The sequence below is a fragment of the Tuber melanosporum genome (assembly GCF_000151645.1).
Source record: "Tuber melanosporum whole genome shotgun sequence assembly, scaffold_87, strain Mel28".
NCBI lineage: Eukaryota > Fungi > Ascomycota > Pezizomycetes > Pezizales > Tuberaceae > Tuber > Tuber melanosporum.
Window position 1 is genome coordinate 296871 of NW_003299136.1, and position 70889 is coordinate 367759.

Here is a 70889-nt window from a genome sequence, read left to right on the forward strand (position 1 = left end):
AATTCATCGCTTTGCAGCAGCCATTCCCCCACATTTTCTGCGCAGCGGGCTCGGATGTCCTGTTGTCGGATTCGAGGCTCGAGTGGAGAGAGCCATGTTAGGATTTCAGCCCGATCGGCAGTAGTATAGTGATTCGACACGTTCGACACATTGAAAGAGTTGATATTATCTGTGAAAGATCTAGACATTTTCCCCGCTTTCGTTCTTTCAGGTGCTAAGCGGAACGGATCTCGTCGCTAGGGTTGTTGGTGAAATTCCCAGAAGCTGAAGAAAAGCAGGGGCGTTTCCCGGCCCGTGCAATGTGGAGTATGGTTCTAATTTGAGGCTTTCGTTTCCACTATCCTATTTGAGGAGTACGATATCCTCCACATTTGTCATATATCATAATAATATTATTATCATAATATTATCACACATTAGCCAGAGCAACCAGATTACCCTTTCCCTATGCATTCGTGTACCTTCTGGCCCAGCTTCGCAGAGCCCTAAAAACATTTCTCACATACGACCCCGCAACTGGCCTTTGCTTTGAATCGCCTTTATCATACCCGATTTTCGCGCATTGGTACTGTACAGTACCGTACTATCCTTAGTTAAAGCCATGATCAAACACCGCAACTAACACCAAGCTTTGTACGACACTTCTCTCAGCAAAACGTTCCACTCTCGAACCTTGCTCCTACCCCAGTAATTTATTAAGATTCCTACTGAAATTATTCAACCCCCGTCCTCCTCCCAATCTCTTAACATACGAACTCCCCCGCTCCCCACTTGGGATGACAATTCTCACCACTGCCATATTGGAGCTTCGCTACGCTCCATATAATTTTCAAGTGCCCAAGCCGCTATCGGTACTTGGATACTACCCCTGCCCGGGCCGGCACCTCCAGCCCGGTTCGCACCATTTGCCCCCTCTCCAACCTCACTCCTCACGGCACAGCAGGAAATCTCAGCGGCACCATTCTTAGACACTCCAGATAGATGTAAATTTGAAGATATCCAAGATTAAGAGGTGGCGCTTCTCCATCATGCTTATGGTACAGTACATACAATTTCACCCAATGGGGCGTCTAGCGAGTCACGAAGTCCAATTATAACAAGCAGCGCACGCGTCCGCAGCCCAACATCAGATTTTCACAATAGGTACCGAAATCCCAATGCCGTCACCACCCCAACCGGCTCCGAGTATTCTAAATAATTGAGTATCATAGATGCCGAAAGAATTGAAACCCCCACGAGAAGCTATCCAATCCGGGAGCCCAGTACTATCAAACGTGTACAAAGCACCAGCAGAGCTATTAACTCCAAACCGGGATAATCAAGATACATCGAAGCAAACGCAAAAAGTATGATCAAAAAAGAACGGGAAAATAAAGAGAGGTGGGGGCTGTCATGAACGCTAACTACAGCTCGAAGCGCTCGTACCAAAACACGCGGGTAGATACGCACCCGCTGCCGCAATCCAGAAGCGCCCGGAACAAAACACATCAAAAAACATTTATAAAGTGAAAAATTCCCCGTATATCCCATAGCCAATGCAGATTTTACACCCGTATCCTCTTCAGTGGCATGGATGTGCCTAATCCTTTCCGTCCCCTATGGTGGTCTTCCCTCTCCACACACGCGCGCCGACTTTTCTCGTACCCTAACCACCATACTGCTCGCAACAATCACGAGTGATAATCGATTACGCGCAGGCAAAAGGAACCCCGTGGGGGCTGAAATACCCCACTACACCGACACAATTGGACCCCACGTTGGTATGTTGAAATAAAGTGAGGCGTATCATACGGAGATTAATTAACTGACCTAAAAAAATTTAAAAAAAAATTAAAACTCAGCCTCAAAATACGAAATAAACGGCTCACACACAATTCCCTACCCTCACGCCAAATTGAACAAGGCAAAAATGTGGGGTAAATTTAATAAAACCAAGCACAGTTATCATAGCCCTGGAATTCTTCCCAATTATATATTAACGTACGGCACCGCCAAGCGGGACGGCGCACGGATGCGGGACGGCCAACTACTTCAACGCCCACGATAGTAAAAAGCATACAGGTTGTCCATTTCAGATGCTAGAAGAATGAAATACATATGAAATAAAAGCTAAAAGCTAGGAGAACATAAATAAGACCATTACCAGAACATAAAACAAGATTCAAGAGAGTTACATACCAAAGGATAGGTAAAGAACTAAGAAGAACATTTCACTCCATAAAGAAAAGAAAAAAAACTACTCCCGCCCACGCAAAGTCATCCCAAATGGCCGGTCAGGTAGCCTTGGATTGGTAGGTGTTGCTAAGGGGACAGTGGTAGGTGGTTGCCGGCATGGTTTAGGAGGAGGAGTAGGTGAGGATGGGGTACTTTCAGTGCCTTCACTGTCGCTAATCAGAACAACTGAGTCTGGAGAAGAGAATATTGTCGGCGGAGAAGTAGTTGATCAGGCAAAGGTAACTTGGCGGCGGTAAGCCTGGTGGGAAGGCGTAAAGGGGCATGTAGATGGTTGCTGATGCTGCAAGGAGGATTTTGACTTGCAAAAAGGGGTCTGTTGACTTCAAATCCGATTCTTCTTTTTATCTGCCTTTTGCCGAATGTCATAGAGAGTCATCGCCTCCAGTCCATCAATGACTCTAGCAGTTGTCATTCACCGTTTATCAACCTTTTGTGTAACATTTACAGCTTTCTTGCGGTCTTGTCTCTGAAATTTCCAATGCTGCCTGAATCCCAGCACCAATTTCTCCCAAGCAAGAAATCAACTTTTTTAACTCCTCATAAGTTACTCTCCCTACTGACTGAAGAACCTTGTTGGTTTCTCTTCGAAAATCTGTACTTTTAGCTGGAGTTTGAAGACTGAGAGTTTGGGAAAAGCGGTGAAGAGGTGTGTGTGAGGTAGCAGTTGAAAATTGCAAGCAATCAAGAACAATCTTCGGGTATTAAGGAATTAGGCCAGTGGAGCGAAATGCTGATTTGATGTAATCACTAGTAATTGCCTTTTCCCGTGCCTTCCTTAACAGTTGCCAGAAAGCACCCTTATGTATGCCAGCACCCTGTTGCCGAGAAAAGTCATCTACAGCTAAGCCGTAAAAATGTTGAAGAGGACCAAAGACAGCAACATCGAGTGGCTGTAAAAGATGTGTAGAGTGGGCTGGTAGACAGAGTAAAATGATTTCATTCTCCATGCAGTACATGCAGAAGTCCTAATTGATATGGGATGAATGGCCATCGAGGATAATGAGTCGTTTACGGTCTGGTCTGAAGGGTAGTGCAAAACGGTTGAAATGACGTGTAACATGTTCGCAAGGTGCTAATCACATTTACGGTAAAAGGTACGATAGTTGGCAGGTGGCCTGCTCTTCCAGAGAGGAGGCGAGAGCTGATAACTAAAGGAGGCTTCGAGGGCGTACTGAGGAACAAAGAAGTAACCGTTCAACCAAGTATATTGAAATACTGTCTGTCGAAGTCTGCCTTTTCTATCATAGAAACAGGCGGTCTTTAAATACACAAATCTGTTCATGTCTAGCATGAACGAAACTAATCAAAGGTATCAATCGATACACTTTGGTAAAACTCTTTAAGTATCAAAGCGATACTTAAAACAAAACATAAAACAAAACTAAGTATCAAACGATACTTAAAACAAACCAAGTATCAAAGCGATACTTAAAACAAAACATAAAACAAAACCAAGTATCAAACGATACTTAAAACAAACCAAGTATCAAAGCGATACTTAAAACAAAACATAAAACAAAACCAAGTATCAAACGATACTTAAAACAAACCAAGTATCAATGCGATACTTAAAACAAAACATAAAACAAAACCAAGTATCAAACGATACTTAAAACAAACCAAGTAACCGAGTACCCGTACCGGTTACATGACGTGTGATGAACTCAAATCCAAGAGTTTCATCTGTCCACCCCTTTAGTGAATAGGCTAAAAGTATATTTGGATCGTCTAAACTTTCATACCATCTCATGCAATAGCTAGCCTTTGCTTTAAAAATGAGAAATGGGGGAAGAATGGTACCAGATGCCCGAATTGTTTCCAAATCTGTAATCAGCTCTCTTTTACCATCATGGGTCACTCGGGGATTCCTTCTCCCCACTCTTGTCACAACCTTTGTTTTGGCTGACATTCCCATCATAAACCCTTTCTCATCAAGGATGTATATATCTTCGGGAAGCATGAAATGTTGGATTTGAATTCGATTAAATTTTCGGAAATAGTCATTGATGGTTTTTGAGTCATTTGCATAGGCTCGCTGTCACTCAAGATTTCGACTATAGCGTGATGCTATATCTCTATGACGGTTTAAAAATCTGGTTAGCCAGTTCTTTCCCAGGCCATCAGTGCCTCCAAGTCCTTGTATCCCTATCAATCCCTCTTTTTTCTTTTCAACCAACATTCTCGCCATTCCTTTCACCATGTCGAGTCGCGGAGGAAAGCCCCAGTCATCCAATCTCTTTATCCACAGATGTAACGTATTCGCAAGGTACTAATCACGTTAACGGTAATAGGTACGATAGTTGGCAGGTGGCCTGCTCTTCCAGAGAGGAGGCGAGAGCTGAGAACTCAAGGAGTCTTCGAGGGTGTACTGAGGAACAAAGAAGTAACCGTTCAACCAAGTATATTGATATACTGTCTGTCGAAGTCTGCCCTTTCTATCGTAGAAACAGGCGGTCTTTAAATACACAAATCTGTTCATGTCTTAACATGAACGAAACTAATCAAAGGTATCAATCGATACACTTTGGTAAAACTCCTTAAGTATCAAAACGATACTTAAAACAAAACATAAAACAAAACCAAGTATCAAATGATACTTAAAACTAACCAAGTATCAAAGCGATACTTAAAACAAAACATAAAACAAAACCAAGTATCAAACGATACTTAAAACTAACCAAGTATCAAAGCGATACTTAAAACAAAACATAAAACAAAACCAAGTATCAAACGATACTTAAAACTAACCAAGTATCAAAGCGATACTTAAAACAAAACATAAAACAAAACCAAGTATCAAATGATACTTAAAACTAACCAAGTATCAAAGCGATACTTAAAACAAAATATAAAACAAAACCAAGTATCAAACGATACTTAAAACTAACCAAGTATCAAAGCGATACTTAAAACAAAACATAAAACAAAACCAATAACCAAGTACCCGTACCGGTTACAACTGAACAAGTGTACACTCTTCCACTACTGTTAATAGTTGTTGATTAATATGAGCCTTCTGCCTAGACACCCATTCTCCACTCATACAGTATGCGAGTGTGGATTTTGGCAAATCAAAGGCAACTGCTGTTACTGAGATGGATGGATAGTTTCCTTTACGAAAGGCAGCAATTGCATTTGTGATCTGCTTTTCCCAAAGATTGTAACGTGTTCGCAAGGTGCTAATCACGTTATCGGTAAAGGATACGATAGTTGGCAGGTGGCCTGCTCTTCCAGAGAGGAGGCGAGAGCTGAGAACTAAAGGAGGCTTCGAGGGTGTACTGAGGAACAAAGAGGTAACTGTTCAACCAAGTATATTGAAATACTGTCTGTCGAAGTCTGCCTTTTCTATCGTAGAAATAGGCGGTCTTTAAATACACAAATCTGTTCATGTCTAGCATGAACGAAACTAATCAAAGGTATCAATCGATACACTTTGGTAAAACTCTTTAAGTATCAAAGCGATACTTAAAACAAAACATAAAACAAAACCAAGTATCAAATGATACTTAAAACAAACCAAGTATCAAAGCGATACTTAAAACAAAACATAAAACAAAACCAAGTATCAAAGCGATACTTAGAACAAAACATAAAACAAAACCAATAACCGAGTACCCATACCGGTTACAAAGATCCTGAGGGCGGTTCTTTACTCGAGGCATGATGTGATTATGAAAGGGTATCTGGATGAGGTTGGCGAGCCTTAGTACTGTGAGCGTGATGACACTGATCAACTTTTTATAATTTTCCACTTATGTGAAGAAAAAAGTCAAATTTACCCGCTTTCAGCCTCCGGCAACACCTCACCACTACATATTTTCGCTTCCATAGACCTGCAGGAACAACAACTAGTTTCAAGACTCTCTTTTCATATATCTATCACCTATTTTAATTCAGTTCATATGCATTTACCCCACTTTCCCCTGCCTGTTCTCTAATACACTTGCTTTCAGCACTGATGGATGTCCCATGGAACAGCAATAGGCACCACCCTCCCATTGACACCACATTTGGATTCTCCTCCTTCAGCGCTTTCATTCAGTATGCTTTTCAAGTCTCTGACATTAATATTGGGCGACCTACACGATAAGAACATATGTTGACATTGAAGTAGTTGGCCGTCCCGCATCCGTGCGCCGTCCCGCTTGGCGGTGCCGTACGTTATATACAAATTTCACCTCCCGACTTTGGCCAAGGCGATATTACTTGTAAGGGCTGAATCACGCTGTTCCCTTGGCACTCTTTTGTCTATTTCAACATACAAGTATGATACTGCTTGTGACTTTAAAGTATCATATTATGCTAAGCCGATTATGATCACAGTGAAAGCCTGTGGGATGCTGGTACCGGTATGCTACCTACTCTACCCGAGTGCAGCGAGTATTACAGTCTTTACCGTATCATAGTCGCGCGACGAACTGGTATCAATCATCATACTACCGGCACGCGAGTAGTAATCTTTGTAGCCCTAACCTTGGCCCTTTCCTTTTTTGCTCACAAAATACCGGTACCCCTGTTCGCCCGCCCCGTTTCGCCGCTACTACGGTGAAGGAATAGGTTTTTTCTACTATGATATCGACTTTGCAAAAAAAACTATGATAGTTAAATAAATCTCACATGTCACCACAGCAATTCCTCATAAGCGTTGACTATCGTAACCCAAAGCCGAAACGAACCAAAAGAGAATGGAGCAGAACCCCCCCCCCCGCCCCTCCCAAATCCAGCAGGACCCTTAATGCTTGGAACCAACAGAATGGTCCATTTAATTTCCAAGCAAAGGGAAATGTATCTACTCTTTATCATCGTCATCGCCATCCTCATCGTCATCGTCATCGTCATCGTCATCATCATCATCCCCTGCTTCGCCAGCAGCATCCTTCGCCGGATCATCCTGATCAAGCGCATCAGAGTCTTCCTCAGCAGCATGAGCAACTTCAACCGTCAGCTCTTTATCCTGAGCATAAATGCGTAGGCCTACGCATGCGACGGCATCCCAGTAATTCTCTTCGTCGTAGTCTTCGTCGTCAGAGTCGCTCTCCTCCACTTCTTCTCCCTCCTCTCCCTCCTCTCCCTCGCCTTCCTCCTCTTCCTCGCCTTCTTTCTCCTCCGCCTCCTCCGCCGCTTCGTCTGCTGTCTCGCCTTCGCGGAAGCTGGCCCTCATGCCAGACTTGGAGGACCGCATACCCTTGATCCCGCCCCCCGGGGTAGTGGAAGGTTTGCTGTGTCCCGATCGTTTTCCGGGTTGCTCCCGCTGCGACGCCGCCCCAACACCCGCTCCCCAACCTGAGCCGGCACCCTCCTGCTCGGCCGGGACGGCTCCGCTAGCTTTGGCCTTTTTAGCCAGTTCCTTTTCCTTCTTCCTTGCCCGCGCAGCCATCTCAATGATGACCTCCTCATCCTCGGGCTCTGTTGTAGCCTTGGCGAAAGCGAGATCGCAGCTCATTCCGATTTGCAAAAACTTCTTCCTACTATACTTCTTCGTTTTCTTGACCACCTTGTCTTTAGTAGGTGCATCGCGGTCCTTCTCGCCAGTGATCTTGAAGATGACGATGTACTTTCCTGGCTCTAGCTCGAGTTCTGCGTTTACGCTTCGGGACATGCCAACATTTGATCGTGAGCGGGTGATGTACTCTGTCTCGCCTTCCTTCTGAACACGAAAGTGGAGGTTGAAAGAGTATTGTCCTTCGAGACCACGGAAGTAGCGGTCATCGAGCTGGGAGAGGACGATAACTACAGGACTCTTGGTGGTGACGTTGACTTCGAATCGCGTTGGACTGTATTCCATTCCCCACGGAACCGGCACCTGGATCCAGCGGCTCGTGACTGTCCAGCTGGGGTCGAAAAGGCGGGTACGATCAATTTGACTGAATTTGTGCAGGAAGTCATCGTCTGCTGTTGTTAGCTAAGAGCGAAAACGCAATGAGGTAGGCTCCAGCTTACATGACATCCAGAAGGCACCGTCGTCTCCGAAACGATGCTCCAAGAGTGTCATCCATTCAGATGTCCACTCTTTTGAACCATCACTCCATGGTCCGTTCCACTCGGTGCGTCCCCATGGGTTTCTATAAAAATCAAGATCCGATCGATATCATCGAGTATAGAAGGTCATACCTGATCAAGACGAATCGCTTTCCCTTCACCTCCCTCGCCTTAAGAACCGAATAAGCATGTCCGGAAATGATTCCGGATCGCTCCTCCGCCACATTTCCCAATAAGCCAGCTGCAAACAAGAAATCCTTGTTTGAAAGAACGAGTTCTTCATTCCAGAACCTGCCCTTATCCAGGACATCACAAGTGTAAACCTCACTTGTGACACCGCCGGTCAAATCTTCAACTGCCTCACTACTCTTTGTATCAGTCAATTGTCGCCCGTTATCGTCATACCAATCACAGGAAAGGAGTAAGAGCTCACCCGGTCCAACCCCCCTCAATCGCACCGTAATCACCATGAGCCTTAGCGTAGGCCTTCTCCAGCAATGGCAACCAAGTCTCGTTCTTATCCTCGCACTTGGCAAATTTCAACGCCTCAGACCCCTTGGCAAAAGTCTGATTATACTCCTTTTCCTTTCCACTAAACTGTGCCTTTACGTACCAGTCGGCGTCGTGGTACTCCCGGGTATTGAGGTACAGTTGATCATCGACGATGGTCGACATCCACTCACCATCTAGTCAACCACCATTAGTTAATTAGTAAGTTGATGAAAAAAGTAATCACACGGATTCCAGTTAGGGTCCACACACCGCGCGAAAATATAAACCCATAAACGCCAACCTCTGCAACATAGTGGTAAGTTAGCATCGAGGTCTGTCTGTCGCTCGGTTACAATAACAAGCGTGCGTTAAGTAGGGATCATACGTTCATCCCTGGCAACACAGACCTTCTCAACAAGGCCGGACACATTTGTGATTGTTGTCACCGCCGCTAGGAACCAGCAATCACCCGTCTGACCACACAAATTAGTTGAATTCACAGTCTGTAGGTTTTCGCCACGCAGCACTTACAGCCCCCTGTTGGATATCGCCTATTATTATTATTTTGATAATTAGCATTGATAACTTATTTGTAGCACCGTTGCGGCAGCCTAGGCAAACCTACCAGCACTGACGCCGTCCTTAAAAAACTTTGGTTTCTCGAAGATTTCCTACCCCGCAATCCATGAGTAATACGCCCCGCAAGCCACAGCTTATCGTTCGTGAAGTGTAAGATAAGGAAAAAATCAACAAACCTCAACTCTAGCTACCCCGGCAGGCTGTAGCTCGCTCTCTAGCGCCTCCGTAAGTCCATCGAGGCAGTATCGTCCATCATTTCGCAGGTCAAAATGGAAATCCCTATACTTCCTGTTCGCGCTTCGGCATTCCTTGGCTATTTTGGCTACCTTGCTCTTGCAATGCTCTACAGCATCGTAAAAGCTCTGAGTAGCGGTGACAGATTTAGTTGCACCGTGGGGAAGGTGGGCAGCCGCCGCACCCGCTAGTTTGTTCTTTGGAAGGATGGTCCTAGGCTTTGGTGCTGATGCATCTTCGGCGGCAGCAGCCGCAGCCTCGTCCGCCTTCTTGGTGTCTTTGCCCTTAGGCTCCTTGCGCTTAGCACTAGTAGCGGTAGACATGGTCGACAAGTTAGGTTGTGGTGATCTATAGCTACAGTGGGAATGATTGAGATTGTGGTAGTGAGAGTCGCTTCTGGGGGAAAGGTGAGAAGGGCCGGCGTTGTTATATATTGTGCCAACTTATCTCTTCGCCCGAGTGCGGAGCCAAAGTTCTGAAGTGGGGATTCGGAGCAGCAGCTTGGTGAGATTATTACGTGGATCGGAATAGTTGTTGGCCCTAATGCGGTAACAGGAGAGAATAGTAGATGAAAAAAGAAATTCCAAATAGGCTATCACAATTAGTTATGCCATACAAATACAAGTAGAGCACCATTGATTTCTGCTTCCTTGGCTCAGTTGTGTAGTGAATGCGGTCAATCCGCTACCGTATGAGTAGGAGTACAGTACTGTGCAGTACAGTAGCGCCAGTGCAACGGCGTCTCGTTTATCCTCAAGGTTTGGGAGGCTGTCGTGTAACATCACTCAATCCAGCAAGGATAAATATTGTGTGCTTTTGAGAGCACCGTGCTCGAGTAGTTGTCCTCGGAGCGCACAGAGTGTTGCCTGTCTCGGAACATAAGTGCCCGAAAACAGGGATTAACCAAAATAATGTGTGCCCACTGGAGCGCCAATACAAGATTTCCCCCCTGTTGCAGGGTACTTCTGACCTCCCCTCCAGCAAAAAATAGTAACAATGCAGAGTGGGGATTCGGTGTCAGCAACCTCGAGTTCATGCTGAAAAATACCGGTATCATATGTCAGCAAAGTTTTTTCAATGCAGTACCAACACACACACACGGGGGGGGAACTGTGATAAGCTGCCCGCTTTCTCTAGATCTTTCCGCTGTATCACATATAATGCAACTATTGACTATTATACCGCCCCACACTCTTTCACCCAAAGTTATGGTGTAGGAGGAGGCTTACCGTTACTTGTACTATATTACTTCTTCAGCTCACAGCCTCGTGAAAACGGTGATACCCGTTTCAAAAAGAAAGTCGGCATCTATCATACCGGGGCCACTTCCACCCTTTGGATCCAATCGTGTCCCCCCGCAGACATATCCGTGTCATAGCCCGCCATTTTAGGCACGCGTAGAAATTTTTCCATCATTAGGGTACTGACAGAGCCAGCTCCCCGACCCGCCCACCTTCTTTGTAGGCCGCCAAAACCTGCATCTATACTTGGCTGGCGCCGCGATCCTTCCTTTGAACGGATTGGCGCCCCGGCAGTGGGCTGAATTGCATCAAGAAATATAAGCAATGTTCTCGCATCGTAGCGTCCACACGCGAATCACATTAATACCTCATACTGGGACTGACATTTTTGACAAGACTGGATATCTACTCGAATATCGGTAGCTATTATAATATTATTGCGGCCCCGGAGCAACAGCACTAGCGCCGTACATTAATCTAACCCTTGTTATATCGCACCCCCGAATGCAACCCCCGAATCAGTTCGTCCTCTTCTTGAAGTTCCCCAACCATTTCCTCAGGGCTGTTGTAAAAATCTTTCTCGAATTCGCACCATCCGGCCACGAAGTTCTGAGGTCGAAGCAGTGGGACGCACCCTTGAGAAGGTATCCAAATACCTCACTCCTAGGTGTTGAGACCCCCTCCTCTGGAATATCCTGTGTCAATTTAACACCTTTGGGTGCCCAAGACTCCTCAGATAACAGCGATACGGGCCGCCACGGGTCGTATTCACCTCCTGGCACTCGGTCAATCACGAATAACAAGTCAAGGAATTTGAGAGATACCTGAGAAAAATACATTCGAAGGTCGAAGGTCCCAACCACCATATTCCCGATTAATTTTATCTATATCTGGGTGCTGAGGTAGCACGCCGCTAGAAAGCCCTTGTGGGAATTGCCGGAAACAAATGTCTTGTTGGTGCTTGGGGCTATTATAGGATGATACAATTGGATTTAGTCCACGATTTGACGATTGGAAGTACCCTGATTATTCTGTCAGAAAAGACTTCCTCCTTGTCCAAGTGCAAGCTTTTACCCCATTCACTACAATACTGATATGTCCAAGACACGGCTGCCGGGTCCGGAAATGGATCGTCAAGTCGGCATTTCGGTGGCCCTACCGTACTGTTTCCATAATACCCTGCACAACTGGTCGGTGCGAAGCGATTAACCTAAGCCATCGGTGAATATTCAAGCTATGGCTTCAATGCTGGATTAGGAAACTAACAACAGTCCCGAACGGTTCCCATGAAGCCCAGCGATCAGAAGCAAATTTGGCCCCTTTGCTCTTTGCCCACCCTTCTTCCCCGGAGACTTCTCCAGTCTCGGGATTCGTAGAAACCCAATCGCAGAACGACCTCATATTCGCTACCCCCACCTGTCAGACTGAATCTTGATCATTAAATCTTGAATCCTCCGAACTAAACCGTACCTGGATTGCCTTCAGTCAAATTGCTCTGCCAAGAGTAATATATATATGTCAGGGCATCTGCGAAGCCTTCATTAGAGTTGTTTTCCGCGCCCCTCCCCAAATATTGCTTCTTTATGGCCGCCGAGGTGTCCGCTCTAGAGAGCTGGTCATCAATATATTTAATCGCTGCCACAATATCGTTGGTGCAATTTTTGAACCCGAGCCCTCTGAGCCCACGATATACCTGTTCAAAATATGCCGACATATCTATCTGCGCCTGGACCGGAGCGGATGAGGAAAACGAGGCGAATATTGTCTCAGGATACTTATGCCGAGCAAACGCTGCGCGGCTACCAGGATAGCTGCCACCGATGAATACCCATGGTGTAGAGGCAGGTGTCAAGTCTATGTTGGAAAAGCTGCGAAGAGTGAAGTTGTTGGCAAATGCCTAGTCATCAGTCAGTGAAAGCCATTGGTGGAATTAGCAAACTGTGCTACCGGGATATCCGCAAGGGCTTGGGCGGTGTTCAGCCACCGGAACTCCTCCACAGGCGTGGCCAGAGAGATGTTAACATGTGATGAGGCTCCGTAGTACCTGCACGATTAGCCGATTAGCCATTGCTATCATAATTCACTCGCCAAACGGTTCGGAATCCCAAAACGGTTACCGATGCTCCCAAACAATTCCAATCCCATTAAACTCCTGGACAATTTGCCGAAAGAACGAAGCGCCGTCGACGAGTCTATCCTGAACACTGGGTTCCGCATTTCCCTCTCCAGCATCATATACTTGATATCCGTTAGTCTATCACCAAACACTACATGATCAGGGGCACAAACTGAAAACCGGATTCCCGGGCTGGTAAAATTCTTCAAGCACCCAATACCTATTTTCGAATGTTCCAGGATGGTTTCCAAAGTGGTCAAGAGGGAGCTACCAGAACACGGATGCAACAGATATCAGACCCACTCGAGTGGACGATGAAGAGAATCTGAGGGGAAGAGCCAATCACCTTAACAGTTTCAGCCAACACACCCGCTGCCCGCGTTGCCAAGACTTCAAAACGATCATTTTCCAATCCTCTACCAACCTCGGCATCAGCTCGATCTTGATATCCGAAAAATGGCCCCGGACGTATCACCGCCTCAGCAAGGCCGAGAAGCAACAGCCCAGGCGCCAGTCGTTTCCACATCCACATCTCTTGAGTCAGTCTCCTTGCCCAAGGAAACTTGCAAGTGTAGGAAAACGAAATGCACCCGGAGGGGGGCCGTGGCTTGCTTTTAAAGCCAGCAACCCAGACAGTAGAGGGTACTCGCGCCACGGAAGTGAGGCAAACAAGGACCTCCCTAACACCGTTGGGGTGGATAGCCACTCTAGGAGCATGTCGGAGAATTGCGAATTGCGAATGGTCTGCAGTAGAACGCATTGGGTACTCGTACTACTTGAGTACCGTAGTACATACCCGAGTACTAGTACAAGGACTTGTGCATCCAGTGATCAAAAAAATATCGGGAAATGAGACACAGGGTTTTGGAGTTCTAATTGGAGCGTTTGGTGGCCCGAGCCAATCGATTTCCACCGCTAACCCCTGTTTCCCATTTCTTTACTTGTCTCGTTCGGCTGTACCCTACCTTACTAGTATAATAAAATACCCCTGCCGAGAATGCCCATCCTCAGATTCAACCCTTCTTCCCTCCAGGAATAGTTGCTTCTGGCAAGTGGGACGAAATAGCTGCCTATTTACACTGTAATTGAATAAGTAATGTTACCAGCACTATCCTCTTGAGGATGCCAGTTGCCGATCGTTTTTCGTGATTTCGGACTCGCAAGTAGCTGAATACAATATACTGGTATCGCATTATTTGTTGCCCTCAAATCTGCCGCCGCCCCCAACAGTTTGACAATCTCAGCCGAAGTGATACAGTACAGCATGGGTCGTCTTCCCACCCGAGTAGAGGATCAGCAGATTGAAGAACCAAAAGGGTTATTCATCGCGCAACACTGAATTCTCAAGTCTAGCAGCCACCTCCAACGAGGCCGCCCAGTAAAAAGCTTAGTGCTGCCGGGATGCCAATATCACCTCCAAACGCGACCCTTAGCATCACTACAGTAGAGGCGAAAGTATGATAGGAGTGGTCAAAGTGGGGGGGAGCTGAGCGCCCATCATTTAGATCCCCGGAAATGACACTAAATTTCCCCGGAAATCAAGGCGGCATACAGTAAATAGGTTTCCCTCAATCGAAGCGTTGTACTGTACCGTACGAGTACTGCATTCAAGCAGCAACTCGGAGTGAGTCCCGCTGCACCTGCTGCAGCTCTCAGTCCAAATATATCCCTCGATCGGCGCCTTAGCGGCTGTGTGTCTGAGTCTCACACCGTACAGTACCGGTACTCGTACTTGTAATACCCTTATCGGTTACCAGGTGCAGGCTCAGCTAAGCTTTGGGGAGCGGTCTCGGTGACCGGTTGCCTTGCAGGGGTAATTGGACGCTCGCGTTTAAAACCATACGGGGCATTGGTCCAAGGTGTTGCTTGGTAACCCAGCCTTTTGTTCACAGAGTTACCAGTTGGGCTAGAGTAGGCTATCAAAGGAGAATATACTGCGTCGTGACAGAACCAAATTTACTACCGCAAGTTACACTAATTTTTAATTTCCAGTGAAATCCGGCTCTATTGAGATATCGTACCGTTGGTGTGGCTCGATTAAACACCAATCTGAGTCGGGTGCTGTGATAAAACACCAAATCTAGCGGTATCGGCACTACGAGGAACAATGTCTCCCCCGAGAGCCCGGGCGTGCTGTGGATAGCAGAAGTATTAGTAAACAAAAAGAATTCCAAGAGGTGAAGTCACCGGAGGCCGAAACTTAGTATGATACCGAATGGGCCGTTTTAAGTTTCTCCCAAGGTCTTGGTGATCTCCCGACCCCGCTTACGGGTAAGTGCCGATGCGCGTCATACGAATACAAGTAACTTAGTCTACTCGAGTAATCAACAGCTTTGAACGGGCAGGCCAAAGTACGAGTATCCCGAATTCTACTCCACCTGATCCAAAACTCGCCAAAGGTACATAGAAATAGGCTTCAGTGTCCCAGATCTCGGGTGTTTTCGGACCGGGCGGCAATTTGAAAATCTCGAACCCCTATTCACCTAGAAAATAAATTCAATGTCCCGGGTTTTCACTCCATTCAGGCCAATAACCCGACCCCGCAGCCGTTTAAAGGCTTGGATAATACCATGCCATGATCGGTCCCTGGCGGGAATGCAGGTCCAATATTTCTCCTCTTCCTTATCCCTTTCCCGGTCGTCCCCCTCGGTACTTGTGGAGTCACCAACATATAAGGCTCCAGATTCCTGCTAATTCTTATTAGTAGACATTTCGAGTTCAAGGCTGGGTGTCGACCCTTTTGCTCCCATATGAGAGTTTTGTTGACGGGTCCACAAGGAGGATACTAGTAATCCGAAATGAAAATTTTCTATTGAGTGCTATCAGAATGGTTATTGAAACTTTCAGCTCATTCCCCATGTCCTTTTATAGCTGCAATACCCCCCATTTAGACCTTATACAAAGTGGTCCCTAGTTATCACTGCTTGATTGGCACTCGACTTTCAATTATTTTAGAGAAGATCTCCTCCACTCCCCCGGATACTTCCTTGTCCAGGATAGTCCGCCCAGAGGGTTTACTATCCGGGGCAACGGGGTGCGATTGTGCAGTATTCGCCCGCAAGGTCCTGCTCCTTTTGGGAGCCTGGTGTCACCCGGTAAGCTGTTTGGTGATGCGTCTTGGCGATACGGCCTATTCCCCTCGCTCAGGATGCACCACCCTCCCTGCCCTCAACACAGCTATGATAGAACACAAATCCGAAGACGGAAATCACAATACGGGTGATCACCCATACCCTGGATTCCCTGGCCTATAAACATTGAAAGAAGAAAGAACTGATGTGTTCGGCCATAGAACGATGAAAATTTCGCATCCCGTCCGCTCTGCGGTAAACAAGCATCGTATCGTCCGGTTAGTACTACAGTGGGTGACCATGTGGGAATCCCGGATGCTGAACTCTTTTGTTCCTCTTTTTCTTGCTCACGACGCTTCTAATATTCAGTGACGGTGCTGAGCGAGGAGGTATTGTATGTGGGCTGAGGCATATTGTGGGCACATGGGTTCTGCTCTGCTGGTGGGGTATTTCCCTACTATAATTCCCTGTGCTGTTGGGTTTTTGGGCCGTCGGTGAAGAGAACACTAAACATCTATGATATCATAGGAGAATACTTCCCAATGGGGTTTACCAATCGCAACCACCGTACCTGACCCCAAGTGAAAGGAAAAGTTCTTTCTCTAAAATCTTATCCGGTTTTTTATCCCGGCTCCTCATCGTATCACATTGTAAAAAAAGAAAAGCTAAAGTTGGGGGTCGGCTTACCACATGGTGAGCCCTTTAGTTTTCATGAAAACCTCAGAGCAGGAGCGGAAATCAGTGCCGCTACCCCATCCTCGCTCAATCAAGCTATTAGCGTATAGGGCAAATATTAATCATGGCATTTGAACTGTGGTTTTCATTTATCCACCTCCTCCCCTCAGTAACTATCCTGGATTAGACCTGACCCAGATGCCCGGAGGACGCCATGGGCGTATTAGCCTACCCATGGCTGGTGTTTTTACTGTGTGGAGCAGTTTGGGATTTCTGTCCTGTGTACGACAGATCTCGGGTTGTCCCTAATGGGCAAACCTTTTCTGGGTGCTTGGCAAACGTGATTTGGAATTCAAATTATCATACGATTTTGTATAATTCGAAATCACATTTTTAAACCCTATTCACGTTTTCTCTCTCCGGAAATCGCAATTTGAAATCACAGTTTGCCAAACACTCTATTTGTCCATACTGTGCGGTACTGTACGAGTACAGTACTGGGTTGGGGTCGGATTCTTTCCGCAGACTAGCCGCCCATTTCTCGCTCTTTACTACTATTTTGGTCCTTGGAGGAATTTTTCGAAAGAAATTTGCACTTCTTCGGCTTTAGGAATACCGGTACAGGTACAGTACCTTTTCGGTTACCAGAGGGGGAAAAATGTAAACTGAGCCCTCTGTTGAGACATGACGGGGGGAATAGTCTACGATACACAGATGGCGCTTTAGCACATTTGTCCGCCATTCAAGGTCTTAAGGCCTGCAGGTATCGCCGGACTTAAGCCTGGGGTTCACACAGCTTTATAAGAATTTTTCCGAAGAGGGCTTGCTAGCTATAGTTATCCGCGTCGAGTAGCGCAGGCATACTGATTAACGAAATCACCAGGGATGGGGGTTCTCGAAATATTTGTTGACGTTCTTGAGAAAACGAGTCAACGAAAATGTTTGGCGGAGGTGATCTAATTGTGGTAAAAGGGTTCGATCGGGTAACTTTTCAATAGGGTCCTCCACCTTGCTGTTTAACCTATGATACTCTGCGCTCACAACCCCCCTACAGGCCCTTCCTGCCCTCCTAAGGGACTATCCGTGGAAATTCTGTGAACTGTGGGTTCAGAGTACGACATGGGGTGTGGCACGTCGGGAAACCGAAAAGCGTGGATTTACAGATATCCCACCTGGATACGAATCTTAAATTAATATGCTATCATAGGTTTCGGGAAAGAACCACTTAACAGCCGAGCAAAATATTCAAAAGCGATAATCAACTATACAAACCAAATATCACCGAGAACTCTTCCGCCCCCCCAAAAGAAACACAAAAAATTACTCAACATCATCCAGCTAGCCCGAGAGACCCCCTTCCCCTGTTCCTCCGCCCACCCTCTGTCCCGCGCCCTTCTCAGCAACAACCTCCCCAGCCGCCTCCCACAACTCTACCAAAATCTTCATCCTAGAATCCACAATTCCGTCAGCCTCCTCAAGACAGATCCAGCGCTCACCTTTCTCAAGGTCATGTAAGTGCAGAGTGTCCCAGACCTCGTCGACAATGCCCTTGATCAGTCTGATCACTCTGTCCGTTTCGGCGATGGGTGGGCGCTGCGAAGTTAGTAGTTTTTTCATGTCGGCAGCAAGTTTTGCAGCGCTGTAGACCTTCTCCTGGAGGGTTATGGGGCTTTTGGGTGGCATTTTGGGTTGGGCAGTTGAGGTTGTGTTGTGTTGGGCGGGGAATAGGAGTACCGGAGGGGGGACAGGGGATAGAGGTTATATATCCAAAGGGATCTGGGTGGAGAGGGATTCAAGATGGTGTTTTTCTAGGGGTTCGATGGTGGGGTTTTCAAATAGGATTAAGTGTCTTTTTTCCCCTCTATTTTTTTCATCGGCTAACTCGAGGGACGTTGTGAACCGGGTCTTTCTGTCGGCTATCATCCGTGGGTTTTTCAAGCTGCCCATGGACTTAGTGCTGTACCGAAGGGCCGAGTTTCGACGCGGCTTAGTGGGCAAGCATACGTTACTTGAAGCGAGATACTGTTTTGTCGAACTAACCGAACGAACCAATCTATTCTTGAAAACCACACGGCCGATACTCCGGCAGGCATCATGAAATTAGCACAAGGGAGCTGGGCGCATACCGAAATATTGCAACCTCCTAAATATGTATGGAGAAGAGGCAATCACCACTGCGCGAAATACTGCCGGGCTTGATAGAAATGAGGTGATGAAAATCAAGGTCACAGAATTTCACTCGAATGTCTGACCATCACTCGGGTTGTAATATGGCTTTCAAATATGCATCAGTTGCGTATTTGATTATGACTGTCATAGTTACTAGTATGAGCTCATCAGTAGATGAACGGAAACTCTATCGTGCCACTAGTTTAGTTATCTCGCTCGCTTTTCCTTTCTGTTACCGCTGCATTATGCAGCGCCGTTGTGGTTGACTTTTCCTTTTTCTTATCTCTACCATACCGGTACTGTACAGTACATCATGTATTGTTTAGTCCGCCTCCCTGTAGCATTAAGTAGGGTCCTATGGACACTCAGGGATAGGTATATTCAAGCAAACAATACAATCTCAATCAAGAATTACAGCAACTCGCACTGCCATTATATGATAGAACACACTACCCCTCGTTACAGCTTGCCAAGTTATCCTCAGTAATTTATAATGGGTTCGTCCCTTGATACGAATAATCAGGGTACTGTACGGCAGATTTCGCCAATCCCTTGGTCGGGAAGATTAATGCCAGAGCGCACTGAACAAACGATATGCGATTGTCTATCAAACGGATTTCTGCTACCTCTATCATACCATTGGGATTCTGAACCGGCGAAGCCAACTGTGGACCGACCTCCTTACCGCGGTCAAACATGTTGAATTCTATTCCAAACCATACCCACCTGCGAACCACCTTGAATTAAAATAGAAAAGGTCTATCATACCATCAAGTTCAATGGCCCTATCATGCCAACTCACAAACGGCCATTGAACTTACAAACGGCCATTGAACTCACAAATAGCCATTGAGCTCTCTCTCCAGAACTTCTCCCCCGCCTCCTACTACATACAGTACATCACCGAGACCGTCCTCATCCATTGATCCATCAACGAATCTATACCAACAAACCAACGCAAACTCCCGACCAACGAAAAAGAAAACAGAAAAAAAAACATCGAATCCTAAATTTTTTAACCGAAATGCCATCCTTCACTCAACTCAAGCTCAAGATCAGAAAAGCCTTCGGCAAATGCTGCTTCTCATCACCCAATAAGAGGACACCCACTAGAGGATTCTACGCCCCAAAACTCGAATATGGACCAAAGCCCACGAGACCATGCCTAAGCTGCCAGACAGTCTGGGTCCAGTTTCCCTTTGACCTGTGCTGCAACTGTAAGTATTCCCATTGACGAAGCGTTTTCATAACACTAACGACGACGGGTATAGGCGAATTGAGTCCTTACGTGCTCCCGTTCGTCCCGGAAGAGGAGGAGGAGGAGAGAGAAGTCGAAAAAGCGCCCGGTGGGAAGTGGAGGAGGTAAAGGAATGGCTACGGAGGAGGGTCTAGCCCTGGATAGCGCCCTCGAGGGGCAGTCTCCGAAGGAGGATTGAGGGGGGTGAGGGTCTTATATGTAACTCTTCCATTCCTTGGCGGAGGTTACCATATCTGACATGAATCGGAGATCCGGGTTGGGGTGGGATTGGGGGCTTTTTGATAGCGAATTTATAGTTTATATGTATTATATCATACAACGGTGCGGAAATTAAAGGCTGGTGTGTAGGCAGCAATAGTCATTCAGGTGCCTAGGCTAGTGAAGTGCCGTGGTTTGGATTGTGGTGTGTGTTAAGAATGGGACATATGGCGAGGTGTGGTAAAAAGCCTGGTCGATACCTAAAATATTCTTTCGTCAGGGCTTTCTAAGTGGCAAAGTATTTGCCGGGGATGGGTAGGGAGGCGTTAGAAAGTAGTGGTGTATGGAATCTAATTGTTCTTTCTCCTTATCACAATCTCACATGACAGTGCACGGGCCGAATGCGATGCCGGCCTCTGCTCCTATGCGAGCTTCAGAACCGCCGACTATTATCTATAATTCCATCGCAACCGAGCTCTCAAACTGTGGGGAATTGTCTGTGTAGAGAAGTATTGCCTTTTGAGTGACCGGGAGTGACCCTTTTCGGCAGAGAACTAATATTATGAACTATCTTGGTCTACCAGCAGTAGGCCAGCAGCGCCCCTCGGAACATCGAGGGAGATGACAAGAAATAAATGCCACTAAGAATAGTGGGTAAGGTTGACCTGGCCGGCGGGAGCGTTAGCAGTATCATAGTCCAGCGACTGACCTCTTCGGCACGGTAGCCAGAGCAGCCGGGCGGGGAGGGGGGCGGTCGGCACCGTAATACTCTCGCCGTCTCGGAGGTAGCCATAGCATCATAAGGAGCAAGCGGTGGGCTTCCGGGGGGCAGTTGACTTGGGGGGCGCATTATCAAGGTGAAGCATTAGCGTGCGTTCCTGAATGGGATGGACCTGACACTGGACAGGCATTTTGAATGAGGCGTGCCTACAGAACAATTTCGCGATACCGTTCGATGCCGCGCTGTCCGGGTCTGCGTCATTGTGGCAACCCCCGGGCTAAACCGGCTCGAGGCGACCCAAGAACTCGCGGGAAAAAACTCGTAACGAGCAACTGAACCGCTCTGTGTAGTACCGTATAGTACTTAAACTGTGGGTTGACCTTTTAGTCTCCGGAAGCGCGAGGGGTTTTGTCATTTTGGGATTGATATGTTTGCCTATAATTATCGTAGGTTGTTCGTGAAGAGTGGTGATTTTGCGGTCCGAACGTTTCACCCAAGAGCTCACTGATGCCTAACCATGATATTGTGGAATATAGCAGAAATTGAGGAGACTTTATTCAACCGAAGACATCGTGGCCGAGTGGTTAAGGCGACAGATTAGAAATCTGTTTCGTTCGCGAGCATAGGTTCGAGTCCTGTCGATGTCGGAATATTTTTTCGTTTTTATCGGAGCAGTCACAATTTTGTTGCCCGACGGGCGATTGCAACTTCTTCTACGAGTAGAGGTTGGGGCGCCCGGTAGTAATATACTATCTGAAGATTAATTAAGAGAATTTTTTGTTTGCACTCCCCCCAGGCTGTAAGCTGGTCTAGCTTCACATTTTCTTTTCCATTCACATGCTCTCACCATGTTATGGTAAACGATAACTGACGGTGGAAGACCAATTTCCTCGAAATGCCCAGACCACTATCTTATCGAAGGTCTGCGCCTACTCAAGAACTATTATTAAACAAACATGCGACTCAACACGACACGACACAACAAGGTCCCTTTACCCCTCACGCCGCTCACCTCTGGACTCGCTGAAACCACTACCACTCCACACAGCCGCCTATCATTGGCGATCCCCAGATACCGGTAGTCAATTAGAAGATGGAACGATAAGTCCCTCTGTTCCGCCAAATGCCTTACCAATTCTGACAACAATGCTGCCAAGCTTTCACATCTACACCAGCACTGCTACAGCATTGTTCCCCAACACCGGTGGCAGCATGCGCAGGTCCTGATAGTACCGGCACTCGAGTCCATTATGACAACGAGCCTCCTGCAAAACATCCCCGGAACTGGAAATGCGAGACAACCATACCGGTACCGGTGCAAGCAAATTTTTTTGCCTTCCGCCCAATGGGCGGGAGAAGTAACCGCGGTGTGAGCCGGCGCCAATGGGATTCGAGAAAGTTACCGGGGTGTTAGTTGGTCGTTGGCTACTGGATAGATGGATGGGGATATAAGTAGGCGAATATGGGGCCTTCCACTCCGCGCGGGAAGAGGTTGGGAAAGAAGGTGAAGAGGTGGACACGATTCTAATCGACCCCCCTACGCTCCAGACAAACTCGATTTGCTGTACGGTACGCTACACCACGCGAATTATCATATACCACAATGCACTCACCATCCACAACAACACATCTCCTCCTCCTCACTTTCCTCCTGACCCTCACCCATGCCCTCCTTAACACCCAGACCCCCCTCCTCCAGCCAGAGACCTCCTCCCCAAATAACCTCACCATCGCCACTGCGCCATGGGGCTACCACTACCACTCCGGCCCTCTCTCCTGGCACAGACTCTCTCCAGCCAACGTCCTGTGCAAGACCGGTATCCGGCAATCCCCAATAAACATCCACCAAGCACTGAAGCGCCCGACCGGGCTGAAGCTGCGGCGGGGCGACTACCGTGAGTACGGGATCCTGGAGAACGAGGGTCAGACCGTTAGCATAAAACCGCAAGAGGAAGATGCAAAGTACGGCTACCAACTCTACCCCGGTGACTCGGCCGGCGGAGGCGGGGGAGTCGGCAAGGGTGGAGGATGGGCATTACTCGACACAATGCACTTCCACACCCCTAGCGAACACCACCTTGATGGCGAGCACTTTGTCGCTGAGTTACACGCCGTGTTTAAGACTACCGACGGTCGGTGAAGCCCCCCCCCCATCCTTCGTGCACGCTGCGAAACTAATCCGTGCCTCAGGCCAAACAACTGTCCTCTCTACCCTCCTGGACATAGACACCACTAGCAGCAATCACCTCCTCACAACATTGCACCCTTGGCTCCCCTTTGTCGCCACACCACTCACCGCCACCTTTGTGCAATTCGACCCCAGCCCCATCCTTGACCGCTTCTATCGCGCGTATCGTCGCGAGCGGGTGTATACCTACCGCGGTAGTCTCACGACCCCGCCCTGCACGGAGAACGTACTACGCATGGTCTCGCAGGACCCCGAGAAGATTAGCGTCGAGCATTACCGAAGGCTCAAGGCGATTACAAAGTTTAATGCGAGGTATCCGCAGAACCATCCGGGGTATATGAATTTGTTGGAGTGGGCTTGTGAGAAGTAGGAGTTTTGGTAGGGTGATATATGAGTAGTCTAATGAACAAGGATTTCATCCCCTTCTTTTCTTCTTCTTTCAATTTTCTTTCTTCATCTGTTTATCAAAGTAGGGCCCACATCACTGCGCTTTTTTTCATAACCACGTGTGACGTGTATCATATAGCCGCGCCCGTAAAATTCTCGCACCGTCCCTCGCATCCCAAAAAAATACCCATCAGCAACAGAACAAGACCCCTTCACATGACCGTTTTCAGATCCGTCTAGGGGCATCATAAACACCCATCATACCACAACCGCTTCTTACATGATAGAAAGACTGGGCTAGTCTACCGGTAGCAAAACGTTTCCAAGGGGTATTTCAACTTGGTAGACACGACTGTACCCAGTACTGTGCCAGTAACACGAGCGTCATGAGGCACCCCCGCTCGGCCCGAGGACACCCCGCACTATACAAGATCTACCGCGAGCCTAAGCCGGAACGGATTCTACTTGTAGTTTGACTATGGTACTTTTCCGTTAGGCTATGTGAAATTTTGTTTTCGTCCGATTTGTAATGGATAAATACCCGCGAGTGGGATCAAGCGAGAGAAAGAAAAAAGGAAAGAAAAAAAAAGTGTCGTGAAATATGTTACCTGTCGGAAGACCATCATGGGTTGTAGGAGTAATCCCGCTGATGAGTAGGTACGATACCGGTACAAGAAAGCTTTTTGGAAGGGGATAGATATATCATGATGTATTCGATGACCCGTACAATAGACAAGTGGACGAACGGGTAACAACCAAAAGGGAATCCCGCCAATTCCATAACCCAGACCAAAAGGTTAAAAGTAAAAAACGCAAAGATTTGATATATCCCTACCCCAATATCCAAACGGCGAACCACAACCAAGGTTTACAAATTCGGCCTCTTCAGCCCCTCCAATTCCCCATAACTCTTGACGATCTCCTCGACGACCTCGCCATCTTGCAGGCCAGTGACTTCTTTAACCGCCTCCCGAATCCCCTTCTGCTCAACCTTAGCGCGGAGCTCTCCACTCTGCTTATCATCTTTGTTCTCGTATAGGAACGCGGCGGCAATGCCCTTCGCTAGATTGCTGTACCCAAGCCCGAACTCCCTCGCCATGTTCAACGGACCGACGAGTCTATCTCCCTGGGTGACTTTGCGGATGGGTTCCCGGCCGACACGGACCACGTCGTCCTTGATGTATGGGTTCCGGAAGCGCTTCTGGATCTTGTTAATGTACTTCTCGTGTTCCTCCTCGTTGAAGGAGTGTTTCTTGCAGAGCGCAGCGCCGGACTCGAGCATAGCTTTGTGCACAATATCTTCGATCCACGGGTCGCCAAGTGCCTCGTCGACCGTTCGGAAGCCTTTCAGGAAGCCGAGGTATGCGGTGATTGCGTGTCCGCAGTTTAGCGTGAAGAGCTTTCGCTGGACGAATGCCGTGAGGTTGTCTGTTAGCTTCATGCCTGGGATATCTAGCTTCTCTCCCTTGATGGCGGGCTCCTCCACAATCCATTCGTAGAAGTTCTCTACGCCGACGGCGAGGGGGTTGTTGTCTTTTGTGAAGGGCGGCACGATACGGTCGACGGCGCAGTTCGGGAAGCCTACGTACTTGTCAAGGTACTCTTTGTCCGCATCCTCCTTAAGGTGCTTTGTAACTTCTTCTTTGAGAAGGGATGAAGCACCGGTGAGGTTCTCGCAGGCGATTATGTTGAGTTCGGAGGTCACGCCGGCCGCTCGGCGGGCGGAGATGCCGGATGCCACCCCCCGGGCGATGATTCGGAGGACATTGGGACCTACGGCTGTGGTGATTATTGAGGCTTCGGTGATGGTCTTGTTCATTGCTTCTTGGTTTGTGGAAATTATGCCTGATACGCCTTTTATCGTGTCGACTTCGCCTTTGCGTTCCAGGTCTAAGATGTATATCTCGTACTCCCCATTCTCGTTAAGAGCATTGATCAAGTTCTCCACAACGTCCGCGAAGACAAGTTCGTATCCGGCTGTAGCAAGAAGGGCACCGATGAAGCCACGACCGATGTTACCGGCTCCAAAGTGGAGGGCCTTTTGCTTGGGCATTTTGGAGGGGAAGAGGAATTGAAGGAGGCTCTTTAGAATGGACGTCATGATGTCTGTCAGTCTTTGGGCTCTTGCTTTCTTTCCCTCTTATCTTTTGTAGCTAGAAAAGGTTTCCAAGGGGTGGGGATAGAAAAGGAGGAAAGAAAGAGAAACTTACAGGAAAGGAAAACTGGTGTTCGTTATATCACAAGGAAAAATGAAATAAAGGCCAGCTTGATCGACTCGTATCGTCCTCGATATTCATTGCCGATGCGGCCTGATTTATTGTCCCAGACGCACCCTCTCCCAAACTCACTCACTCCCTCTCACACCGGCCTTGCCTGCGGGGAAATTCGGGGACGGAAGGGTGTCCAATGGCTCCGTTTCACGCACTCCCCTTCTGAATGGAAACCCTAGAATTCAGCCGAGGAAATAGTCTGGTTATTTGCCGAGTTTGAAGGTCCGCGGTATCGAATTGGCGCTGCAGCGTTTTATCTTTGCCTCTTGAGGACTTGTCCTGACAATCCTTGTTCTTTGTTATTGTGCGGTCTTTTTCTGCTCAAGTGAGCTTTCTTCTAGGTTCGGAGAGGTGTGACGGGCAGCTATTTCAAATCAGCCTGAAGTGGCTTTACCAAACAATTCCCGTTAATTTGTTTTGTTGCGTGAAGGATATGGTTCATGCGTCGCTGCTACTTCCTTCCTGCCGGCCGTGTGGATAGAAGGTGTGGAAGGGAACAAAAAAAACGTTTGTCTGCTTTTTCTCTTCCAAGATATCGTAAATTCTCTCCTTTTTTTCCGGTCTTTTTGTATTCTGCGGGGCGGTTGGCAACAGTTGGAGCCTGCATTGGATTCCTCTCAATTCGCATTGGTGAAGGGTTTTAAGCGTTAGGCACCGAGCAGGCTGAAAAGAACGCATCAAAATTACGTCAAGTTCCTACTTGTGAAATTCCCCCGCTTTTCCGAGTCGACATTGGGGTTAGTAGACTACTGGGACTGGCACAAAGCTGGCCCAAATCCAAGGCTCTCAAGCGTTTGACAAAATTGTACCGATACTCGAGTACTCTAGGGTTAATTGGGCGGGGTCGGACTGGGCAAGATGACAACTAGCCCCAGTACCGGCACGAAATTGCCCCACCTTCTCCATTCATCCTCCGGAAGGTATGCACTGCACCGGAAGATTATCTCCCGCATGCTACCAGTTATCGTTTCGCCCGCAATCAAACAGTTTGTAGCGGCGCCAATATATACCTCCCGGTTAGACAAAGGGTTGAACGCAGGGTCCCATTATTGGAGTGGGATGGAGCGGATGCATATGTACCATGAGAACTGGAATAATTAAACCTCACGCTAAGACGTCTAGAATTTCCTTCTTTGGATAAACGGGGGAATGGCCCCGGGAAAAACTGGCTATTAGCCACTGAGACAAATAAAGAGAGAAATACTTGAGTACAATAGATCTTACTAGGAGAGGCAGCTCTAACGTCCCAGCGTAAGGTTCAATTATTCCGGTTCCCAAGGCACCCCGAACCTGGCCGTCTTTCCATTTGGAGTCAAGCTACCGGCACAGTACCAGTACCGTACACTGATACTGAGGGAAGTACTCGTATTTCGGGTGAGGAGGCTGTGACTAAATTACGTAACGCTCCACTTGCATGATGGCCGGCCACTGTGGGTGGATAAGAATCCACTTACTCGAGTAGGCTACCGGTACGCTTTATCGCCTTTAGGCTATTGCTTAGGGTCAGTAACGTTTTAACGAGGAGTCAAATTCTTTCCAGGCGTAGCGGACTCTCGCCGGGTTGTCGTCGACGGCAAAGGAGAGAAGACAGCAGGTTCCTAGTTTCTCTTTTCCGCACCCAAAGCCGATCAGGGGGAGTGAGAGTTCTTTTCGTTATTCGAGTACAGTATATGACTTGAGGGACAACTTTTAGTACCGGTACCGCATAAATTGGCGAGATCTGCAGGCGCCCTCAGGTCGAAACAAGGAGCGGCTGAAGTGAAAACTTACGATTTCGTCAAAGCGGGATCCCCGAAAGGATTAGTCTTGGCCAAATACCGATAAACAGTTAGGATATGGCGTTTGAGACAAAACGTGAATTAAAACCGTTATTTGAATGTTCTACTTGTAGCGCCTGCCGGTTTTCACCAATTACTGTAGTGTTTGCTTGGAAAGGACTAACTCGCTAAGACCCTAGTCAGCTGCTGACTCAACAAAGCCAAATATGTTCGCAGCACTCGTAGAGTTGGTTGAGTTCAGTTATCGCACTCTGCCGTCGGTACCTTGCTTGTTAGCAAAATTGGGTGCTAGAGTTTTGGTGGTAATTGTGAGAAACCGATACCGTAAGAACTCGAATAGAAGGTAAAGGGGCTACGACGTTGGAATACCCCCTTCTCCGCTAGGCGAAGGGAAGGCGCTGAAAACCCAGGCCTCACTTGGGAGTAATTAGAAGGAATAGACAAAGGGTCTTACTAGGAGTGGGTGTTACAGCGCCCTGGAACATTTATCTTCTGTTGGTATTCGGGCCCTTACAGTACTTGTATTGCAGCAGGTTTGTAGACCCAAGAGGGGCTCAAAAGTGCATGTATGTTACCCTCTTCTCGAACGCTCGTACCTACACCGTATCGTATGATCTTTCGTTCGTCGACCCATGCTCCGAGTATGTGCAAACGGGTCTGGGCAATATTTTCGGGGGGAACAGTTTTGTGGGGTGTGGGTAGAGATGGGTACCGGTACTGTACAGACTCGACAGTATCCGAATGCCCCGAAAAGGAGATCGCTCACCGTGTCCCCGGTACACCTTGGATATTCCTATTGCATCTAACTCCCATCTAGATATGAGGTTTGTACTCGAGTAGACTATAACGCAGTACTGTACTTAGTGTTCAGGCCTTATCAGAACGGGTTTGGGCGGAACGTTTCTTCGCCTCTGCATCACTACCGGGCTTGGCATCTCTGCATGCACTCCGCAACACCAACCAATTGGACGTGTCTCGAAGCAGGAGATAAGAGCCAGCGTATCCTTCAAGCATGAACAGCCTATTAGCACCACTCGAGTACCGTACTTGAGTAACTGTCAATCTCGTTGGTCACTTACCGACCGGTTCCAAACATATCCGGGAATCTGCGTGCCAGGCACCGAAAAACACGTCCAAATCTGCGAATCCCGGTAGTACGACTTCCGGACACTTTGAGAATTGGCGTATAGTGATTCGCAAAGACTATGAATCCAATTGATCGATGAGCTTTTTGCTTTAACGCGAGTGATTTTCCATGGTGCTGTAACGGCTCTGTTAAAAAACAAGTCGCCCTTTCTTTAAGAAAAAGCTGGCAATTATTTGGTAACAAGAATTACTACCAAATAGCTCGATTCTCAATCTAAGAATACGATTTAAGATGGTGGGCATAACCCCGTAGGAGGGATAATTTCTTTTGTCGTTTGAGAACGGTGACCCATAATATGAGGAGCGATAGCATTGACAGCGACGATCAGGTGAAGGCGGCAGGACAACATGAGCCCAATGACAGGAGGAGAATCCACCGGGATAAAGCCGCAATTGAACCAGCACCGGCCCACATACATCTATCGGTATTAGAGAATGCGGGCGAGGTGCTATTAATGCACTTTTCGAGAAGCGCGAATCGTCGTAGCTTTTAACCCGCTGGAGGGCATTGTGAGCAGATGATAGGCTATCGATAACAAGTTGGATAGCACAATTGCCATAACGGTAAGAGTAAGTAATGATAACTGCACTATCGCGGTTATCTATCAAAGTACACCGTGAAGTCTGTGTGTACTGTACGGTACATTGCCGGCAGTTGCTTATGGTGGTAATGACCGCTGTGAGGTGCCGGCAATGAAGATACCTGTATGATACAGTCGTAAATTATGGCGGCTCTTATGGGAGCTGATAAAACTACCCAACTGGGTCCTGAATTAGTGCGGTGGAACAAAATGAAAGAGAAGGGTAAACGGAAAAGGGAACAGCTTCCAATTTATAAAGCCTTTTTTTGCCGCTTTGCGGAGTAGATCTCGGTTCCGGGTCGGGGGTTAGGTGGATGTTTTGTTGTTGGCATTGGAACTTTGACCCTGATACAGCGGCGTCAGTAAAGTTCTCACACCCTTTCTTGTACCCCATTAGCAATACCTGTCAACAATAACAGAATAGAGTCCTCTTTTCGGATATGTCTCTATGGACACTGTAAACATGTCTTGCAGTTTGCTTCTTACGATACTGCACAATAGAAACAGAGAGCTAGTAACTTAGTGCTTGAGGGGGTATGGGGACTTTGCACATTAGCTCTCGGAATTCTCCTTGAAACTTCTTGGCTGACCTCAAGTTCCTGAAGTATTTGTAGTTTGAGATAATGATGATGATGATGATGGTGGTGGTGGTGGTGGTGATCGTGGTGATCGTGGTGATGATGAACATGAACACTAACAGGGGTATGAAGAGCAGAAGGACAAGGTAATCCAAATCAAGTGGATTTGGATCTGTAGGTAAATAGGAAGAGTTGTGTCGTTGGTGCCGAGTTGGCACGATGTTTGTCTTTAAAAGCTAGGCGAAAGGGAAGGGAACTATCGACCGAGGAACCGAGAAACATGGTGCTATGAAAATCTGAATTGGAGCTCACTCGATTGCGCTGTCTCCCTTTATGTATCCTATCGTCTTGAGCGCTGCAGCTGTCAGCGCAGTCGTACTTGTTTAGCTCAGTTTTCGGGAGTACCAACTTCCTTATAGTAATAGTAAACGGCCAGCAAACAATGCCGAGAAAAAATCATTATAATTTATCTGTAGGAAAACAAAGAGTGCTTGGGACTACATCTCCCTCGAGAGTAAACCCAGTCTATTGTACGGGGTAGATGTGTCTACTGTAGGACCTCAGATAACGGAGCCATATACTCGAATGCTGGGTGGTCCAAAATTCCTTCCCTGGAAAAGGGGCGAAAAGCAGAGCAGAAGGTGAGTCGTTCACCCCCTTTGAGGGGCATAAAAAAACCCCCCGAAAATACCAGAACTTACCAGAGGAGGCAACTTCAAACGACATAGCATATGGCTTAATATGAGATTCTACGGTATTCAGGCGTTGTGGATGTGGTGCTTATTGGCTCTTGGGTTTGGCTCGTGGGATATATGACACTCCCGAGTCTAGGTTCTGATGGTCAGTGGGTTTTTTGTAACTACCATAATGCCGGGGTCTGGTGGGAGGGTCTTCTCAGATTGCTTGCGAAATAACAATCTCAAGAGCCGATGTCGCCTTCTACTGACGGCAATCCACGCACATCTGCCAAAGCCCTCCCGGAGCTCGCCATAGAACGGGACTTAACCAAAGGAAAACCCAAAAGTTTCTCAGTCCGATAACCCCGCCTAAAATTAGCTTTAGTTATAGACTCTCGATGAGTTACCGGTGCCGTAAGGGGGCAGTTTGGAGCACCAAACGCCCACTAAGTATTTTTTCTTCTAAAATTGTGCAATTCTATGTTTTCACTATGATACCGGTAAGAGCGTATTTGGCGCACCGTGATTCGACATAAGTTTGAGAACAGCTCAAAACATTGGTGTGCCAAACAAGCATCCAAATATTTCGTTGGATCTTAGAGCAGTAGCCAAACCCCGTGACCTGGCCAAGCACGCATAGACCTTGGGTCGCTGTCAAGAACTATGGGTTGCGTGTCTGAGTTTTTAAAAAAATTCCGGACACTACACGGGTACGGATTCCAATTGTAAAATGGCTTTATTCTCGGTACTTGGCGGCTTCCCTTAAATATTTGAGACAAATTTTCTCACCTATGTCACAACAACGGGGGAGAAGAAATGGCTTCCTTGCTATGCATATAGTGTTTGCAGGTGGTTTTGTGCCTACTTGTTTTTTTTTGTTCCAGAAATAGTACAGCAGCTCCCTATCGACACCAAGCCGGAAAACTGAAAAAGGCCATCTTCGGCGCAGTACTAAAGCATCCAGAGTATGGTTTTTAGTTGCCAAAAACCGAGTACTGGAGACCGCAGAAACAGCCGAGCGTGAGTCTCCCCTAAGTACGGTATGTATTGGTTGAGGTATGAACATGTTTCTGTTGTTGTGCTATTGGCAACCAGGTCCTGGAAATCTGGGACTTTGTGCCTGCGTGACTCAATCAAGTTTGTTAACCTGAACCGCCGGACCGGTATGCATGGTGGAGACTTCTCTACTCCAATGGCAAAGAAAATCCCAATGCTGGCTCAGAAGGGGGTCTAGGGCAATAGGGTAGCTATAGGATATAAAGCGGTGAAATAATTAGAAAAATAACGATGGGGATTGGGGTCTTATAGGGGCAGAGGTAGGGAGTTGAGAGCTAATAGTTTTCGATAGCTGCCTGACTCATAGTCGTATATCACTTCCCGTTGGGCCCCTGCTGGGAGCTCTTTCCGGCTGCGCTCTCCAGAAGAATTGCTCACACATGACTCCCTTGCTAACAAGATCAAAAGGAGAGTGCTCAAGGATCGCGTACACGGTTTCTATGTTGAGGGGAGCGAAGCCATATGGTCTATTTTTAACACGTCTCACATGAAAAGGGCATACAGGTAATCTCTGAGCATCACAGCAAAAAAATGTTGATAAAAGGGAAAAGACGGTGGCGGACCGTATTAAAGATGATCGAGGTGGTTTTTCTCTATAGAAGCTGCAAAGTATGCCTAAACCGAACTTGTTAAACACAAAATTAAAACTCTTATGATACTGCTTGAACGAGATAGGTGGGTGTTTTGCTTTATAATTGTGATACCCGGTAACAAAGTGATTTTTTTCATACTTGGTCTAGAGGGTAGCTACTTGGCCAACCGGGGACCCATTGGTTGGGTGGGTTTTCTTGGCGGCTGGGGTGGAACATACCTAATAGCACAAATATTGAAAAAGTGATAGGGAGGGAATTCTGGGAGAAAGGAAATTATGATAAATGAATGTGAGATGGACTTTGACTGGTGGAGCGGCGTTTAAATATTTAAATTTCTTTTTTTTCTCTCCCAATATACTATGTCCATCAAACTGGGACTGAGGCTTCATAGTGCAATATTTTGGGCTTATAATATTAGAGCATCTCCTTTTCACTAGCCTATTTCCCTTTCTTAACTTTTACGGTTAGTTCGTCCATAAGGTTGTAAAATTCTCAAAATTTCCGAAGAAAAAGTTAGAGTCTGCTGCTCACCTTTTGGCCTCGTGACCCCTATTCGGATAACATTGGAGCACTGTTCATACCGCTAATCATAGCGCAAGTGGTTACGCTCTCCTGTAGGGAACACCAACCTGTTAGTGGTCTACCTGAGAGTGGGGTATCACAGTTCGAGCGTGGGTGGCCTTTTCCTCCTGACGTTTCCAAGGATAGGATAGTTGGTGTGGATGAGAGCACATATGGGAAGGGATTTGAATCCTGGGCTCCCGTCGGCTGCTTAGCCCCGAGTCTTTGCGTGATGCTATTCTAGGATGGGGTAATTATCCCTCTGGAACATGGATATCAGTGAATGGTGGCGCTTCTCCACCTATATAGCGGAGAGTCTGAGGGAGGCCTTGGTGTCTTCCGAATGTATTTATTATGAGAAACTCTACCTTTCTAGAAAGGAAATAGTGGAGGCTATGACGGTGATTATGTTGTCGTCTACCAGAACCTTGTTTGGGCAGAGTTCTTGGGAAGGCGCCTTAGATTGAAGAAGGCTAATAATAATATTTTATATGCCTTATTCCCCTGCTGGCACAGGGTACCATTGAGTCGGAGGTGCGAGCCTGGCGGGAGTATGTGAGTAATCTGGTAGATAACCCTTCTAATATTGCACCGTATTGGGAGAATGCCATCGTTGTGAAATTGATTGTAGCCCAATAGCGTGCAGGGCGACCAGGGAATTGAAAAGAGTGCACGCAAGGGAGGAAGAGTTTGCTCAATTCCTTTGCTCTAATCTACGGTGCTACAGCACTTTTTATAAAGCCGTGGGGACAGGAGGATTTGCAAACCTATGCTATTATGACGGAAAGCGGGAAAAAATGAGTGATAATAATATTATGATACTTGCAGCGTCTGCTGTTAATAACCTTAGTCATTACCGGCCCAAGCTTAACTTAATGCTGAAAGCCACAACACTTACTGGTGGCTCCAATCCTGGATTGCACCGCCATAACCTAACCCCACAATCGATAATCACGTGATTTCATTTCCAATTTCTCTGCCCCTCAGCGCACTTAAGTTTCATCGCCTGCAAGCCTTCTGTAACCTTGCAACTACAAATAGACCACACCTTCGACGCGCATTTTCCTTCCCCACTGTCCATGAGAAATACTCCCTTGGCCATTACTGCGGTGAAAGAACTTCCACCCCCCTTAACAGAGTCGTGCTGACTAGTACTATTAATAAGCCCCCTATTTTCTTGATCGACGGTCCTCCCTCTCCACCGCGACAATCCGATGACTGACGCGGAGTCATTTTACGATAAGCTTTTAGCCTCACTGGCGATCCCTGGACTCGAACTTGGCCCGCGAAATGAATCGGAACGGAGTAATTCTGGGGCGGAGGCACCGGCTACAGAGGCCCTTGAGGGACGGGGTCAGATGAACGGTTTGGGCTCTGGGAGTGGCTTAGTAGGTTTCCAGGATAGTAATAGGAGACTGGTGGCTTCAAAATCACCAATTGAAACGCGTGATTGTGGATTAGGAGAGGAGGTGGAGTCAGTTACTACTCGCGTTGAGCAACGCCGTGATGAAGCTCTCCAGGACGCCCCCTCGCCAAGAGAGCCGGACAAACCTCACCCTCCGGCGAATTTGCCATCGCCAGAGCAGCCGAAATCGGGCTCTACGGGCGCTCTAAAGATACGGACCTCGGCTGCACTGGAGGCGGAATTGCGGCGGCGGTTGTTGGAAAGTGGATTGAGGAAACGAAAATCCGTTTCTGAGCCCGAGGTATCTGCACTATCTACAGCATTAGAGGAAAACGCCGAAAGCACCGAAAACACCGAAAACACCGAAAAACGTCGAAAACTACAGGACCCCGGAGATGGCTTACAAGCCAAGAATGCGCCTGCCAGCCCAGAGAATTGCGCTCCAGAGCCTGACCCCCCGGGCCCCGATAAGGCGGCGGAACTTCGTCGAAGATTACTATTCGAGCGCAACACATATGAAAAACAGAAATCGTCTGCACAGAAGCCCAGATCAACCCCGCTAAAAACACCAACTGGGCCTATGAGGTCGCAATCGCCGATTAGCATCTCCTCTGATGATGATGACCAACATACTACCAAATCCTTGTCCCATCCTGTATCACTTCCCCCACGGCCCCCTCCTCGAATTGGTTTCAGGTTGAGGATCTTAGTTCCTTTTGCTGCCTCAGCAAGTGGATATCTTGTTATGCAGACGGAAGAGTTGCCTTTAAGCACTACGTTGGCCAGCATTATTGAGTTATTTGGCCCCCTGAATGACCGGGATCACTTGTATTTCCCACATTCGAGACCCAAACCTTCTCAGAGTGTTATGAAAGCTGAGGGTGGTGATGAGGAAAGACAGGAGGAAGATTTGGGGCAAAGATTTTACTATGAACCCGAGGATTCTGAGATAGAACCTCAAGGAGATGCTGCTGGACAATCGGTCGGAACCCCAACAAAAAAGCCAAGCGAAACTAGGCCTAAATCGGCAAAGAGCAGTTTAAATGGTGGAGTGCCTGAATTTGTACCAGTCGATAAGAAGGAACGACCTGACGAGCCTGGAAGTTGGGTAGTAGGAAGGAAGACCTTAGAGGATGTTTGGACTGAAGGGAAGCAGGTGGTCGAATGTATACTGATTCGGGCAGGGGAATTAGATCGTCATGAACAAGGTCAGGCCGCTGAAATGTATGAAGATGTCGGGTATCTTCAGCAGAATGGATGGGGGGGCACGAGAGAATTTCTGCCGGCAGGGAAACAGTCTGATGGAGAATCCCATGGACAATGGGGATTTGGTGCATCTGGGTTCCCCCCTGACAACATGAATTACGGATATCCGAACCAGCAATGGGGGGGACCATATCTTGATCCGAACATGCCCAGTCCTTCGACACCTTGGTTCCCGCAGCAAAACTTCACCCAGCAATCACCAGTATTCCTTTCACCCCAGCAACCACAGCCCGACTTTTCTCCGGAAGGCAGTAACGGCCAACAGGCCATGCACTGGATACCTGGGCATACAGATTACACTACTGCAGGTTGGATGTACGGTTTTAATGGAACCGCCGATACCTCAGTTCCACAAGAGTCACCCACCGTCGGTGAGGGGACACCAATCCCTCCAGCTCCAGAATCTCGCGGCGCACCCGGTAGCGCGAAGAAGCGCATGAGGGGCGGTCGGAGAAAAAAAGATAGAGGGAAACCCGGCCCGATTAGCAGTCCGGGAGTAGCTAGGGCCGGTGGACCATCACGCCCCGGCCACTGAACGGGTACTTGTCCTCTCCGATCCATTTCCGAACATTGAGTTTTGCCTCTACTTACGAGTCTTAGTTTCTGTCCCCTCTCCCCCCCTTCTCTCCTTCTGTTCTTCTCTTCGCCGCCGCTTCTTTGCAAAGCTAAAAGGTACAGTATCGTCATGATCTAAGACCAATAAACGAGTCCTACTGATCGCTCTCCACCGGTTTATACCTAAATTTCTGCAATTTCTTCACCCTCCCTTCAGCATAGCATGTTTTTCCTTTATGCCCCATAGCTCATCATTTGTAACACCTGCTTCACAGCGGCTTCCATTTGTTTCTTCGTACTTTGTCTCCTCTCTGGAATGTCAGAAACAACCTTGTTGGGCGCATTCTTCCTGTCCCTGCCAGACTTTCCTTCCCTTCCTTAGCTAGGCTTCGCTCCAATTATTAGCGGCATTCGCGAGGGTTTTGTAGTGTAGACTTATTTTTATTTTTCCTTTACGATACAGATAGCCTGGCTTAGTAGGCGAGTGGGTTTGCGAATTGAGATCGTATCATACCTACTGCGTCCTAAAAATTCGTTCGATGAGTGATCTATTTACAGTACTTGTGATGTACTGTACTTCGATGTGATACGGCACTACGAGTACCCCGCTTTATCGTTGCGTGGGGGGCCTGATACATGACCAATTAGATTGGGAATATGGAGGGCAAAGGTTTCAGCCCTGTTAGTGAGTTCTGCTATTTCCAGAAATGGATAGGGTACTCAAAAGGGAATTCTGCACAGTGCTTGTGTGAGAGATGGGGGTGGGAAGTGGAACTTGGAGGAGGTGGGAGATTGTGGCGGTGAGTCGGGCGAGGGGTTGCTTGGGCACCATAGGATTGGGAGATGGGCTGATGTGAGATGAATGTGAATACGTGGCGCGATTCACTTGTAGTTTTGATAGAAGTCCACCGGATTTTCCGAGAGGTATGATATCTTTTATGATAGTCGATGGTTTCTGCGAGGGTGGCTTGGGGTACTGTATCTGTACGAGTTTGGTGGAAGCTGTATCAATCGGCGGGATTGTTCGAGTGATGATACATGAACCCTTTTTGAGTTTGGCGACTACGGAGTTGCCATTATCGTATATCCAAGGGGAATGTGTCTAGTTTGGCGACCTGAGTGCTGTGCAGTGGTAAATGGGGGCGAGGCGGGGGCGGTCAGGTTGGGCCACTATTAAAGAAGGAGAGGGGAGGATGGGCCCCTACTTGATACCGGGATTTCCTGCCTAATCTCGTTGCTTGTTCCCGGATATATGCTATCTCTATTACCACATATGCCACTCCCACTTATTCACCCTCCAGTTGCAGTCTCAGAGAAAGTCTTTCGACTTTGGTACAGTATCTACAGCACTCCCAAATGTTCCGTTGTGCGTCCGGTGTCCTCAGTTTCTGGTGGGCAGCCTCGCCTTGGTGGCCCAGAGCGGCCCGAATAGTAAATTCGTAGCTCGTGAGCCGCGGACTGGGAGAAATAAACCGTGGTGTTAGCACCGGCTCTGTGGGTGATTTGTAGGATGGTTTGGTGGCCCGGAGTCAGTAAGTATAGCGTCAGGCTCTGTAAGGCACGAAAGGTGTAACGGCGGTGTGGAGGAGTACTCAGGGCAGTAGCATCCTGCACTTTGGAACTCCAACTATGGTCCTTCCCGTTGCCCCGGACGGCTGAAATCCTGAGTTGGCTATTCGTGACAACAGAACATCTGGGAGAGTGATGGGGCGGACAAAATATTCTTTGAGAAAAGAAAAAAAAAAGTAAAATAGAGTGAGAATTGAGTAGCAATAGCTAGAAACTATCCCACACAAAGCCTAAGGAGGGGATGAGCTGAGAACCCCTAAAATGGCCATAAATTAGTACTCAATAGACTATTTTCTGTTACTGTTACTGAGTCTTTCTCACATTCAACTTGTAAGGCTCTTGTATGGGATCCAAAAATGTAACAAATTAGAGAAATTCTAACAACGCCTCTAAAAAAAACTCAAACTCTGCACTCCACGACAGAGGTATTTGGTGTTGACATTTCGAGTCTCAGCAGCTTGAGCAATATTACCGTAGACCTGATGGACTATCATACTCATGATATCAACTATCATGATGTTATAGTATGATAACTTTTAATGGCTGTGATGTTAGGTTTTGTGCTAGGGTAGGGTGAAAATCTAGGGCACCGAATATATTTTCCATGCGAGCCGGGCTAGAAATCTTTTATTTTTCCATCCAATCCGAAGACACCCGCAATCCGGATAGTGAGGCAAATTTACGTGAATCTTTGACAAATCTTGAAATACCGCCCTGGATAACGAAGAATCCGGGAGAACGAAATCTGGGACAAGGGGGTGCGGATACAGTAACGGTACCTCTCGCTTCGCAACACCAGTCCTCTGCCCATAATACCGAATCCTCCGCACCTAAGGTGCACACAAAAGCCTGTTGAACCCTGGCCCACCTGGCTCGAGGGGGGTGAGCGTTTGTAAGGAGAATTGCACAACCGAACATCATTTACCCTAATCCCTGGTGGAGGGGAAAGGTGCGTGGAAATCTTGGCCCGGCGGCTGAGCAGACACCCTTCTCAGTGGTCGAGAAGGCCCTCGAGTGGGCCGGAGCAAGTTCGACAGACTTACCCTTCATATCCGGGACAGGCCTACCGGTGGTGGGAAGAATGATATTGGATCTGAGACGTACCATAATCACATCGGTGCAATATCTCCCATACCGCCCGCCTCACGTGGTTTGGTGGGAAGTTGTGGATTAAGGTTCCCTAACGGGATACATGCCAAATCCCTCTCCATCACAGATTGTCACTTTATGGAAGGTTTGATCCATCAAACTGCCCCCAAAAAACCCTGAGCGTGCCCCCCGAGAGTTATTTGGGTGCTGGGGGGACGGCTTGGGGAGCCTGTGGAAAGTTATTTCAATTCAATTCAAGAACGTAAACACTGTAACTATTGTTTGCAAAGATTAGGAGGAACTTAGCTCCGAAAAGTGTAAGAGAGGAAATCTACTGAGCTCGATTGCAACAAAAAAAGAGAGGTTCCGCAACCAAGAAAAAATATATTTAAAAACTGGTTTCACGAAACCTAAGTTGTCTATTAAAACCCAAATAACTTTCGAGGAATTAGCAGTGTCATATTATGGGCTCGAAATTAAAATCCGATAAGACTAATATGACGCTGAGCGGTCTGGAACTGCGTAAACCTGCTGCGAGATTTGAAAATGCTCTCATGTCACATAATCTTAGCAGAACCTTTGCACGGCTATGTGAGGGAAAGGAGAGAAACCAAAAGTTTATGTTTACACCTCTAGACAAACAGCTTTGTTTTGAGAAAACCTTTTGAATATGATATCATGGGGGGCGGGGGGTATGGTACCTTTAGAGTGCCGCCCTAGGCAAAAAAGGGACCGGGAACAAGATTCCACACCCTAACAAGAAACAAGATACTCACATTTTCACCTATCCCTCTAACAACACAAGGAAATTGGAAAAAGAAAACAAGAATTACTTGAACTTTGCCTGCAATTTTTTAGGATGAATTGGGTGATTGGCCAAGTTTTTCTTGGGATTCTTGATTGAAGGTTGCGGAAAGCGAGAGACTCACGTGGTGATAAGGAGACATAGTTTTGTCATGAATGAAAGGTGAGGCCAATCTGTGCAATGGTTAATGGTTTCACTTTTCAGATGGGAAATTTCCCGGGCGATGGTAGTTAAAAGGCTTTGTTGCCAGGAGCATAGCATGATTCAGCACTCGAAAGGTTCATTCAGCTAGGTGCGACTGTACTGTACTGTACGTTTTTGCCACACCATAATTGTAGGTCATCAAACCAGTAGAAACTGCTTTTATTAATATCAATATATTGTACTGTACTAGTCCGAATAAAGCAATCACCAAAATTATAACATTAGATTTCCGGATAGTACAACCGACAACCAATAAAAACAATACTTCCCGTCAAACAATATCATACTCCATTCCGAGATGATCGGCAATTCGTTTTCTAAAGACCTCCTCATGGAACTCAAGAGGCACAGGTTGTAAGCCGAGATGCTTAATCAATTCTATACAACTGCCCTCTAGATGCATTATACGTTAGCACATTTCAGGAAGAAAAAATGAAGCACCTCTGGAATGGAGCACGTTACTAGAGTATTTGCGGAGCTCGAACCTGTTCTTCGGGTGAGGAACTCCATCATGACTGGGTGGGTATCTGGTCGTATTTCTCTCAGGTTGTGAGGAATTGGGTGAATGTACAGGAAACCTGTGAAGTAGTCAGAGCCTATAACCTTCCAGTGATTGCCAAGAAAAACATCTTACATGTCTTGCTCGTGGACGGTTTGAACTCGGCTTTCGATAACTCCAAGACGAACCTCTATCTGTTGAATGTCATCTCGGAGGCGTTGGAAATCGGCTCGGAATTTCTGATTATCATTTCGTATTCCCTGTAACAACTCAATAATTCTATTCCCTTGCTGGATCATAGTACTATTGGGAATTTGGTTGACTCCGTTCGCCACCCCCTGCGGATTCTGAAGACCATACATGAGGTTGGGTTGCCGGGCTGCCATTATGTTGCCGGCGTTTGGGTTTTTTTTTTCCTATGAGCGTGGTCGTAAGGGAGGTAGAAGGGGATCTACATCCCTTTATATAACCCCTTGTTTCCAGACACTGCCATCATAGTGCGGCCGGATTTGGAAAAGATAAGATTAGGGTTTCAGCCCTTTATAATAGTGCTTAAACGGCTAGCCACTCTTGGTTAATTTAAATATATCTGGTGGGTATGGGGTTTAAAATATTCCCTAACAGTCTTGGGTGGGCCTACTTAAAAGACGTTTTTTGACTATCGCAGACCCTAAGGGACAACCCGTGGAAATCGACGCAGGTAGCACTCTCAAGTGCCATAAAGTGCCATAAATATCTACGAGTCGAATGGATGTTTATAGCTGAAAGCTCGGGATATATCCAATGGGGCACCGAAAATGCCCATGTTACATATCTTTCTGTCTGCTACTCGGCACAGAATTTCTCAACCTAGCAGTGAACCGAAAGATAAAGCAAACTCGAGCGAGTATAATAATATTATAGGCATGGAGCTGCGCTATGCTCAATAAAATTGTGATTGATAAACTACAGGCCACATAGGTGATACTGGAAGGAGAACCGGCAGGAAACTAGTAATAGACACGAGTAGGATCAAGTGGTCTAGCGGGCTGCTAGACCCTGATCGAGTATATCCTGGTGCCACCGAGTATAGTTGATTGTGATCGGCTTTGCTTCGGGGTCTCGGGGGTGGTTAGGCGTTTCTCGTATAGGTAGCCATTGAGTGGTAATTTTTTCTCCCCTCCCAATCCTATCATTAAACATCTCTCCTATTTACAGTTGCGAAACTTATTATCAGCATTTAATCTAATATTGTTGGTCCCATGGATAATTCATACCCCGCTGCCCGCTCAAAGCATCACGTAAATATGTGACTGAACCGGAGTCATTGGTACGAATGGGTTCGCTTGCAGTCCGATACTGTTTCTGCCACTTTCTAGGGGTTGGGGGTGATAAAATCGATATTTTATTTAACGCAATTTATGGTGTAACCGACCATCACGGGGTTACCTATCACGATAAACGACCAATGTTTATTTAGCCACCCGTGGGTGTAATGATCTCCCATGCTCCGCCAAAACTCTATCTAGGTTTGCCACCATCTCAGCAACCCTTGCTGCTCTTCTAAGTTCCTCTCTCCCTTCATCCTTTATCACAATCCCATCAAAACCCCATATGTCCCCTACAGAATCACCCTCACTCCCACTATACCAACCATCCCCCTCTCCCGATATCTTAATAGAAGCTCCCATAGAATAGAACTTCCCATCCTCCTCAATGATAACAAATTTTTTTTTGTAGGATTTACCAGCTGTTCCATGCCCTTTGTATTGCTCTGTTTTGCCTGCCTCCACAAACCAGCTGCCTTGGTGGCCTTCATAGTATCTGCAGCCTCTCTTGCCTCTCGTAGTCGTAATACCTCTTCAGTACCAATGACTCATGCTTTTGTGAGACGCTGGTGGTCTCCAGTCTTCAGCTTTGAGGTTTTTTGAACCCTTTCTCGCAACTGCTTATGCGTTTCTTGTTCAATTTCCTTCTCAAGAATCATTTACTGAAGACCTTTTGACATGGAGTCTATAATGGTCCGTAATTCTCGTGCTGGAGTTGCCTCCCCTTTTACCATTTTAACTTTCTGTCTCACTAATAGGCATGTATTGTGTGAGGTTTGTTGGGTGGTAGGTACTAGAATTGTGGAGGTTTTCTTGGAGTGCGATTGCTTGATCTTGCTTCGGGCATCCAAGATAGGTCTTAGATTCAAGGGCTGTATACCGGCTGCCTCCCATGCCCGCAAGACATTTTTTTCTGTATATGCATGTTTCCGTGCAGGTAGCAATATTCTATATAATATTAATTAATTAATAAATTCTTCATCAATTTAAACTTCATACTTTCTTACTGTAGAAACTCTTCTTTATTCATTCCTTCTCCCACTCATCTAGGCCTGCACTATAGTAGTACTGTAGGGGGCTAAACAATCCAACATCTAGGGGTTGCAGAAAATGCATTAAGTGGGAGGAAAAACACATTGGGATTACTTGGTGGGAGAGGCAAAAGTCGAAGAACTCCCAAGTAAGATGTAAGGTATGTCTATCGAGTAGTAGTAACTGGTTTTTTCCTTTTGTCCTATTCAAATTTCTCCTATTAGCTTACAGTATAAGTAGAATAAACTTCTGAAAGCTGGTTAGATAGGTCTGTAGCTTAGTGGATAGTCATATAGTATGATTAAAGTATTTTTATATTTACCATTGAGGGTTCAAAGTTCTTCTCTAGCCATTCCACTCCGAGTTCCTAATCGGTCCAACCTTTTTTTTTTTTGAGTAGGAAAAAGTAGCCATGTCTCCTTTCCGCAGTGCTGCATACCATCCTAGATAATGTGCTTCACCTTTATTGATAAGCATTGGGGGTAGGACAATTCTTGCTGCAGAAACAGCCTCTATTACCGTTACCCATTCCCGGCTTCCATTATGTGTTAGTCTAGAGTTTAACCTTCCTTTTTTACATATTACTTTACACCCTTCTCCCTTCCCCATCATAAATCCTTTCTCATCCATATCATACAAGTTCTCAGGTAGTATTCTATAGTACTTGATTGCTCTTGATAACTATATTCCTTAATTAGTAACTAATAATAGAAAAATAATAGCAGGAGAGAGTACCTTTGTAAAATAGTCTCTCAGTACAACTGGGTTGCTTGCCAATGCCCACTGTTGATCCAATCTACTGCTAAACCTGCTTGCTAGTTCAGGGTTCCTATTCAAAAAGCGTTTTAACCAATGCTTTCCTAACTTTTGCTGGCTTGCACGCTTTTGAACAAGGTGCTCAGCCATCTGCTTCACTAAGCTAGGTTTGGGGGAAAATCGCTAGTCATCCAAGCGGTTGCACTACCATACAATAGCCTTTTCTTCCTGCTTGGTAAACAATTGCATAGGCTCGCAACTTGTCTTGTAATCCTGGACTCCATTGAGTCAGTCCCATAAAGTAGAATATGGTACACTATACTTCTCCCTAGTATCCCTTATTGAGGTGTTTCCACTCTTTTGGTAGGCCAGTATTTCAAGCTGGATGTTATTTTCGCGCTCCGATCGTTGATCTGCATTTCGTTGAGGCATGGTGTATGGTTTGGGTATTCTTGCTCACTGGCTGGATGCTGTGTGCTCCTCCGGGTGAGGGTGGCGTAGTCATCTTGGCACTGATCGGTTTCACCGTCATAGTCGGTTACACCATAAATTACGTTACAGTTCAAATCATTTACTCATCAAGGTCAATTCGATAAAATTGCTTTTGAAGCGAAATGTATCGGAGAATTAATATTGGTCTTATTGAGAATGATGATCTAGTGTTCGGGGCAGACAGTATTTATACTAGTATACTATCATACATCGCATTACCATGACGGATATATAGAAAGAGTGATCGATCATAGTCTAATCGTATCCACCACCCACAGCAGCTCTGCGTTCCTCGCGATACAAGGGCTGACTATCCTATCAGTTACGATGCGCTCGGGACCCAAATACTGACGTAGACAAAGCCTTAATGAGGTTACGGGGAATCCTTCTAGGAATGCACATAGTCGCATCCTTAAAGTCCTCCAAATCATCTTCTTTGTGCCCTAACAGCACTACCTATTAACAACAAGGGCCTGTTTGATAGCTGTTTTTGGATATTCCTCCGGGGACATTGTAAACCCCCATCGCAACCTATTGAAGGAATAGCGGAAAGAGAAGGCTAGCCAAGCCTTTCCAGGTGCGAGTATCGTAGTGCCAGGGATAGTAGCTGGCACGGTATGTTGGAGCGTCGAGACCGCTTAGGGCGGTACACAGCGAATATCTTGCAGCTTTTCGCAGATTCACGGAGTTCAATTCGGCTAGGAATCCCTTTAGAAACACTATAGTTGTGGACTACCGGCGTATCTGGCGTTTTCTCATACCAGACCAACCGCTATTCTCGGTAATACCCGTAGCACTTGGCAGGGTAAAGAAGAGTTGCGGGTGCAACTGTACCTACACTGATTGAGACATAAGGCCTTCTCAGTGCCTATAATTCCCTCGATAGTGTACGAGTACTTCCGCCATGGATACCATAAAAGATGAAAGAGATAAAAATACCATTTTTGCCCCCGAGATAGTAGCTGGTCACTCACAATTTGATTTTACCCCCTGAGCCGAAGCTTTCTAAGTACTCTTTTCGCAACATTGAAGGTAGTGCTTAGCTTAAAGGTGACCTAGCCCGATAGGCCACGTTATTCCGCCAATGTCAACAACATCTTGAGAAAGTTACTAATAGAAGAACTAAAGATAGAGGTGGAACAAGGGGGTCAGGTAAAACAAAGATAACCCCATGACGGATAGGCAGGAACCACATTGTGAAAGTAAGCTGCGCGACGGCCGTTAGTTATCCTCAATTAGCTAAGTTCTCCGCAGTTGATGCCCTCCTTCGATTCGTTTGTCTTTTTCTCTCCGTGCATTTTACCTGAGAAGGAAGTGCCCTCAATTCCTTTGCCAGGCTCCTCCGGCATACCGTTGCAGCCCACAACTCATTTTTGTGCTGTTTTCTCTCCCATAGCCGCTGGGTCGCTATCTTACCCACGTAGCTTCTTGTGCGTTTAAGAGATGTGGGATCCGGCATCGAGCGGAGGGGTAACCTCGCCAGGTTAGATTCAGCATCTTGAGGGAACAGGGGGGAATAGGGCGTGACTCAAGTCAGGCTATGGGGAAGCGACTACGCCTGCTATGGTGCCACATTTGCTAAAACCAGGTTTTCGCTATAGGTTCTCCTGCCGGTCGGTACGATGTTTATTGGAATGTGGGGGGTTTCAGCACCATCACGACTTCCAATGATAAAAAATATTCATTGCAGCAAATTCTATCTGCTTCTGGTTCAATACGCTCTATGTCAACCGTGGCAAAAAGCCAAATCGTATGCTATACTCCAGCGCCTAATGATAATTTCCTGGGGTCAAAATCATCGGCAGACTCGTAGCACTCTAAACTCTCGGGCTCTGATTTTTTATGCGGGCCCGACTCTGATGTGCTTTGCACGCTGCTCCCCTGTGTCCCTATGTTGAATATTTTTTCCGGATCAACTGAAATACACAATCGCCCCCCAATCTTCAAGATCGCATTTGCCTTCAACGCATTCGGTTTCGTCTCACTATCGCGTTCGTATTGCTGGCCTTCCGATCAGCTCACCATACTCGGGTATTAGCCAACTGTTGCGTTTGGTCAATCAAGCTGGGCTGCCAAACTTCGGTTTCGCACTTGAAAGATGAAAGAGGTCCATGAAAGATCATGTATTTTATTAGGACTATAAATTCAAGTAATCAAGCACCCAACCATCAATTAAGGCATCCAATTCTCTTCCATGATACCCATCATTTTTCTTCTCGCCACTCCAAGCAGAACGCGCAAATCCCCCCAGCAGCCTACCGGGGATCTCTATAGTGTTGGAATAGTATCGTACATGGCTGTATGAGAACGGCTGATGTCATACCGTAAACCGTAGCTCTAAATCAAATCACCGGAAAACGGTATCTCGCAATACAATGTCTGATACCTGACACTGTTGTTTTTTACTATAGGAATTCGCGTCCCAGAAACTGTTGATAGATTAAGTCTCTTTACAACAACCGTATTTTAAACCATAGGTCTATAGGAATTAGATAGAGGATGGTGAGACAAAATACTAAAAATGAGGCATTGGCAGAGCATATGAGAAGGATTATATACAGGACCATACACTACCGAGGAAGGGCCATGTTGAATGCACAGTATTCTTATCCGGGGTGCGGGGGGTTAATTGTGTATGTATTTTTCTGGACGGAGCTCGGTTTCCTTCTCCTCTATACGCCCTTTGAAACACCCCTTCCCCTATTACATTTTAATTGAGATCCGGGGTGCTTCTTTTGCTTCTTTTGCTCCCGGCCGGCTGATGGCGTCTTGTGGGCTTACGGTGGGTTACCGTACTGTATCGTATTGCATCGTATCGTACGCTACGTGAACTCACAAGTTAGAACTCTTGATCCCTACGAGTGATATCCGATGAAGCTACGTTTTTATTATTATTTTTGATACCGAAATTATTTCCATTCTATGGGGAATATTGAAAAGCCATAAATGGGGGCCAAGACAGAATATGGGGCATACAAATTTAGTAGCAATAAACAGCCATGGGGATAAAAATAGTAGTCGGGTTAAAAACAGAACAGAAAATGGAAATAGAAAATAGAAAATTTCCAGATTTTTTTTTTTTTGGAGGGTTTTGCTGTTTTCTTGTTTTTTTGTTGCTTTTTTTTTTTTTTTTTTGTTAAGTTGTTTAGAGGGGCTTTGTTCCCCAATTTTTTCGTTCATCCTGATGGGGATTACCGCAGCCTACTCATCCTCGCTCACCAATACCGGTACTGTTGAGCATTGGCGGACCCTGCCTGGAGCTCCTCGATGTTTGCCTCGACGGGCACAGGGTTCTGCTTTGCCGCAAGAAGCTTAGAACGACGGATCTGAAGGTGCCTTTTGTGCACCAGGACAGACGGAGATGGGGTATCGACCGAGAAGGGATATGGCGAGGACGGTGGGGTTTCTGGCTTGGGGGTAGGCCAGATCGGGAGGGCCGGCAATTCAGACGATATCCCGAGATAGGCATTGACGGCATCTCTGCGAGCCTGGATGGCGGCGATCGACTGATCCTTGGTTTCCCCGCGATTCTTGACGCTGATGGACTCGCGCGTGTGGAGAACGAAGCGAGGAGGGCTTCTCCCGGGCTCGCGCGGGGCAGGCGTGAAGAGGTGTTCAGCGTTAGTGTCGTGAACATCGAATCGACCTGGGTCGGGGAAGATCGACTTTTGGAAAACGGGGGATTTAGGCGTGAGGGGGTCTGAATCGACTGGACGGCTGAGGCGGTTTGCCGGGGTGCGTGAGGCAGGCAAGCCTTCGTTGCGTTCAGGCTCCGGTGCCTGAGGAGTTTCGCGAGGAGGACTGCCGGAGTCTCTGGGCGGGAGATCAACCCTCATTGGTGCTCTCATGGGTCTGGTCCGCTCAAAGAAATCAAAAGCTTTATCGCTCATGAACGCCTCCCTCCCAATAAAATGCACGTTTAGAATTGGCTGGTTTTTGAACCGTTCAGGGATTGCAAGCTGTGGGATCTCTATGGGAGGAAGGAGTCGGCCACGCCCATATGCCTGGGGGATCGTATGGCTACTAGTTCCCAACGCTTCCCGAGAACCTATCAAAGGCTCAGGAATGTCAGACACCACATGGTCCTCTCTTGTAGCATCGCCGGGCTCTTTTGTGTAGGGGGGAGGTTGGGAGTCCATGAAATAGCGGGGGGTACAGCCGCTGTGGTACTCAGACGAAGTTTGGCGAGCCGGCACGGGGTTACGACCATTGAGTTCCTCCTCCACTGGTTCCGCTTCACTATGGTTCCCAACAGACACTTGGTGGTCAAGCTCCCCACCGTGGTGTAGTTCGACAAATTCAGGAGTAGCAGCGTACCCGCGGGGAGGGTAGTTAAAATCATAAGACACACTATTCAGATTTCCATTCTCCTGAGTTTTATGATGCCAGAGCCAATCTGGGAGTTGCCAATGCAGCGCCTCCGTGTCATCCACGCCGTAGCCTTGATACAGGCAGTTGACCTCCTGGGTTTCGAGAGACTTGGAGGTCATTTGAAGGAGTGTCGATCTGGGAGGAGCGGGTCGAGGAGCAAAAACCTTTAGCATTGGACCATGGGGAGAACGGAAAACTGGCTCTTCAGGGGAACTCTCAAAAGAATTTCCCGAGTCCTGAGAATCGTTGTAGAGATCGGGGGTTTGGGTATCTCCAGATGTTGTGGGACCATTGGGCATCTGTTCTTCCCACGCTTGTGGGGGCTCATTAACTTGAGAATTTCTGATTAAGTTAACAAGACTCTGAGCCTCTGTAGCACCACCTATCCTGCGGGACTTGAAGAATTCTGGAGTGCGGGTGTACTGTTCGTATCCACGAGCTGTCGACGCATCGAAGGGGCAGTCACCAGCGTTTATCTTCTCGGCCATCTGGGATTTGAGTTCCGCAACAAAAGCGGCAAGTCCCTCCGCACTCCCAGCGGACCGCACTTGAGCAGCCCCCGCAGAAGGCATGGGGCGAGCATGAGCTGGAATGCTATCTTGCTTTTGCTGCACGGGCTGAGCAGTGCCGGTCCCATCCTCCCTGCACTGACCAACCCCACCGGTAGATGCATTGGGGATGCCTCCATTCTCGTTCGAATAACACTCCTCAGCACCAACTTGCCCATTCTCATTCGCAAACGCAGGGTTACGATACACAACCAACTTGCGAGGGGGGTCAGAGCAAAGGCCAGTTTGAATGGGCTCTTGGTGATATACGTCGGGAGCGGATTCTTCGTGTGCAGTTTCGACGGGATGGTAGAGAGATCCATTGCATGCATCGAATTTTTGCTGCTGTCGACCCCATTCAGCCTCTTCCGCGAACATTTGCCTGAGTGCCGCCGCTCTGAAATCTTCGGTTTGGATAGTGCGGTAAAGCTGACCAGCGAGCTGCCTCTTTGCCTCTTGGAGTTTCATTTGCTTTTGGTGCGCGAGCCAGTTGTTCAAGGAAGACCAATGTTCGGTGGGCAGGGTGCGTGGAGGATTCACAGCAAAGGCGGAGCAGAAAGAGGCATCTTGGGCGTAAGGCGGTTCGGAATCCTGATGGCGCTCAGTTCTAGCGGACAACCACGGGTTGGACCCGGGAGGGCAAGGGGGATTCATTCTCTCATAGAATGACATTGATAGTGCTTGTTGTTGATGCTAAGACGTTTGAGGATTAGAACTTCTTGGGTATTTTGGGGGGGGCAGGGGCAGGGAAATGAATCGAAGGGAAATTTTTAAGATAAACAGAAACTGTCGGGGGGTTGTTTGAGGATGTTGTAGTAGGGGATAGAACTTCTAACAGAATTTTGTAAAGCTAATACTTACCTTGAGATAATTTGTTATCAAAAAGCAAGAATATGAGATGGATCAATGGTTTTGGCGATGATTGAAGATGGAGAGTAGGTGTGCGAGGAAAGCGAGCGGAAGTAAGTAGGGATGAAGGCTAGCAGAGGGAAAGCGGTTGGTATAAAGTATTGAGTTAAGTATAAGAAAGATGTGGAGAGCGAATTTGTGGAGGTGTAGAGAGGAGAGGGAAGGAGGAAGGAAGGAGAGGAGAGGGAAATATAGAGGGAGAAAGAGAGGGAAAAATTCAGGGTGAATGGCCCCAGAGGTCTCACTTGAGACCTAATGTTTTCGTTTGTATTTTCATACCAAACAAACGCACCGTAAAAAGGTCAGTCACATAGGTCACCACAAAATTGTAAACAGGAACAATGGGAGTTAAGACCACACTGAATAGGAACCCCTCTGAAAACAATGGCACATTAAAAAAAGAAGCGATTGAATAAGAAAGAGAACAGCGAAGCGTTTCATACCTCCTTCAATGGGGGTACTGTTCCCATTCGGGTTGGAAAACTAGTATTCATACTGCCCCCTTCCATTTGTGGAAAGTCCTGCGGAATCAATGGCTAACACCCATCCTCCCTATTACGGAATAATCCGTACTATTTTGACGCCAAAACTATTGCTGTGGTCTTTGATTGAACTTCTATCCGGATGGGCAGATAGCAATCGTCTCGAGTTAGAAACCCCCGGAGTCCGGAACAAACCCAGAGGCGGCTGACTCATCACTCTAGAGGTACGGACAGGAAAATGGTTAGACAGCAGGTGATGCCAGAGGAGCGAAGTGATTACCGGGGTATTTGAGATAGTGGTCGGAGTTCACGCGTGGAAATATCTCCTATCTTGAACCCATTGGTGAACTGACCGTGCAGGAGTTCACCAGTTGATAGCCCGAGGCACGTTTCCACAACGGGCTTGAAAAACAGCGCTTATTTGCTGTTAGGGAGCGCCTCACACTTCACAGCGCCCGAGAGTTCGTCGCGCCTGGCGGCAAAACACAGCCGGTCGAGTGATGTTTCATGATGGGTGAGTGAGAGCAAGCCCCTTTAGGAAAATCTTTCTCTTGAAAAGGTGAAAACTTTGGCAGGGGCAGCGCCATGTGGAAAAGCATCGCCAAGACGCAATCCTTGGAGGCAGCTTTCTCGCAAGTCTCGCTCGTCGATCGAATCACACTTGATTTGACTGCCCAAATTAATTTTAGCTTAACCAAAGCATACGGTCTCCAATTCAGCGGTGTGATGCCTAATTTATCCACAATACACTAAAAATTGGCTAATAGCAATACCCTTAACCAGAAACCGGAAGAGGATACATCTAAGGTATTTCCGTGTCTGATATGGCGGAAAGTTCACTCCGCCCACGGGAGATAAAGTGGACCACAAACTCTGCCGTTTCTTCGCGATCAATTTGATTTTATCGAGCCGATAACCCCCATTGAGGCCTTGAGCATCTCTGCGTGTCTGGGTGTGTGTGATACCCTGCTGCCCGGCAAACTTTTAAATTTGGTCATATATAGTACCACTAACAGTCTTAGGCTATACAGCCCAAGAACCATAATCCAGAAGACTGCCACAAGCAGTACTTTCAGCTAGGAAGTCCGTCCACCCTAAGGATGGGGAGAGGACAGACTCTGGATTGTTCTCCGTCTGATCCTAACTATGGTTTCTCGCATGGCCTTCGGTTGAAGGGTGGGAAGACGACAGACCCTACGACAATTTGATCTATGCCTTAGAACGTGGGGCCCCGCATGCCCGCCGAGGAAACCCATCATGAAAGCCTGCTGAGGAGTCCAGCCGAGGAAGTTTGGGGGCTTGTAGCAACTTGGAAGGGCCAGCAAGCCTTGCTCGCTACCACTGGTAATATAATTGCCCGTTCGCTAATAACCTCTCACTAGATCAATGCCGGTGGACAAACCCCCGCCATAATATTTTTTGCGCCGTGGAAAAAGGAAATAACTCTTGATTTCACGTCGACTAGTACAATGGCAGGCGTCCCTTAGACTGCCGAGCTAGAGGGATGTGAAACAAAAATCTTGAAATTCTCAAGCACCCCATGACCATATGCACACCATAGTCCACATAACTCAATCGGTGGCACCCTGCAGTCCCCTCTCGATATTTCCTCCAATTGGTCGAAATATATTAATTCCCACAGCTGCCCAAGGCCCTCCACAGCCCGCTTCAGTCCCCACAAATCCCCACAGATTTTGGCGGATTGCCGCAGTTCTGGAGGAAATCCTGCAGTCCGTTAAGACCACCTGTGGTCCTAGGATGAGGACTAAAATCCAATTTCTCAGCTCATCACGCCAGGGGTCCCTGCTGAAACCCATCGATCCCAAAACTAGCAGGAGAGGACGGACTTGCAAATGGCAATCCCGTCTAGTCCAGCCCTCTTGGCGGCTATACGGGGGGCCGCTTGGGCTCCCAGACCGTTGTAAACACCTGCAGAGAGTGGGGGTGGAGTGAGCGAGAGGTGAGAATTCAGTGTTTGCGTCGGGCCAGTCGCCTATACATGGCGAGAGATAGTGGAGGTATTCAACATAGGAAACACCCCCCTGTCCCCCAGAACCACGCCTCGAGCTGATCCATCAGGAACATGCGAAAAAGGGCGATACACACCAGAGTTCTTGCACTCGAAAAATCTGAGTATATGGACCACACCCCAACTCCGAGTATGAGTCCTCCAATAGCCACACCAGCTCCAGCACATATGATGCGGCCCCGACTCTAAAAATGACATTTCAATTCACAACACCCGGACCCCAACTAAACAAATCTCCGAAGGAAGGAGATCTCACTCCGGCATACATTTCGCACGCCACAAGCAACGTTGAAGACTTGAATCGAGGATTTATGGTCCCGAACAGCGGCGAACCACAGAGATCTCTAAAACCCCTCTCTTCAGCATTTAGGGGGTGTTTGGCTGGCCTCGATTCTGATTTTGAAAACAACAGGAGTAACAGTTAAAACCAATTTAGGAGGGGCTTGGAGCACACTTTATCTGAAATCATAAACACGAGCATGTCCAATTTGAGGGAAATCCAACTTGAGGGAAATGCATCTGATTTTGGAATCACCAACCCGTGATTTCCAAATCAAATCGCGGTACGCCAAACACCCCCCCCCAGTAAACTAGGGCTCCCCATTAGCTCTTAGGTTCCGTTTAGATATTATACAACGGTTCCGTTCCGTTGCCCCATGCAAAGTGACCGTTTCCTTACGCTCGGCGGTTATTTTTGCAGTAGAAAAGGTCGTAAAACGGAACGGAACCGTTGTATCCAACCAGAGCCTTAACCTTTGCTTGATTGCTGGTGGAGACATGAATAATCACTCGGGGAATTCTACCGCTTAAGGGGTGGTGGTAGCGACAGGTAGAACCCAGAACACGCAAAGAAAATTAAGGGAGTTTAAGCCATTCCCTATTTCCCAAAATTCGGCCCAGTATTGATGCAAACTTTGACCAGAGCCTCAGCTTCAGAAGCGACTCTCCACTATGGCGTAACACCTTGCCCTCCTTGGCGACTTCTTCCTGCATTATGGGGTAAAACTCCCATGCAAGCGCACTAACAGCAATAACAGAAATAACCCTCAGTAGGGATACGGTCGGCCATTTGAGTAAATTGTGGGAAGTAGTGGAATATTCGCTTGATCTGGGATGAGGTGATCTTTGGAAAAATCACAGGAATTCGCGACATTCTTGTTGAGAAACGCACTACTCCGAGGTTTACCGCAGAGGTAGTAGAAAAAATAAAAAATTCAAAGTATATTTCAGTACGGGGGGAGACCACTGTTAGAGGAGAGTGATTTGAATAATGACGAAGTCAAAGGTGCGCCCGATGCTATGTTGCAGCAATTTAAGGCCGTAGGCCCGAAGGAATAACTTATGTCACTTCATAACGTCAAGTCCCACCATCACCCCTCCTAAAAAAACCCCACCACAATCTCGCCGCGGCTGTCCAAACCCTGCCAACCGAATCAGCCACCCGCACTATAAACCGCAGTGCGATACGGCCACTCACTCACTAACCCACTCACCAACGCCCCAAACAAGTACGCGAGCCCAGCCCTTTGCCATAGCCCACCTCACACGCCAGTATCCAAGCCCCTCGAGTTGTGCTTCGGCGCCGGCGATAGCTGCTCTACGACTCGCGATGGAGAACCTCGATCTAAGATCAGGGAGAAAAACCAGGCGTGGGGGAAGGGGAGGGGGAGACGCAGGGGGAGGGAGGAAGGGAGTTGCTAGGTTTGTGATTTGGTAGGATGTCATTAGAGGTGTCTGGGGGGTGGCTGTTAGTTGGGGATTTTTGGACACTATAGGGTGGGAAGATTCCTGATACTTTTTTGAGAAAATGAACGAAGATAAAAATAAAGGCTTGGTCCGATTTTGTTTTGTTCCAATGGTCGTAGTACTGGTGGGTGATGTTTGGGGGAAGGAGGAAGAGATGGAAGAGAGGTGGAGGGAGCGCAAGTCTTTTATATCCTCTAATCCGGGTTACTTCCAGCCATGACCTACAGCCCCAGCTAGGATACAGGACAGGGGCGCGAAGTCACTGCACGCTCTCTCTAAGATACCACGAACCACTGGGTTCGTGATGCAAGGAGTTGAGCACCACTCGATAAGCCAGGTATGCTGCCCCATGTGCTGTATCATACTTTCCTGCGGAGGTCAGAGAATCTCATTTAACTTTTCTCCCCGAACGGGCTCAGCGCGGTGATATATACACCTGGATAACGATATTTCGAACGATTAGGCAAATACTCCTAGAATACAGTACAACGTTGTGCAAGTGCTACATGAGCCCCCTCACGGAGCCAGACTGCTCATGGTAACAGATATATGACTACCACTCTTAGAAAGAGAACAAGCAACTGGAGTAGGAGCTGCGTAATTCAATAGCACCCCCCGGGGTTGGTGGCCGACGGCGGCACATATGATCACAATTACCGACTCAACTAAAGTAACTTCGGTAGCCTAAGGCCTACAAGACTCCAGTAGCCTTCTAGGTGGTTATAATTCCACGAGGTTCCCATCCGATAGTTTAATACTTGATTTAACACTCACCTCGACCCGGACACACCCAATCACGATCATTACCAATCTCGTGGAAGCGGACCAAGCACATCAGCCCACGAAAAAAAAAGAGATGGAGAAAGGGTAAAGTCCCCGATTGTCACACCGCCAATGCACGTCTCTAAAAAGTACAGCGTCACCTGAAACCAGCCTACTTGGCCTGGCTGTTCGTCCTAACTACCCACATATGATACCACACACATTACAAATCATCGAACTAAACGTATAAGAATAACCGAAGCGTTGCAGCTCTGCTGCCATCAAATTCACTACGCCGAAACCATCTCCCGCCCACAATACCTCTTCCACGACCCGCGCAAGATTTTCTCAATAACCTTGTGCCTCGCGTAGCATTGATCAAACGTGCGATCCAACGGTGACCGACCTTCATTATCCAAGACTGTAAAGTCCACACCCATTGCCAGAAATACTACTATAGTAAGATAACATCCACTTCTAGCAGCCCAATGCAGTGCGATATACTTGCTGTTGTCAGGACAATCAACTTCGGCGCCCGCATTTATGAGCATGAGTGTGCATTGACCTTTATCCTCCGATTCCGCAACGAAGTGTAACGGTGTAGCCCCCCAGAGATTCCGGCGGTTGACATCTGCTCCAAGATCTAATAGCTTCTTTAAAGTCCCCGGGTAGGGCCCCTGCGCCGCCTGGTGGATGAGGGATAAGCCAGAGACGTCGTCCGCATGGATGTCCTCGCTGCGGGAGACGAGTAGTTTGACTAGTTCTGGAGAGGGTCTTGATAGAATCGGTCTGTAGTGTGGGCCATTTCCACAGGGGTTCGCGCCGTATTCTAGGAGCATTCGGGCGCTTCCTAGTTGATCTAGTTTGCATGCCCTATATAACGTTGTCTCTTTATAGATGTTTCGGATATTCGGGTCCGCGCACGCCTCAACCAGAAGGTTAATGATCTTTTGGCTATTGTAGGCACAGAATAGTACGGTTTTTCCGTCGCTGGTTTGAGAGTTTGGATCTGCGCCTAATTGCAAAAGAAGCTTTACTCTTTCGACGTCGCCCTCCTCAGCTGCCCGATGAAGAGGGATTTTTCCGAGGAAGTCTGGGGCCGAGAAATCTGCTCCGTAGTCTCTGAGCATGCGTAGAAGCCGCCGTAAATTCCCGACGAAGACCGGTTATATAGAAGGTGGTATGTATAATGGCGTTCGGAACCCTACCCTGGCGACATTTGCTCCCGCTTGGAGAAGAAGGAATGATGTTTGATTATGGTTGGATGCTATTGCGCCTCGGAGGGCTTCCGGGTCAACCTTTCCTTCACTGCCCAAGCCCACTCTTTTTGAAAGCAAGAGCTTCACTAGCGGTACATACCCGCGAAGTGCTGCCCATTGCAATCGTGTCGTTGCCCCATGGCCGGGAGGAGTCAGAGCAAGCTGGTGGAGGACTGGGGTAAGCAGAAAACATAGGCCCTTATTCGCTCGGAGGAGATTCGCGATGGTGCAATCATCGAGATATCCACTGATTATAAAAATAAGTTCATTTGGGGACGGCTGAGCGACATTCAAGGACTGTAACTTGTTGAAATGAGGTTGAGATAAACTCTGGGAGGGAGAGCCTGCCAAGCCTGTTGTTTTCCCGGTTGGAATCCTGGACAAGCCAAATGAATTGGCCACCAGAAAATTTGAGGGATGATCCACGAAGCTGGCGATGGGTCCTAATTTACATTAACGTACATCCCTTGAGATCTTATACCACTGACCCCCAGAGACTTCTCGACTAGACTATCGGTAAGATCATTTTATCCTCAAGCAAGTTTTCTCTCCGATAAACTTTGGCACTGTACCAGCTCACTTACATCTACGTCATAGAAACACGTGCGGTTACTTGAGCAAGCAACGCGCCTAAATGATGGATCAGGATTGTTGCAGAGAACGGGAATCGGTGTCATGCCACTACTTGAGTAGGTATGATACTGTACGAGTACTTGTTGATGCTGGGTCGGCGATACAAGGATAAATAAAATTTATTGAACTGCACCCCAAATTCACGACACCGCACCCGAGACACGAGTGCCGGTACTTTATTCTGTACTTTCCAGTACAGTACACAGTAGGATCCCGTCCCACAGAATATTCAGACTCTCTAAATGCCCAACCTGATACCGCACATACCGTACAAGTACCCATTATCAGATCAATTGTCATCCGGTCCCCCACCCGCCACCAAGACCTAGCATTACATAAGGTTAGAAGATGCTTAGCCTTATTCGAAGAGGGAGGAACCTTGATACGATTACCGGGAATGCCGGTACGTAGACAGGCTACGATATCACACCCTAGTACCTATTGAGCCGTACTGTAGCGAGTCTTTTCGGGTTCGGCGTTGTTTAGTGGGGATTTGACACCACAGGAATCACCGGTCGAAGGTGTTGCGATTGCTGGCTGTCCTCCTACCTATGACAGGTGAAGAACGTTCCCTTAAGGACAGATGTAATTGGACTTCAAGAATGACAACCGTGTACCAGAGAATCTACCCCCCAATAGGCGTGAAAAGGCTGGTGGACGAAGAGAAGAAAAAGGCAGAGAAAGAAAGCAATAAAATTTCTGAACAATGGCACCCAGCCATGAGTATTCTTCCTTGCTCCTCCATATCCTTCTGGTCCAGCTTTCGACAATCTCCTTCCCTTTCACCACCCCATACGTCTCAGAGCCCCTTTTGATAGCACCCTTCCAACAATAATGTCCACGAATCAGTGATGGAGAAACAACATATCAGGACTACAAAGATTCTCGTAAGTCACGATGTGTCCTCCGACAACAGCGAACAGTGTACTATGTCGTTGGAGCTCCCTCCTCTGGTAAGGTTTGGTGTTTGATGTTTTTTGTTTTTTGTCACCCGGAGGGACAGAGCAGCTCTTTCCTGCTGCCGCTCTTCCAAAGTAGGGAGCCCTCGACTATCGTACTTAGCACGGGGTCCAATAATTTGAGGTCCTACGGTAATGTACTAGTACGAGTACGAGTACTGCTACTCAACGCCTCCAAGGGGGAGGGAGAAAAACGGCCCATAACCTCCTCCCATAACGGCCGGCGAAGAGATAATCCCCGCGGTGGGCCCCCCCCCCAAAAAAAAAAAGAGAGAGAAATAGAAAGAAGGATTGCAATACTCACCAAGGAACCCAGGAAACCATATCCCCCAACATGGCCGTAAAATGATCAAACCTAAGTCCCAACTTTATCGTTGGTTGTACAATTGGTCAACCGGCCTTTAACCCATAGTTCCCGGCCCATTAGGCCCCAGTTCTTAATGCACAAACGGAGAACCGGCAAGCCGCCATAGTACTTCAGGATGCGAACCCATGAAAAATAATTTCTTACCAAATCCTATATTTAGTATGTCTCATAAAGTTATGTGTAATTTCATTTTTCCACAATGACCATAATCTGGAAATTTGGAAAACGGTTTCTCCTCCACTGGAACAACCTGTGATCCAGATTTCTGCTCCAAACTCCAGATTCTTCCAGACCCCCGCCGGGAGTCCTCCAATGGTAAAGGTTCGTGGGGTCCTACGGTAGTTGCCCCAGATGGCAAGGCGCTATTTAGGTTGCTAGCCCGCTCGTGTACAGCACTTGTAGAGTTCTCCAATCATCATATCATACTATGGTCTACCCAACACAAGCCTGAATGCCGTGCCTGTTGAGCATCTAGGATTTTAGGAAGGCTGTTCTGTAGTATGACAGTGCTTGTATGATACATGGATACGCCCGTCGTAGCTCAAATAGGTATTGTGGGGCAAAAAAGATGTAGCACATGACTGATGGGGGGAATACTCTATCGCCGTCGGCGTATACCTAAAGTTACAAGCGAATAGAAAAATAGATACCGTAACAATACATTAGAAAGCCAATCAACCAGTCTTGAAATGCGGATAAAGTGAATTCTGCAATGCATCAAAACTCTAAAGGGACAGGAAAGAAAGGGGGGAAGAAAAAGAGATGCCAGGGATATTTGAACCCATCACCAAATCCTCTTCGCCGCCATGCTATACCTCCTCACAGTCTCCAGCCCTGGGCCTGGTGGGATCGGCCTTGAGTCTCTCTCCCGTGCTAGCTTTGCTCCCTCGGGATCGTCGGCATAAATCCATTTTTTCTGGTCCTCGTTAACCTCAATGGTGCCGAACCCGCCTACCCGTCTAGCGCCGGTCAGGAAATTCATTCTTTCCCGATCCTTCATACCCTTATACCTTCGTCTAGCGAAGCCAAGTAGACATATTCCCAAGACAAGTTTGAGGACAAGGAAAACGAGGAAGAAAACGATGAAGAATATCAATAACATTGCAGTTGCCACAAGGTTGTCGGGCAGGGAGGTGGGGAGAGAGGTTGGGGAATGGCCGAGAGCGCGGCGGAGGAGGACATCGATATTTGTTAAAGCCTCAGTTGTAGTGCGCGATGTGTGGGATTCGCTCAGAGAGGTTGTTGTTGAGGGCATAGGGAGTGGGACCTGTGTTGCTAGAAACATTTGGTATGTTTGGAGACTAGCACGGATGAAGAGACAAGCTAGAGGGATCACCGGTAGGCCAAGCCGCTTTGTTAGGTTTTGATCGGCGAACGCCTGCTTATCGTTAGCTTGTGGGATAGAGATTGAAAAGAGGAGGGATACACGAGAGTAGTAGTCTTTGGATAAGACGTCTAGGAATCTTTCGTATACAGCTGGACGGGTATTGTTGAATTTGGTGATGTATGCATGCTTCAACCAGTCGACAAACATTTCGCTTCCAAGAACTAGAAGGAATGGCCCCATCACCTGACCGGTCCATTTGGGGAACAAGGTAAAGCTCTTGGGCATTACACCTGCTCCATTGGCGCTGGAGGTGTCTGGTCCGGCTAATGACCACACGCCTGTTTCGACGAGATTCCGTGACGCGATTATAATCAGCATCAGCCATAACTGAAACCGCTCGACAATGTCGGCACAGGTCAGTTGAAAGAGATTTTCTTTCTCAAATTTCTTGAAGACAGTGGATTTGATCTCGACGAACTGAACCGAGAGGAGAAGTGTAACGAGAGCGTTGGAATATGAGTTGACAGCGACATTGAGGGTGATAACTTGATAGAATAGGGCAGTCGAGTGAGCCGCTGTGGTTGTCTATTAGCTAACAGATTCGACATTGGGTGTGGGATACAAAAGGTATTACTATTATAGGCCAAGCCTAACAGGAAGAACCCGAAGGGCCTCAATATCTTACTGCGCCCGTCTGACCCCCGTTCAAGCGTTTCCCTAGAGAAGAGGCATTCAAAAATGTCTTGTCCTAACGCGGAACATAACTTGTCGCCAATCTATCGGTTTCTATGGAATTAGCGAATATTTGAATTAGAGTCAGGGAGGACCCAAACCTCTAACATGTTATATATGACATATAACTTGACACCGTTCTGACCCCTGATCGAATGATACATTCGACTAGCATCGAACCTCATCAATATCCAACATGTACAAAAAACTACTAATCCTCTTAATATATCTGCCTTGTGGCTAGGCAAAAGGTCCGAAACTCTCGCTGCCTTCCTTCTAGTACCGAGAGAGTTTCTATCTCCTTTGGGTTTTTCCCACTTGTTCACATCCGCTTTATTTATGTTGCTGCTACTCCTGCGTCTAGGTTTGTGATCTTTCACACCTCTTCTACTACGCGTGCAATATCCCATTAAGCCTCCCCACCAAAACGCACAGAGTAAGCCTAGAGCTCGCATGAATCGTAGCGGTAATATTGTAAACATGTATAACCAACTGTCTAAACAAGCGAGAGCCCCAAACCATAGTGCGCCCTCAAGTTTTGGTGGAAGAAGAAGAACATTCATTATTCGCTCAATTGCAATCTCTGCAGTATCATCTGGATGGTGCTGTGGTGGGCCGTAGGTTTGTGTCTGGTGATGTGGTACCGCTTGTGGCGAGGGTGGAAAATTCATAGATGGGGAAGGGCTTGAGGATGTTGGTGAGAGAGCCAGAGATAGGTATGTTTGTAAAGGTAGGGGTGGGAACGACGCTGGTGTGGGCGTAGCAGATTTCAAGAGGTGTGTGGTAGTAGGGGAGTGAGACTGTGTTGAGGAGACTGGCCCATTCTCTCGACCCGTATGCGCTGAATTGCTTGCCTGATTTGCTGATGTTGGGTCATTAGAACCATCGGGGCCGAAATGCGGTGCTGGGGAAAATGTATCGGAGGTCTTTTGGGGAGAAATTGTAACTCCCGGCTTCTCAGCGGTTCGTCCTCGCAGCTGCTGGAATGGCCGGCTATTGGAATTTTGAGTATTAAGTTGCAACGCACGCGGGGACGACCTTGACCGTTTCATTCCTGGAGGAGCTGAAAGTGTTCGCTCCTGGGGTGTGAGTTGGGGGCGTGCGGCGGATGAGGTCTTAAAGGCCACCGGTGAGGTATTGAATGGATTTGTTGTCGACCTATGGCGCGACCTGGTTGTTCCCGGCAGTTCAGGCGATGTAGGTAAACGGGTGAATACGGGAGAAGCTGGGCGAAGTAAAACTGGCGCTCCTGGGTTGTCACTCACAAGCTCCCCTAGTCGGGTAGGCGAGAGCTTAAGGACCTTGTCAACTTCAGCAACAGGTGCTCCAGCAACCCGGAGTTTATCGTCGCTTTTTGTTAGTTCCGGAGTAGGGAGTTGCTGCGGTTCGTCCGGAACCCAAGAATCTTCAGACGAAGCTGTTGACGATAGCCGTTGAAGCGGAGCTATCGGGCCGATCGACCCTAAACAACCATCCCGGTTTCCATTAGTACTCCCCACTGACCCGCCCTGTCTTATGTCACCATCCTCCACTCTGTGGCACCCGTTCAAGTTTTCCCGAGGTTCACTGGAGGCGCCGTTCTTTAAAGGTTTAGCTCTCAGAGCGTCATCGGGAGGCTGGGATTCCTGGACGGAGTGGAGGTGAGGTGTTGCGGCAACTGCGAGAGTCGAATGAAGGTCTTCGCGGTGCTGAACTTCTGGGGCGGAATCAGAGGTCATTCTGGGAATCGAAGCGTTGGCCCTTGACCTAGTATCCCGGGCTTGGTCTTGCCGCTCGACCTGCTGCTCTTGAGGATTCGTGGTCTTTCTGGAGACTTGTGCCAAGATTGCCCAACTTTGTCCGGGTAACTCTATCTCTTTCCTCACTTGTGCTCGTACTGTACTACCGCCACCGGTATCTTATCGGAGCCGCAGGAATCATGAGTACAGTACCCATGGTTGGGGACGTCGGGGTAAACGGTGACGGTTAGTGACCCCGATCGCTAGGACACGCTCGTTCTCATTCAATTCTCTCCCCTCGTACGCTATCGCTCAATTCAACTAACTAAACGGCAAAACCAGGAGCACATACGAATCGAAACAAAAGTATCTTCCTATCTTTCTACTGGTCGCCACACATATCCGCTCTCGTCCGCGCAGGTCTCCCTTTCCCCTACGTACTCCCATGCCTACTAGTGAAAAACAGATCGTTGTAGCCAGTATAATATAATAAGGTTAACCATGCTAACAAAAGAAAGATAAGTTAGGCTTCATAAAGACCCCCACTATTCACTGACTCCGCTCCATTCCTTTAACCCCCGTACCGCTTCCGACGGCGCATTATCTTCTTCCGACGGCCATCATTTCCTCCTATGGATGCGTTAATCCAAAGCGCATCTCCAAACATTTATCCGAATAAATGAAACAACATCCTAAGCATCCGAGCATGCCGAGCAGCGTCTACGGTTCCAGAACGGTTCCCCTTGGCTTAAGTGGAAGCGCGCAAAGATGTCGTGAGCTATTGCGGGGCAGAAAGTCGTCGAGCGTTCCCAGAGGTGTCATGGATCATTACGAAGCAGACGGTAGTGGAATGTTCTCTGCGTTCAAGGACTACCCCTACTTTGCAGAACCATCAAGGTTGAGCACCGGGCACAAATCCAGCAGGACAGTGAACCAGAGAAATAAGATGCCGGCGCGCAAGCCACAGTCAAGGCCCCTCTACTTACGATTGACTTTGATTCTCACTCTTCAATACTTCCTACCCTTCCATTCCCTCCTCGAAATCATAATCCGCTTCGTGTGACCTCTTTTTTTCTCTATCTGAAGATTCGTGGTCGCGATAATTGGACGGCAATACAGTCTTCACCGGGAGCGTGGCAAAACTGGGCGGATTGAGGTGTTCACTTTTTTCCCATGCAGTGCTTCTGTTCGCCACCCGCTTAGTTTCGTCATGCCCCTACCGGTAGTACAAACCCTTTCATATCATTCTCAAAAACCACTACCAGTATGATATAAGCTGCTTTCTCAGCGTCTCACAGACACCCCCGCATATACTGCCACCTGCTTCAAGCACGAGTACTATGGACTGCGATCTGAGGTCAACATCACGAAAAATAGTCGCAAAGCTATCGCCCTCTCCCAACTTTATCACCACTATGATACCTTCGCGGCCCTATAAGACCGCGAGACGCCCACAAAGACAAGGTTGTCAAGGAGACAAAGGATCATATCAGCAAGAAGCCTACACAAATCGGGGTGAGCTGGGACGTTGGCTTCGCCAAAGCTACAACAGAGCTCGAGAGTGAGGAGGTCATCACCGACGACGGAGAGTTAATAGATGCCGTCACATAAGTGCGCCTACACTGGCATGCCATGGATACGGAGGCTGGCGTCGAAGTTGTTCATGCTGCAGAGAACTCTCTTGCGCGCTTGGCCTGGGTGACCCGGCCGAGGGTGCCGCTAACGAAGCAGGGGGTGATGAGGATGTTGTTAAAGAGTGGATAAAATTCTCTTTACTTTGAAAATAACGGGGCTATTGTATCTTTTCGGGCATGAAAGGCCCCGACGGGTTTGGAAGGGCGGTAATCTACCTTTTTTGGCTTAGCTACGTTCACTATCCGCTCTACTGCTCTACTCTACCTTTTTTGAGTTCATTTCGGTCCTTGGTTTAGATACCCTCATGGGGAATTGCGGCGGTGATATGTAAGATCCATTTAACCAGCTTGTTGCGAAACCGGTGGTGGAGAATGTTTGTTCCCAATGACCTAAGCGTTATACTATATCCCACAAACCTCCATCCTGATCACGGCCTGGTTAGTATAGTAAGTACCAGCAAGAGGCCCCCGGGACCTCGAGGGGGGGAAAGAAAGGATAAAAATCTTACCAATCACCCCTGGTGTTCACTTATTATTCATGTTTTTTTCCGCCCTATTATCCGCCCTCCCTCCACTGAGAGATACTGTTGGACGGAGATCCTTTTCGGCTGCTCACCACTTATCCGCTTCTATTGAAACTCTCCATAACCCTAACCCGAATACGTAGACTCGGGCGTCTGCGTATTCTGACAAGTAAATCCTGACCCTCTCTACACACATACAGCCTCTCGAGTGTATCTCTATACGTTTGAACAACAATTAGTCCTACACATCAAACAACATCAAGCATCACTTTCGGCAACACTTGCGACAACTCCTTTTTGAAGGCAGTACCCCTATCATGTGGGGATACCATAGACCGGCATATCCTCGGTCATACTCATACAAAACTTACCCTCGGTCAAATCCCTTCATCCTCGGCCAGAACAGCAAAATGGGAGGCGGTGAAGTTGAACGTGGTGAAGGACACGGCATACGCTGAAAGTATGCGGGAAAGGATCTGGATGATCCAGAGAAGGATAAAATGCAGCCTGTTTTCCTTTATTAGCCGTTTTCGTTAAATCATCCAATTTGCGTCTCTCCTCCGTTACCTGTGTTTGGGTCGATCAGTCTTTGGTTTTCTTTTTCGTTTCCTATATTTTTCCTTTGCGAGAATCTTTCGCTAGCTAGGATATTCTAATACGATCTCTATATTGCAAAATTGTCTAATGTACGATCCGACTACTCGTAAGTGTCTAGACCGCTCTCCGTAAACCTTGTTGTTGAAAAGATACCGCAGGGCCTTTCAACCCAGAGCCCCCCTGGTGGCCTTCGGTTGTGTGACATCAACAATAACTAGTTAAAGTTGAATGTACTCGAGTATGTGAGTATATACTCGTAATCAAGGGGCGAGAGGGCAAGAGTAAAGATGGAAAAGCTTGATATGGTAGGCTACTTCTTTACTGCCTCCGGCTAGCCCACCGATACCATAATAGTAGAGGGTGAGAAGCCAGAAGTGAACACGAAACTGGTTGACTGCCTAGAACATGCCTTCGTTCACCTGATATTTCTAAATCGCTTTCTGGCATCAAGCCTAATAATACCCTACCACCGACTAACGGTTACACACTAACCCCCCCCCAAGACCACCACTACCATCCTCCCATGCCTATCCAACACCATTACTGTTGGAATATTGTCCCTGAGTTTCGATTTCATACCTACTATTGGTTTCCCATATGATCTTCATGAACTTTCCGTTATACCTTACTTGATGTCTGAAACCGTTATCACCCTGTTGTTTCCGTTCTGTTTCCTCTCTATCTCCTTATCTCCTTGCAGTAAAAATTTCTCTCTTGTTTCTTTTCTGTTTCCTTGTTGTTTCAAAGGGACAAGACTTTAGTCCCCTTACCGGAGATGAAAATTTTCATCCACACAGGCACCGGACAAGATGTAGATCATCTTGGGTTAAAAGGGCCTTGTTATCTACTTAGAAATGATATGCAAATTCTGACCTTTCAAGTGTGTGCCTAAGAAAATCTCCTGCTGGTTCTTATCCATCATCCCTTTAACTATACTTTTCTCTCCTCACATTCCAAACGAATTTATTTTACTTCAATTACCACGGCACGAAGCTAGGGCCTAAAAACCTGCTGGTTTTGGTCATAAGAATCATATATTTAAACTGGCGCCCCGATACAGAGAAATCTTTTGCCGTGTGTTTCTCTAATTTACTTACGGGTGCTTTTGGTTTGAGACAAGTATGATACTGGCCTGTCCACCAGCCCACTCACCAGCCCAGAAAGAGGGGCCTAAACCCACCCACCGCGTTAATACGAGTACTCGAGTAGAGTAAGTTATCTTGTCTTAACACTGAAGTTTTCTTGCTTGCTTTCCTCACTTGCCTCACTTAGAACCAAATTGCTAAAGCTCCTGGTAGCTTTTGTAGCCCACCCCTCTTCTTTTTCTCTCTCCCGCCGCATTTGATTCTATTGATCCTCATTATCGTGCGCCCTCAGAGTAATACTCTGCTCGAACCTTGTAACCATAGTTACGGTACCTCACTCTTAAGATTCGGAGACTATCTCACCGGGGGGGTTTCACTTCTCCCAGCATCGATGTACTAAAAGTACCGGTATTAAGAATACTCAGAGACTGTTTGATCTTCTATGGTTAGAATCTCAATACAGTGAGAATCTGACGCCAGACTGTTGTGCACGCCTCCGGGTTTCTAGTTCAGGCCTGCTGTTATTCGCCTCATGGTCCACCTGACAGTTTGACCGCATAAGCTCCTATGCAAGCAATATTCGGGGGTGGCCTACAAACATACAGTTCGGGAAAGCCAGGTCTAAGTTAGGTCTACTCTCTGGATGGCCGGCGATGCCCGCGTATTTCGGTACTGTACATGCGATGTGGTGGCCAATATTGTGCCGATGGGTAGCCGAGATATCTCCAGATGCGTGCCGATATCTCTATACGCCCGTAGATACCTTCTTCAGTGGCTCGTAGTTGTCTTCGAATGTCCACAGATACCTTCTGCTGGTTCAGGCCCGGGACACACGCGAAGAAATCGAAAACATTCTGATAGGTTAAGGGCATCGAGAGTAGTGCGGATACTGTAGCTTCCTGTCACTCCATAATATTATATTACTAAATCTAGATAAATTACTTACGCATTCACAAGTAATGTTTGATTATCAAATTACTCAATATTCTGACTATTCCCTATCACAAGGGGCCTCTTCTCTTTCAATCCCAACCACCGGGCTGGATACAACTATCCAACCGAGAATATGATACCAGCGATACTCGTACTGTACGGGTAATACTGTAAGTGCGCGGTCAGGATCTGCGCCAAGTCCTGTGCCCAGCGGGCTTTTGACCTCCACGACCCTAAGCAATAATAGTGGGGTTAATACCTGTATAGTATGTCACCTAAGTATCCGATAGGCTGTCGGGACATTCCGGTCTGTTTTAAAGTCTACTCTATCATACAATGGAACACCAGCTCACCCAGGTAATCAGGAGTAAATATACGCGGAACCGCTCGTTTCCACCATGGCTATGCTGGGTATGATATCGTAGTACGGGATTTGCGATATCCTGAGCACTTCACCTCTTACAATCAACAAGATTTTCCTATTACGACTACCGAAATAGGCTAAAGCTGTGGATTTTAAAACCAACCGGAATGCGGATGTTGGAAATTACGTTATTCCTTTCCTATCCTGTAACGGGGCTGTGTTAGTCATGTGACACAGCCACATGACCGAGTATATATGCTATTGTATTCTAGCATCTTCTAGAGATTTCCTTGGTATGAGGCAGTGCTCATGTAACGATAAAGGGGTATATAAAGGGCAGGTTCAGCCCTGTTCTTAGAAAGAGCACACAAGCTTGGATTGATCCTTAAGTCTTCAGATTTTATTGTGGTTATCGTTGTTACTTTCTTATCACAACAGTTAGTACAATAGATACAAATATTTTCAGGTTATGAGCCCGAGTTGGTGAGATATTTCTGTATTCCCACTATAAACCTGAAGACCTCTGAAGCACTCTAAGTGAATGTATCACTATCTCCTACCCTCAACCAATCTTATATTACATTGTGGTGAAAGATTGCTTTTATAATACACACAAGCACCTACTGGCCTCCTCAAAACACGGCTTTCACCACTGTAAAGGCTGTAACTACATCAGACCTCTAGACTTCAATAATTTGTTTCCTATATACTGTGAACATTACTACGAAAATATCTGAGGTTACGTATTAAGTTATTTTGAGGATATCAATCGATACAAATGACTTCCAAGCAAAAGACAAAAGAACTAAATGGTCTACATCACATGTCATCCGAAAATGACACAAAATCTAGCTTTAGCATTTCTGTCAGGTACTACCCCAAACTCCATAGCCAAGAAAATTATCAAACCTTGGCTAACAACTCAGAGATAGCTTTTGAAGTCGTGGATTTATAGAATGTAGTATTGGGCAAATCAGTGAAACCAGAACCTCCTTCTGAATGTAGCATAACAACATACACGATGCAAGTCAATGAATGGACAAGGAAAGACAAAAGAGTAATGTTCTTCCTATACAAAGCCATTGACACTACCTTCTATGCTGACATCTCTGCCAATGCAATCTTCAAAGGTGTTTGGCAAGCCTTCAAAGATAGATTCGACAAAGAAATCCCTGCAACCAACATAATCTTACTGGAAGCTATCTGAAAGATCAAACTCACCTCTGGACAATCAATCCATGACCATACAACCAAGTTTGACACTGCTTAAAACTTAATAGCCCAACAAGATGCCAATGATACTGACAGTAAAAGCAACATCAACAAATTCTGTGTAGCAATAAGGTTGTAGATCCTATCTGAATCAGCTAAAGGAACAGTATTCATGTTTTCCATAAATGACCTACATCCTAACATATGCAACATGTTATCAGCATGGAAAACTATTCGCTATGTGGATGTCAGAGACTACTTTGTTAGAAGAGCTGCCAAGAAGTCGGAAGGAAAAGAAGAAGAAAAAGTACTGAGTGTACCTAGAAGTGAGTAAAAGAATTGCAGCTATTGTGTAAAGAGAGGGAAAACAAGTAACAACCACACAATCGCAAAGTGTTGAAGTCTACAAGAGGAAAAGAAGAGAAAAGAAAAGGGAAAACAAACTCAAAGAGCTACAATAACTGATGTAAATGTTACAGTATTGATGGTGGGAAATATGGCATTAAATTCGGAGATGGTAGAGGGTAATATATCTACAAATTAGTTATGTGACTCAGGTACTATAAGTCACCTTTCATTAAACTCAGGTGGTTTCTACAATCTCACACCTTCCTCCAAAACTGTAGTAACTACCGATGGAAGGATTCTTCAAGCAACTGTATCCAGAGATGCATGAATCAATGTGTACTAGTGAGATAGATATCCATACACAGTCATCCTTAAAAGGTTACTGTATGTTCCCTCCTTTCGATACTTATTTGTATCAGACTCTTGAATAGATGATGTTGGAGTAAGGATAGTGATGGAGAAGGAAAAGAGAGTGTTTGAGAAGAAAGGGAAAATATTCATGGTAGCAGATAAGAAAGAAGGACTATGGTATGTAAGAATGAAAAAAGAAAGCATTATGATATCCTCCTACGAAGAAAGGCATCAGGTCCTTAGACATAAGAAAGTGATTAAGAATTGTTACGAGGATACCTCCCCCATTGATATCCCTCAATACTTTGATTATGATACCTGCAATAAGTATAAATCAACTCAAAATGTACCAAAGACTATTGAAATAAGCACGAAATTACTATTTAAAAAAGTGCCTTCTGATATCAGTGGTCTTATATCAGTATTAACTCTTGGCAAGAACCAGTACTACATGACATTTGTCGATGATTACACTAGGTACTGTTAGATATAATTACGCAAGTATAAGAATGGGACAGCCACAGCACAACTGGAACCAGTATGGGTACTCGGTTAATGGTTTTGTTTTATGTTTTATGTTAAATATCCTTTTGATACTTAGTTTGTTTTAAGCATTGTTTGATACTTAGTTTTTTTATATATTTTGTTTCAAGTATCATTTTGATACTTAAGTAGTTTTACCAGAGTGTATTACTTGACATCTTTGATTAGTATCATTCATGCTAAACATGAACAGATTTGTGTATTTAAAGACCGCCTGCTTACATGATAGAAAAGGCAGACTTCAACAGACAGTATTTCAATATATTTGATGGAATGGTGTTAGGTGGAGATAACCTGATAGACTTCAGAGTTGTCTAGGTAATCTAAGATTCGTTTGTGTAGACAGAGATTATTTATGAAGGCTCAAATTGTACTCATTTCATTTATGACTACTAAGAGTGAAATCAAGTAGATAAAATAGAATAAAATCATGAAAACAATATTATATTATTAAGGCCTCCTCTTCCTTACTTGATGATGTCTAAAAGCTTAGGAGATACTTCGATATTTATATTTCACATCTATATGTTTGCAGACTACATCTATCTATTATACAACTATATACTTCACTAATTATATTTCACAAAGTGGGGTATTCTCCAAAGGTGCGAACATCTAGAGATCCTGAAAATCACTATGCCCTCTTCGGTAACTGTGATATAGTTAACTGGGAATCATGTTATTCCCAATTACAAATAACCGATTGTCCAAGTCTTTAGACTTATGGCCTAGTTCTCAAGTCAACCTGAGTTGGCCCCAATTGTCTCCATTATTGATGAAATGATAGGTTTCATCTGTGGGTTGTATCTGTGAAGGTAGTACTTGTAATTGCAACCTTCCTAAGTCACCTGACTTGAAACCTCTATAACATCATATCTAACTGACAGATATCTTTCGGGAGAACTCCAACTAATTTACAGAAAGCTATTCTACTAGGTTAATAGATAATTTCTCCATTGGCAATCCTTGGTTGCTCTGAGCACTAGGGTTTCAATCATTATTCTAGAATTGGGGGTTATTCTTACAACTACTGCGTGTTCCTAGATCCAGTTGTAACACTCCGTAAACTCAATTGACTTCCATGGCAGTATTCTTCGGAGTTCTAGACTCTTCTAATTATTATAGAGTGGGTGCAAATGTATTGGATTCTGGTTGAAATCCTTTACTATTTGATACCTTCTCTTTATGCTAAAACTTCCCGTTACCTAAGGTCTTTGCCAAAGATGTCATATCTTTGAAGACTAGTAACTCTCTGAGTAGTTGACAGATTTACTCTATTCTACTTCCCAGACCTAGTCGAAGGTCTCCTACCATATATCCTATGACCAGGTTCCATTCAGACAGACAGCAGTGATGTATACAGTGTTATTCTTACACCTTCAATTCTGTAGTATTATAGTTACAGGACGCATTTAAGATTGATATATATGACGATGTGTATGTCCTATTAGAGGGCTGTATGGGGGTGTTGGAGACCCTGGATTCTGATCCCAAGTGGGGTTACCCTACTTAGGGTGGTTCCTAGGTATTGGATCCTGGTATTCTTAATAAACTATTATACTATTATTTTTCCAGTACACCTTTGAAGCCTGCTTTAGTTCTCAGCTGTTGACTTCTCTCGGGAAGTAAAGGCCACCTGTCAGTTATAGTACCTATTAGCGATAATGCAATTAGTACCTTGCAATCAAGTTATA

The 70889-nt window shown here is 46.8% G+C and overlaps 7 protein-coding genes; 3 read left to right on the plus strand and 4 right to left on the minus strand.

The window, feature by feature from the left end:
* Positions 1–11133: 11133 nt before the first annotated feature.
* On the minus strand, positions 11134–13408 carry GSTUM_00011539001 (uncharacterized protein; the record flags this gene model as incomplete). XM_002841966.2 has 9 exons in its annotated part: positions 11134–11535; positions 11585–11782; positions 11835–11970; positions 12027–12166; positions 12231–12657; positions 12708–12804; positions 12878–12998; positions 13050–13079; positions 13180–13408. 9 exons carry the CDS (start codon positions 13406–13408, stop codon positions 11279–11281), a joined length of 1635 nt encoding a protein of 544 aa, XP_002842012.1. The 3' UTR covers positions 11134–11278.
* Positions 13409–21706: 8298 nt separating this feature from the next.
* On the plus strand, positions 21707–23583 carry GSTUM_00011540001 (uncharacterized protein). XM_002841967.2 has 3 exons: positions 21707–21767; positions 21872–23100; positions 23159–23583. Exons 2-3 carry the CDS (start codon positions 22572–22574, stop codon positions 23524–23526), a joined length of 897 nt encoding a protein of 298 aa, XP_002842013.1. The 5' UTR covers positions 21707–21767; positions 21872–22571; the 3' UTR covers positions 23527–23583.
* Positions 23584–24040: 457 nt separating this feature from the next.
* GSTUM_00011541001 (uncharacterized protein) lies at positions 24041–24169 on the minus strand (the record flags this gene model as incomplete). The annotated part of the gene is made up of 1 exon (XM_002841968.1): positions 24041–24169. One exon carries the CDS (start codon positions 24167–24169, stop codon positions 24041–24043), a length of 129 nt encoding a protein of 42 aa, XP_002842014.1.
* A 54-nt stretch (positions 24170–24223) lies between these two features.
* On the minus strand, positions 24224–26387 carry GSTUM_00011542001 (uncharacterized protein). XM_002841969.2 has 2 exons: positions 25754–26387; positions 24224–25626 (listed from the first exon to the last, which is right to left on the minus strand). The coding sequence occupies exon 2, from the start codon at positions 25594–25596 to the stop codon at positions 24412–24414; it is 1185 nt and encodes a 394-aa protein (XP_002842015.1). The 5' UTR covers positions 25597–25626; positions 25754–26387; the 3' UTR covers positions 24224–24411.
* A 7460-nt stretch (positions 26388–33847) lies between these two features.
* On the plus strand, positions 33848–35989 carry GSTUM_00011543001 (uncharacterized protein; the record flags this gene model as incomplete). XM_002841970.2 has 3 exons in its annotated part: positions 33848–33892; positions 33949–34489; positions 34601–35989. Exons 2-3 carry the CDS (start codon positions 33998–34000, stop codon positions 35987–35989), a joined length of 1881 nt encoding a protein of 626 aa, XP_002842016.1. The 5' UTR covers positions 33848–33892; positions 33949–33997.
* A 22430-nt stretch (positions 35990–58419) lies between these two features.
* Positions 58420–61665, minus strand: GSTUM_00011545001 (uncharacterized protein). XM_002841971.2 has 4 exons: positions 59988–61665; positions 59789–59930; positions 59254–59729; positions 58420–59205 (listed from the first exon to the last, which is right to left on the minus strand). The coding sequence occupies exons 1-4, from the start codon at positions 61602–61604 to the stop codon at positions 58612–58614; spliced, it is 2829 nt and encodes a 942-aa protein (XP_002842017.1). The 5' UTR covers positions 61605–61665; the 3' UTR covers positions 58420–58611.
* Positions 61666–61826: 161 nt separating this feature from the next.
* GSTUM_00011546001 (uncharacterized protein) lies at positions 61827–64075 on the plus strand. XM_052355839.1 has 2 exons: positions 61827–61850; positions 61947–64075. The coding sequence occupies exon 2, from the start codon at positions 62284–62286 to the stop codon at positions 62665–62667; it is 384 nt and encodes a 127-aa protein (XP_052211804.1). The 5' UTR covers positions 61827–61850; positions 61947–62283; the 3' UTR covers positions 62668–64075.
* The last annotated feature ends 6814 nt before the right edge of the window (positions 64076–70889 follow it).

Coding starts and splice junctions, on each gene's coding strand:
- GSTUM_00011546001 (XM_052355839.1), top strand. CDS start 62,284: ATGAAACAACATCCTAAGCATCCGAGCATGCCGAGCAGCGTCTACGGT.
- GSTUM_00011545001 (XM_002841971.2), bottom strand. CDS start 61,604: ATGACCTCTGATTCCGCCCCAGAAGTTCAGCACCGCGAAGACCTTCAT. Junction 59,931..59,987: donor TCATATATAACATGTTAGAG/GTTTGGGTCCTC, acceptor AGAAACCGATAG/ATTGGCGACAAGTTATGTTC. Junction 59,730..59,788: donor GTTAGGCTTGGCCTATAATA/GTAATACCTTTT, acceptor AGACAACCACAG/CGGCTCACTCGACTGCCCTA.
- GSTUM_00011542001 (XM_002841969.2), bottom strand. CDS start 25,596: ATGCCCAAGCAAAAGGCCCTCCACTTTGGAGCCGGTAACATCGGTCGT.
- GSTUM_00011540001 (XM_002841967.2), top strand. CDS start 22,572: ATGCACTCACCATCCACAACAACACATCTCCTCCTCCTCACTTTCCTC. Junction 23,101..23,158: donor CGTGTTTAAGACTACCGACG/GTCGGTGAAGCC, acceptor TCCGTGCCTCAG/GCCAAACAACTGTCCTCTCT.